This window comes from Entelurus aequoreus, linkage group LG12 (genome assembly GCF_033978785.1).
Source record: "Entelurus aequoreus isolate RoL-2023_Sb linkage group LG12, RoL_Eaeq_v1.1, whole genome shotgun sequence".
NCBI classification, from domain to species: Eukaryota; Metazoa; Chordata; class Actinopteri; order Syngnathiformes; family Syngnathidae; genus Entelurus; species Entelurus aequoreus.
The window spans coordinates 28607587-28679675 of NC_084742.1; the positions used below are offsets into that span (position 1 = coordinate 28607587).

At 39.0% G+C, this 72089-nt stretch overlaps 4 protein-coding genes and 1 long non-coding RNA gene across 7 annotated transcripts in view; 1 reads left to right on the forward strand and 4 right to left on the reverse strand.

Moving 5' to 3' along the window:
- Nucleotides 1-4903: 4903 nt before the first annotated feature.
- On the reverse strand, nucleotides 4904-30413 carry LOC133661872 (retinal guanylyl cyclase 2-like). The gene is made up of 24 exons (XM_062065415.1): nucleotides 29827-30413; nucleotides 28904-29151; nucleotides 28594-28824; nucleotides 25592-25747; nucleotides 25074-25216; nucleotides 23502-23657; nucleotides 21242-21391; nucleotides 20772-20991; nucleotides 19091-19166; nucleotides 17193-17277; nucleotides 16748-16864; nucleotides 16572-16649; nucleotides 15310-15486; nucleotides 15080-15233; nucleotides 14859-15002; nucleotides 14631-14779; nucleotides 11840-12003; nucleotides 8120-8243; nucleotides 7973-8041; nucleotides 7698-7872; nucleotides 6847-6945; nucleotides 6651-6736; nucleotides 5608-5693; nucleotides 4904-5493 (listed from the first exon to the last, which is right to left on the reverse strand). The coding sequence occupies exons 2-24, from the start codon at nucleotides 29142-29144 to the stop codon at nucleotides 5406-5408; spliced, it is 3168 nt and encodes a 1055-aa protein (XP_061921399.1). The 5' UTR covers nucleotides 29145-29151; nucleotides 29827-30413; the 3' UTR covers nucleotides 4904-5405.
- Nucleotides 30414-34298: 3885 nt separating this feature from the next.
- Nucleotides 34299-39999, reverse strand: eif4e2rs1 (eukaryotic translation initiation factor 4E family member 2 related sequence 1). The gene is made up of 7 exons (XM_062065416.1): nucleotides 39834-39999; nucleotides 39112-39193; nucleotides 38906-39040; nucleotides 38678-38782; nucleotides 38460-38612; nucleotides 36730-36866; nucleotides 34299-34479 (listed from the first exon to the last, which is right to left on the reverse strand). Exons 1-7 carry the CDS (start codon nucleotides 39848-39850, stop codon nucleotides 34440-34442), a joined length of 669 nt encoding a protein of 222 aa, XP_061921400.1. The 5' UTR covers nucleotides 39851-39999; the 3' UTR covers nucleotides 34299-34439.
- Nucleotides 40000-50246: 10247 nt separating this feature from the next.
- On the reverse strand, nucleotides 50247-59568 carry atp1b2a (ATPase Na+/K+ transporting subunit beta 2a). 2 transcript variants are annotated; one of them, XM_062065417.1, is made up of 9 exons: nucleotides 59280-59568; nucleotides 57725-57853; nucleotides 57546-57650; nucleotides 57372-57451; nucleotides 57177-57302; nucleotides 57025-57084; nucleotides 56925-56951; nucleotides 51159-51254; nucleotides 50247-51083 (listed from the first exon to the last, which is right to left on the reverse strand). In XM_062065417.1, the coding sequence occupies exons 1-9, from the start codon at nucleotides 59383-59385 to the stop codon at nucleotides 50922-50924; spliced, it is 891 nt and encodes a 296-aa protein (XP_061921401.1). In that variant the 5' UTR covers nucleotides 59386-59568; the 3' UTR covers nucleotides 50247-50921. The 2 variants fall into 2 exon arrangements, with proteins under 2 accessions (XP_061921401.1, XP_061921402.1); XM_062065418.1 differs by lacking the exon at nucleotides 56925-56951 and having other exon boundaries at nucleotides 59280-59566.
- A 5987-nt stretch (nucleotides 59569-65555) lies between these two features.
- On the reverse strand, nucleotides 65556-69724 carry LOC133661878 (uncharacterized). Of its 2 annotated transcripts, XR_009828033.1 has the most exons (4): nucleotides 68760-69724; nucleotides 66872-67054; nucleotides 66704-66808; nucleotides 65556-66330 (listed from the first exon to the last, which is right to left on the reverse strand). It is a non-coding gene; the product is annotated as an uncharacterized LOC133661878 (long non-coding RNA). The 2 variants fall into 2 exon arrangements; XR_009828032.1 differs by having other exon boundaries at nucleotides 66872-69722.
- Nucleotides 69469-72089, forward strand: part of mogat3a (monoacylglycerol O-acyltransferase 3a) — a 5062-nt gene continuing 2441 nt past the window's right edge. Inside the window, exons 1-5 of the mRNA XM_062065419.1 lie at nucleotides 69469-69752; nucleotides 71349-71527; nucleotides 71593-71653; nucleotides 71725-71868; nucleotides 72025-72089. The exon at nucleotides 72025-72089 is cut by the window's right edge and continues 66 nt beyond it. Of these exons, the coding sequence (XP_061921403.1) occupies nucleotides 69662-69752; nucleotides 71349-71527; nucleotides 71593-71653; nucleotides 71725-71868; nucleotides 72025-72089 (540 nt within the window). The 5' untranslated portion in view covers nucleotides 69469-69661. The remainder of the gene's footprint in view (nucleotides 69753-71348; nucleotides 71528-71592; nucleotides 71654-71724; nucleotides 71869-72024) is intronic.

The window sequence follows — 72089 nt, forward strand, 5'->3', positions numbered from 1 at the left end:
GGTTGGAATCCCTATCGGGTCGGTGATTAAAAGTGCCATATGTAGTAATGTGGCCAGAAATGGTACTGCAATTGCGGTTAAAATTCGGTCGTACTCTCCCTGACTGAGGTTGCCAGATACGCATCCGAATCCTACTTCAAATGGCAATCGACGAGTCCTGTGCTGTAGGTTGCTCTTGTTTATGCTTCTTGCAAGATGGTTTACTAAGTAATTATGCCGCATTTTACTGATGTCGATTAGCCAAATGTATTTGTAAAGTTACGGAGCAATATTTTAGTCGGCAGACGGGACAGATTGTTGGCATTAACCTGCTAAAATGTCTAGTTTGACCGCACGGACCACCATCGAAATAATTATATATAATAATATATCATATGCTATATATCGCATAGGCCTACTTTGATGGCAAGCCAAGGCCAACAGTAAAATTACCGCCACGTTTTGCTCAGCATAACTCCATGTTGCATCCAACCTGAAGCACTGCATTCTCTTCCATTTACACACATCAAAAGAGCATCATACACAAATACAAATAGACGGAGTAGGGTAAAAGAGATTTTTGGGCGTAATAATAGATGATAAAATTAACTGGAAATCTCATGTAAAAATATGCAACATAAGGTGGCAAGAAATATTTCAATAATGAATAAAGCAAAATATTTTTTGGACCAAAAATCACTCCATATTCTGCTCACTAGTGTTAAAATATCTGTGTTATTGTGCAGACATATGGGGAAATAACTACAAATGTGCACTTCATTCAATAACCGTGTTACAAAAAAAGATCAGTTAGACTGATACATAATGTTGGATACAGAGAACATAAAAGCACTTTATTTATTGAATCAAAAATATTGAATTTTAACAATTTGATAAAATTGCAAACTGCTAAAATGATGTACAAAGCAAATTATAACCTGCTACCCACGAATGTGCAACAATTCTTCTCAACTAAATAGGAGAAATATAACCTTAGAGGAAACACTAACTTAAAATATTTGTATGCACGTACAACATTTAAGACCTTTAGCATATCAGTATGTGGAATTAAACTATGGAATGGATTAAGCAAAGAAGTTAAACAATGTACTGATATGATCCAGCTTAAGAGGTTGTTCATATTAAAAGTGCTTACAAAGTACAAGGAAGAAGAATTATGAGCAATACTTTCAACCTTATTGAAAATGGGATATTCTTCATCTCAGTATGTTTATCATGACTGACTTAATTATATATTGCAAGAACTGCTGTATTAATCATTCACTGATGTAATTGTGTTACAAAAAGTAAATGAACATATGTATTTGTAAACGCTCTGAAGTGGGAAAAGGGTAAGATTAAGTAAGCTTTGCTTCTTCCTACTCCTTTTCGGACATGATGTAAAGAGATATTATATGAAATTATGTGTGATGTATTATACTGTAAGTGTGTTCATGTTCGAAATAAACTAAACTCAATCAATCAATCAATCAATCACCATCTTTCAGTGCAGAGTGCTATTCTATGAGCCAACCCACGTTACGCAAAAACCATGTCACGCATAAATCATATAGCCAACCATGTTAATACACAAAGTAGAAGATGATTACATGTAATGCATTATATTGTGCCAAGCAAATACCACCCCATATGTGTTTGATGCACATACAGTACCAGAAACCACAATTAGCCGTGCTAATGTTGGAACCCCTTTCCTCAGCATACCAGCATATTGAGAACGAAATAGGCACTGACACTACCCATAACCACATAGGTTTTATTTGTCGAAAATATACTTTTCCCTGTCAGTTGGATGACACATCGACATACAGGCTAACGGGCATATATTTCCCCCGTTAGCCTATATGTAGATGTGTCATTGACCGGGCGAGCATGCTAAGCATTCGTTGCATGACTGTATAGACTGTATTGGACAATATAGTTTACATACAAAATGTAAATTTCCATTTATTACAAGTAATAAGAAAACATAAATGCCTTACTTACCTATCAAGGAGGAAATTAGCAAGTTTGGCGTCAGATGAAAAATTCTTCTCCGCATTTAAACGTCTCCATCTTTCAAAGGCCTCCCCGATACAAATCCTTGTTTTGTTCCTGGCTATGTCATGAATAAGTTGAGAATCGTAACAACGCCTTTTAGATTTCCTACGGTCTGACATGTTTAGTAACTTTCCCAGTGGTAGTAGCCAGACGAAGGTGGCGGTGTGTAACTGGCAACCTGGATGTGACACACTCACAGACTTTCTAATTGGTCAAACGGTGGAGGGCGGGACATCAAAATGAAAACAATAACAAGATTTCGGGGCTGTAAATCTAATTTTGAAATGAGTTATCAGTTATAAAGGTATTCGAAAATACCATGATTATTAATGCCTTTTGACATATCAGGGCCATGTAATGATGACTTGACATGAAAGTATTACATATGGCACCTTTAACTATCCATCCATCCATCCATTTTGTACCGCTTGTCCCTTACAGGGTCGCGGGGGGTGCTGTAGCCTATCTCAGCTGCACACTAGAAATACTATACAGAAACACATTTACGCACTACTGTGCATTAAATCATAAACAGTGTACAAAACGGTTTATTTTCTGGCCTATTTAAAAATAAATTAAAACGCATTAGCAATTAAAACATATCTTATGTGGTACGTTCAAAATTTTAATTGCATAAAACATTAAAAGTTAAAAAATTAAATATTTGAACTCACAATTAGTAGGACTTATTCGACAACGTTCCCCATTTCATCGCCAGAACAGCTGGGCTCGCTTACGGGGTTGGCCGACTCACAAGCTTAAAGTTAAAGTTAAAGTGCCAATGATTGTCACACACACACTAGGTGCAGTGAAATTATCCTCTTCATTTGACCCATCCCCACAGGGGAGCAGTGAGCAGCAGCGGTGGCCTTGCCCGGGAATCATTTGGTGATTTAACCCCCAATTCCAACCTTTGATGCTGAGTGCCAAGCAGGGAGGTAATGGGTCCCATTTTTATAGTCTTTGGTATGATAGTATGAGGTAAGATGTAGTTTCTCTTTAAAATATCCTTCTTGAAAATGGCCTTGCATATATATATCTGCCACCTAATCAACGTTTTGTTCTCTTTCTCTGCTATCCCAATCTGGCTACGGCGCAACACTTCCCACTTCCTGCTCAATTGAAACTTGAGATTGGATACTCACTTTGGATTGACAAGTGAGTATCCAATCACAGTCTTGTTAACATCAGGCTACTTTAATAGGCCACTGTCGACAACTCGTGATCTGATTGGCTATCACAACTGTCTATCACTGTATGTCCCCGTTCACTGACAGTGCACGGATGCCCTCATTGTTGATTCTGAAGACCTCTGGCAGATTTCGTACAGCAGGGCAACATAAACTAGATGAATTCTGATTGGATACAAACTAAGACTAAAAACAACAACACTAGAACGAGCATAATATGACATGAAGAGAATATGAATACTTTTAGATATTTAGGGAAAGTAAATGAAAAAGTTATTTTATCTTTAATTATGATCATGATTTCTGGTTATGTTAGGCCAGCAGACCTTGCTGGCCCTGACGGCACACCACTGGTATTTAAGGATCTTTAAAGGAACCCGGATCTGGAAGAGCTGTTCAAAAGACTAGCTCGTTATTAGTTATTTTTTCTTAAACTTAGTTTTTATCAAGAAAACAATCACTGTTAGAAGTTATAAGGTAATATGTGCATCAAAGTCAATTACATTTACACCAATATTACTCTCGTGGTGGGTATTATCCTGAAATATTAACTCCAACTTTATTTTTCTTGTAAACATTACATAAGGTGATGCCATATGCCCAAGCTCTATCAGTGACATCATTATATTGAGGGGTTTTGGGGGTTTTTGTATCAAGAGAATTTTACTATTACAGAAAGAATACACAAATGTTAAGTATAAGAATAAAATGTATGCGTGTGTGGATACAAACATTTGGATTTTGGATTTTGGATTTGGATTCCATTTGGATACAAAATTGTACTACCCAACCTAGTCCCAACCTTCTAGTCCATTCACCTGTCGGGTGGCACACACTTCAGCATGTGTATAAGGAAACGTCTTGCAAACAAACTGAATCGGTTCACTGTTCACTTAAAAGAGCCGTTCAAAAGATTGTATTTGTTCGCAAACGTCACATCTCAAGTAGGATCAGGTGTGCTTTTTTACTTCCTATTCTGTTAAATGTTATTTAATGCAGATATTCCCACATTTTTGAGGGCCATGCACCCCAAGAAAGGATATTTTCCAAAGACCTTCATATGATTTTTTCAATTCAATTCCCAATGGACTGGACTTTCACATGAAGTCGGGACCACTCGGGTGACTACTCCTTATGCATCAGTCGATGACGTCTCTGCGCCCCGACGTGTCTACATGCAAAAGGTTCCCCTGCTGGCCCCACTATGGACTGGACTCTCACATTATTAACTGTATCCACTCGGCATCCATTGCACTGGTCAACCGGGGGAGGGGGATCCCCATATCTGCGGTGCCTTCCAGGGTTCCTCGTTGTTCCCAGTGGGTTGAGTTTTTCTTGCCCTGATGTGGGATCTGTCATATGTCATTATGGCTTGCGCAGCCCTTTGAGACATTTGTGATTTAGGGCTATATAAGTAAACCTTGATTGATTTTTTTTATCTGCCAGATGACAATGCTTTTTCATCTTTTTTAGGCATGTTTCAAATCGGCTAAACCCTTATCCTTAATAATAACGTGCTAAACTTAATGTACAATGTCGGCTCATATTGAATCGATTTGGAAGATTATAAGCACATGATGTCTTGAATGTGTTTTTTCTTTATTTCAGCAAAATTATTTTCAAATTCAAATATTGAGGCATGCCCGGGGGCAGGACAAGAGGACCACCACCAACAAAGATGAGAAAGTCAGCTTTTTATTGTTTACATTCTACAGTTAAATTCTTTTCACACTTGTGACATTTAAGAAAATTCAGATGCCACTATACATCACTTTATCACTAAAGTTCAGAACATTTCACACCAAAATTTTAACCATGTTTAACATATTTGTATTCTTGTATGACCATTCAGAATATTACGATTACTCACTTACTTTTAGGTTTCATGATGAACAATTATTTCTATCTCCAATATTTCCAGTGAGAATATTATTTTGAAATACATACAGCATCCTGCAATGGATTGACTGTGATCCACCTTAAAAAACCTTTACTGTAGACAAGCTATTAACATAATGCACTGAAAAATATAATTTAAATATGCAACAAAAGTCACTATTTAGAGGACCACAAGAGGCACAAACTGGAAGCATGATGTTTACATGGATTTTTTTTTTTTAATATTCACATCATAAACAGAGGTAGTGTGCATGTGTGGGTATCCATTGGCAACATCTATTTCTTATTCTTCAGCTGTCGGTCCAGAAACTTCTGCCTTCTTTCAACTGGGATTTCATCAAGGCTGATACCATGGTTACTGGCCCTAAAACACACACAAACAGGGAGATAAAAAGGACCAAATATTTTTAAAAGCACATGCACTGTATCATTTTTAGCCATCCCATACATTTATTAACGTGTGTGTGTGTTTCCTTACCCGCCTTTGAGGTCTGGAGGGACAGGGAGAACTTTATCGAAGTCGTCTCGTCCCATCAGCCAGTAGGTGTCCTCTGAACCTTTCACCTAAAAGCAAAGCTCATATTTTGCCTGACTTGGTTTACTGTTTAAAACGTCAAAGCAGCTTGTTTCCCATTTGTGTGTCATATAATGTAGGCAGCAGACATATCGACCGCATATCAAGGTGGGAACAACAAAATCTTTGCATGTGTTACATCAGGGATGTCAAACATGCGGGCCGGAGCAGGCCCGCGAACAGGTTCAATCCGGCCCGCGAGATGAGTTTGCTCAGTGTAAAATCGAGCTGCATTTCAAAATTAAAGAAATTAAAAGTGTCCACTGGATATCGCAATAGCAATTCTGTTAGGTAAGCAAATAGTTTATACAGGGGAGAGCAAGTATACCAAGCAAGAGGTACACGGTAAAGCGGGGCTGTGACTCTTACCCCTCGACACAACGTAAAACAAACAGAAGTAAAATAAACAAATGGTAACCCCACTTAAAATGCTGCATGAGACACTGCACATTGATATAGTTCTGTGAAAATGATTGTTTTCTGTGCAAATTTAAAGAAAGTGAACAGTGGAAATGACAAATGAGGTGGTTGATACATAACCAAGTTTTTAGTTATGCTTTATTTAGTTTTTTGTTCAATCCTAGATGGGCTGTGACTTAAAAGTTTAATAGCTTTGTAGATACACTGAGATTGAGTCTAAGTTCATGGTGTTTTTGAAACTGCACCATTTTTTTACTTATGATTTTCAACTAACTTGAAGTGTTTTGTTAAGAGGATTATTTTTGATGTGTACAGAATGTCTTTGTTCTATTTTGGGCCGAAATAAAACAAAGAAAACATTTTGAAGTTGTCGTAATTCTATTTTTAAGTTATTATGCCAAGATTTTCCCCATCTGGCCGACGTGGGAATAGACTTTCTTCCATGCTGCACCTGAGCTAAATTAATTTGACACCCCTGTGTTACACGAAACAAATTAATTGTTAGGCATGTTGTATTGGAAGTGTACCGTAGCTTTTCTGGTCTCTATGTGGTAACCCAGTTTGAGACTCGTCAGGACCTTCATCGTACTCAGACTGATGTGGATTCTGTAGGCTACAAAGTACAAAACCACTTTACTCAATACCCCTTCATGTTATTTAAATACTCCCATTCATCCAGGTCAAAATATATTCTCGGTTACTGTTCTGGATTTTTCTACTTACGAAGTCCGCTGGCTTCCATATGAGAAGCTGTGGTCACAGTGTCTCCAAACAGACAGTACCTGGGCATTGTGAGACCCACCACACCTGCCACAACTGCACCTGGGGACACAATTTTTTTTAGCATGGATTAACATTTCAGCACACCAGGATGTTTGCGTACACATAGGATGAGCCAACTGTCTGAAAAACACTGAAATGAGTGTTTCTTTCCCCAAGCATTGTATTAGATAGAAGAGGGAGTAGGTTATAAATAGCATAGGTTAATAGGAATAGATTAAAATAGAGTATGTATAATGAATACAGAAATAGAATACATTGTGATCTTGAAGTGAAAATAAAATGTCAAAACAATGACAGCAAACAAAACCAAAGCGGGTTACAAAAGCTCCTCTTGGATGACAACGTATACGAGCAGCAAGTAAGTGCGAACATGGCCTAAAAAACGCCTTTTTAAAGATTTCTTATGAATCAATTTGGAATCTAAATAAATAAGAATCGCAATTTTGAATTTTTTTAGGGGTAATTTTGTCTTGCCTTAATTTAGACTTTGAGGATTAATTTTGAGTTTTTCTATTGATTTTACTTTGTGAAACGCACTGTAGAGGAGCAATTGCAAAACAGTTGGTTACGTTGAGCGTGTGCATGTGTTTGTATCACTGTTAGCCCAATAACCCCACACAAACACATGTGTGCACCACAATTGTTAGTGTAGAGGAGTGATCGCACTACAGTCTGCTATGCTGCACACGTGCATGTGTGCTTCTGTTTGTGTCAAATAAGTCAAACTGCTAAAAAGGTTCATGTCAGTTAAAATCCATAGTTCGTTTATTTGTTATGGATGGAGTGTGTACCAGAGTGAAGTCCAATTCGTATCTTCACTTTAATTTCGGGCATGTGTTTGATCTTGAACGCTGCAATGGAGTGCAGGATATCGAGCGACATGTTAGACACTTCAGCTGCGTGTCGATTTCCGTTCCTGTTGGGAATGCCGGACGCCACCATGTATGCATCGCCAATCGTTTCAACCTGCACAGAAAAACAGTAAGTTTGGTTCAGATTTTTTCACTTTGTGCGTTAAGTGTTTCCATACAACGCAATTTTCCACTTTGGAAGTTGAAATATTTACCTTGTAGACGTCATGAGAAGCAATGATGGCATCAAACATGGTATAGAGGTCATTCAGCAGGTCCACTACCTACACACACACATGCACACGCGATACACACAATGTGACATAAATATGATGGCTGTAGGACCTGAGTATAGTTTGTACCTCAATGGGTTCGCTTAGAGCTGAGATGGTTGTGAATCCAACGATGTCGCTGAAGTAAAGAGTACAATCCGAGTAATGTTCTGGTCGAACTGGCTTCCCTTTCTTCAGAGCCTGAGCCACTGACCTGAAAGAGTTGTTACTTATCTTTACAACAATTAAGTACAACTTTAATTGCGTTGTACATAGAGCTTTCTTAATTGTTTAAAGCAGCGGTTCTCAAACTTTTTTCACCAAGTACCACCTCAGAAAAAACTTGTCTCTCCAAGTACCAGCATAATGACCAACATTACAATACAGTAGCATAGTAGGCCTAAGTATTAATTAAAAACAAGGCAGATGTTTTATTTAACAAATATATTCAACACTTTTGGCCACTGTAACATTACAGCCAGTTTGAACAGTAATACTGTCTGTGTTTTTATTCTGAAGCCGTAGTAGTGTGTGATTGGTTTGAAAAAGTGTCTTGACATGTTTTGATGTCAGGTTGACTGCAATAAAAAGGTCCCCTTTCGACTTTCTACTAACCGTCTTTAATTTCTGTTGAACTTTTATGTCATCTTACTGACTAAAGCAGTCACAGTAACAATCTAAATGTAATGTTATCACTGCACCTTAACCATAATTTAAACACGGAAGTGAAGCACCACCCACCTGAACGACACGGGCAGCAAACGTTTACAGCAATGGTGTCATTTCGGCGAAAAATAGTCCTTTCTAGGCCTTCACAAAAAATTTGAAAATGTGGCTTATCAATGCCTACAGCTGCCAGCACTAGAAGATGAGCCTGTTTTGATGCTAAGATAAATGTTATGTTGTGATGTTGTATTAAATTTTTTATCATATTGTGTATGTATTGTGTGCTTTTATTATTTTTCTGTCTCTTTCTTATCTTTTTCTTTTAAATTGTAATTGTAATGCCTTTTTTACATCATGGCCAGGGGACTACAGATGAAAACTAGCTTTCTGGCTAATTCTGGCTTTTTTAAACCATGTGTAGTCATGTGTTTTTTGAAATTGTATTGTCCCCTTTGAAATAAACTAATCTAATCTAATGTAATCTAATCTTGTCGGGAGAACAGCTTGCCATGGCTTTGAACCTGATATTTCCATTATGTACTCTTTTCTTTCTGCTCGCTATTACCCCCGCTTGTGGCTCATCACTAACTAGTAAACTGCAGCTAAGTTCCCCCCGCTACAGCACGGCCCGAGGGTCAAAAAAGACATGTGTGCGTTACTCGCCTGTTAAAAAAAGGTGTGTCTTTACTGAAATGTATAGTTAACGCGTTATTATTGCGTTAACTTGGACAGCATATTTATCTATATTAGGGTTGTACGGTATACAGGTGCTAATAAATTCAAAACGGTACTATATTGCCTTTGATAAATACCGGGACTGTTTATCATCTGCATGCTGCCGTGCGGCAGTGACGTACAGAGCGGAGGAGCATGTTGAGTGTGTCAGCATGCACACACTCAACAGAGCACACACGAGGAAACCGCGACGAGAGGAAAAATGGCAAATAAAGGCAATTTTACTGGTCAATAAAGAGGGTGCGTGAAGCACAATATGAATATTTGGGCTTCAAATATTAGCAGTCTAAATCGCCCACACAACGTAAACTATAACGCAAGTGCAATGACTGAACTGAATTGTGTTTTATCTTTAACAATGTGTGTTTCACCTGCTACATGTCTTATCTGTGTACAGTACTTTTAGCCATAGTATTGTTCTTAGTATTTACGAATGATTGTAATTATCTTAAAGCACAGACAAATTGTAGCAACCATAAATCATGAAGCATAATGTCAATAAAGCTTTCTCTTCTATTCTAACCTAATACTAGATTATGTCAGGCTATATGTAATATACAAAATTGTAAATTGTTTAGGTGCAACAAGGAAAGCCCAATGTGTTTAATGCCTTGTATTTTAATCTTCTAAAATTGTTCTTTGAGTGCAACAAGAACCATATGTTAACCGTATCCTAGGATTTTTTGTTAAAATGAAGCCAAAATTTATTTATTTTTGTGGTCCCCTTTATCGATTATTATGATTGATATTATAATCACGATTAATCACACGATTATTCATTCAATTGAAAACATGAGTTTTCATTGTACCACCAAAACTCAACTGTAAATATAGTTTAACAATAAACCACAACAAGTAAAATAATAACAATAGCAATAACAATAAATTTTAAAAACTTTTTTTTTTCCTTTTAATTCAGTTTTTTCACCTTTTAATCTTTTTTACCACCAAAGACTGTGTGCTAATTGCGCAAAATACAATGTAATAAAATGTTTGTTAATTAAATGCAAAAAAATCCTCACATTTGTTGGTACAATACATCTTTGGACAATTTTGACAAATATTTTAGGTCAAGGCATGTTAATTGTGTAAATGTATCAATAAGTGACGTAGGAACATTTTGTTAGTGCAGTCAGACCGGGTGTGGCACCCCGCGCTATTATTGTGAAGGGGGAAGTGTGCTGTGCTGTTCTCAGCTTGACGTGTGAAGAGGCAACTCACTTGAGGCTGTAAAAAAAAAAGAGCGAGCCTCTTATGTTGCAACCATGTTACATCGATAATGTTCCCAACATCACAAGGAGATGGGATGTCTTGTGGGTTACCTTTTATGTCTACAAAAGCGGTCAACCATGAATGTTGATGATAACTTGAGTGACAATTTGATAAGTTGTACATTATTTAAATTATACATATTCACATTGTGGCAGCACGGTGAAACAGGGGTTAGTGCATGTGCCTCACAATACGAAGGTCCTGAGAAGTCCTGAGTTCAATCCCGGGCTCGGGATCTTTCTGTGTGGAGTTTGCATGTTCTCCCCGTGACTGCATGGGTTCCCTCCGGGTACTCCGGCTTCCTCCCACCACCAAAAACATGCATTTGGGGATAGGTTGATTGGCAACACTAAATTGGCCCTAGTGTTTGAATGTGAGTGTGAATGTTGTCTGTCTATCTGTGTTGGCCATGCGATGAGGTGGCAACTTGTCCAGGGTGTACCCCGCCTTCCACCCGATTGCAGCTGAGATAGGCTCCAGCACCCCCCGCGACCCCAAAAAGGGACAAGCTGTAGAAAATGGATGGATATTCACATTCTATATATAATTGCAAAAATGACTGTTGAGGAAGGGTAGGGATGGGTACCATTCACATTTGAACCAATACCAACCCGGTACCTCAGTACTCAACAGTACCAATGTTCTGTACTTTTGTGTGTGTTCATGTGGTAATAAATGTAATAAAAATTATAAGTTTGCTGTCCAGTTGTAATCTTGTTTTTTTTAGCCTTATGAATCTCATTTGCCAGTGTACATTTATTTCAGTTTGTCCTAGGTGTGTTGCCGTAACGAGAATAAAATCTATTGGCATTAAGCTGAATTGCCAGTCTTGTCTTTTGTTGCACCCTACTTATACTGTAAGTAGTGCACTTATTAAACATTAGCTGTTTGATTGTAACATGCATCTTGGTTGTAGTTTTGACAAATTTGGAGGTGTTGAAATTGCAATTTAAAATCGCCAATACAAAGTCAGTAGCATGTATATGGCATAACCAATGTGAATAGCATTAAGCTAGCTTTAAAAGTAAAGCTTTACTTTCAAGCGCTTTCTGTCAGGCGTGCTTGGCAGAAAGTAAAAATACTTAGTAGGTTATCAAATATGTCGAAATATGTTTGAAATGTTAAAATGTGTCTTACTTTGGCAGCAGCTGTCCTATGAGCTTATCCGTCTTGCTTCTCTCCACCTCTAGCTCATCAGTTCTTTCACGGATCAGATCTTCCAGGTTTGAACTATATTGCTCCAACATTCGCAGCATGGAATCAATAATGTTTGCTCTCCTCCCTCTGTTGATACCTCGAAACTGCAGCAACAAACAACACAACAGCGTCTTTCAAATGCAAATATTTCATGGTGGTCACTTTATGTTGTAACATAGTTCTATCTACATTGTGCACACACGTCTCCGTGTTTCACTCCTTGTCACACAACACTTCCTCATTCTCCACCAACATGGTGTGTTCACAAACCATGGGAAAAATGAACGTCATAACACACAAACATACACATTAACACCGGCGGGCAGGTATAGTGCCAGGCAGGCACGTGCACACATAGGGCCCTATGGGTGCCTGAGTCCCTGCCCTTTTTTGCCTCGTCTTAAAAAGTGCCCTCTGCCTGTGTGTGTGGTTTTTTGTTTTTTTCTTTAAACAACATTAATAAATTCCTGTCAGGGATGTAAAAAAAAAAGAAAAGAAAAAAAAAACAACGCTACAAAAACTCCACGTTTTCTTGTAATACCGGATTGTTTGAGCCTGCCGCTTCCGCCAGAGAGAGCAAGTGCTCCTGGCTGCAGCCCGCAGATCGAGGAGGGGCTAAGTGAGTGAGTACGTGAGAGGAGAGAGAGCCAAGTTACTGCGCCCCTGAGACGTGACAGTGGAGCAACTTGAATCTGTGAGCTATGGTCTAGTCGCCGTCCACTTATTCAGCATCTAATATGGGTAATATTTCAGAAAAACTCTGTATTATTCTATTATGTCAGCTTCTGTTTTTGCCGGACGTCGGAGCACGGCGCATCAATTGAGCACGGCACATCAAGTCCGCACAGAGCAGAGCGGATCGTGCGGGACAGGAAGTAATGTACAAAATACAAAATAAAACACCGGGTTAATTTTCAAAATAAAATGCACTGTGTTTACGGCGGATCACATTTCTCTCACAGTAGAGTTTTAGATATAAGGTTATTGTGACTTTGCTATTACTGTGTGAGTTAACAAAACAATAATAATAATAATGATGATAATAACAATAATAATAAGAAGAACAATGATAATGATAATAATAATATTAATAATTATTATTATTATTAATAATAATAATAATTTCAGCATTCTGGGGATATAAGATGTAGGTTATCTGTTAGGAATATTGCCATCTGTATTTAAACTTGATTCATGTTGATTATGCCTGCAGCACAATGCCAAAAAAAGAAAGGATACAGCCCTCTACTGGCCCCTGGTCCATATGTTTGGCCCTGTATTGCGTTTCAGTTGTTTAGTCTGAGTATTAAGTGAGAAAGACCATACGTTACAACTTGATGGTGTTTTCATCAAGTTAAGGGAAGAAGGACAGATTTTCACATTGAAGTTTTTTCCATTTGGGTATTTATTTTTGTATTTTTTTTCAAAGTTCATGTTCAATATTAAAGTGCTTATCTTTAACAATAAATAGCCTAATAATAAACCAGTGTTTTGTTGCTTTTCATGTCTTCCAAGCCTATGATAATGTGAATTAACTCATTATGACCATAATTTGTTGACACAAAATAAATGGCAATCACTTTTACCTACAAAGGACACACAGCTTAGTAGTTAGCTTCCTATTAGCAAATTTAATTTTACATTAATTTCCATATTGTGTAAAGGACCAAAAAAAAAATTCCTGCCCTTTTCTGACTTTGAGCCCCTGCCCCTCTATAATCATGTGCACGTCCCTGGTGCCAGGTTATTATTTGCGCACTATTGACTAGTGATGCACCGAAAACTTGGCCACCGAAAAAATACATACTTTGATCACCGGAACAGTGCTGCAAAACTGGATGTTGTGATGTCGACGTAAGCCATAAGTACGGGGTTGTCTGGATTGGAGGCAGCATGTCCACGATGTGGACATACTTTAATGTATCCGAGATATACCCGCGGAAAGCCCCGCCCATTTGACCTTCAAAATTTAAGATGACACTGACTGACAAGGCTACCAGCGGTGCAAAGGAAGTTTGACATCAAACTCTCTGCAGCTCGCTTTTCGTCGCGAACACGGAGCGACAGAAGTAAAGAGTGTCTAAACACGAGTACAGTCTACAATAACACCAGAAAAAGATGCTATATTTGTTGCCAGTCGTTTTTAATAAAGGAAAGAGTGACTGAAAGGATTGCAGAGATCTCTAGGAAAAAAAAGTCTCAACAAAGTACATTGTACAATGAGAAGCAACAATTGAAAACTAGAGCAAAACGATATTATGTAAGAATAAATATATGTTAATACTATATTTAATAATAAGAGATTTGTTTTGGATGTATGTTTACATTTAGTTTGCCTTTTTAAAGAAAATATATGCATCATGGCAAATAATATGACGTCATATTGACCACGCCCCCACTCCCGTAGGTATCTCGGGTAAACCCTGTATATTATACTACTTTAATTTGTTTTCACGTTAAAAAAATAATAATTCTTATACTGTGGCGGCTATAATTTTGCTGTGGCGGTGCACCACCATCAGTTACATTAGGGGGAAACCCTGCATTGCATTGAGGATGCAGCCGTTTTCTTGTTGCTAGAAATGTGTCGTCAACATACATTATCACTATATAACAATAAGCTCTACCATCGGCCAAATTTATATTGTCTATATCGCACAACACTAGCCTGCAGCTGTTCTATGTGAGTGCCTTTTGAGATTGTTTCATCGCGTCTCATCTGGTCAGTCACCTGTTTGAAGATTTCATCGAAGCACGGCCTCTTGGCGGGATCTTCATTCCAACATTCGTTCATCAGATTGAGACAGTCGGCTGGAGCTTCATCTACAGGAATGGTTGGCCGGCAAAGAGGGGGCGGCTCCTTCAACCTCTCTAGGATCTCTGAGAGACAGTCCAAGAAAGGCTTTTTAGGTCAACTGTGGTCCAGCTGCACACATGACACAATGGAAAACATCCTCACCAGCAGCGGGCATGTCCATCATGGCATAGGGTGGCGTCCGTGATATAACTTCCTGTATGATGATGGAGAAACTAAACACGTCTCCAGCCATAGAGCCTCCTCTGACTGGACACCTCAAAAGCTCTGGAGACGTCCACAGCAGCTCTGGCGGACAAGAAGTGACATAATGCACATTTACACAACCAAAGTCTAAAAGTCCACTTTCAGATTTTTTTTTTCACCTTGTGGGTCCTCAACAATGTTAAGTCCCTCTGAATGAAGGATCATGTGTAGTCCGTAATCAGAGATCTTCAGAACAAAACGTCCATCAACTAGACAGTTTGTGGACTTCAGTCGCCCATGACTTAAACCTCGTAAATGGAGATGTTTCATCCCCTGAAAGACAACCGGCAATCGTGTTGAGCTTAAGAAAGATTTGACTTCCACAAATGATGCCATCCATGACGTTCACCTTGATGAGGTCCATCAGTAGCGACGACTTGAACATCCAGTCCAACCGCATTTCGCTATCAGATAGAAGGTCTGCCAGGCTGCCCCGAGGACAGTGTTCAACCACCATAGCAAAGATTCCCGAGTCCACAAACAATCCCAAGTAAAGGTTCAAATTTTCATGTCGCATTTCTCTTAACTGGAAAGACAGAAAATCTGAGGTTTGACTGTCGACTGGAACGTCTTTAAAGGCATCATTAACATGGATTACAGGTGCCACAAGAATGACATCATAATTTGATTCCATCCATCCATCTATTCTCTACCGCTTGTCCCTTTCGGGGTCGTGGGGGGAGCTGGAGCCTATTCCAGCTGCACTCGGGCGGAAGGCGGTGTAGACCCTGGACAAGTCACCACCTCATCGCAGGGCCAACAAAGATAACATCTGATTCAAACACAAACCTGTTTATGTCCAGAGCCCTCGGTCAACAAAAAATTGATTCACGTCCAAATTGCAATTTTTATTTACTTTGATTCTCAGGCGATTCCTAATTTTCGAAAACCGATTAAAAATTATACATATTTTTTGCAAACTTTTTATTAATTTTTTGTAAGACTCAATTTGTTGATGGACAACAAACAACAATTACTGATATTATTATTATTATTAAATATTATTATAATAATAATAATTATTATTATTATTATTATTATTATTATTATTTTTATTATTGATACTGTTGCTTTTATAAATGTTTGGTTTTCCTTTTCATTTGTGTTGTGTTTGATAAGTATTGTATTTGTACGTCTTCTCAATTGCGATCCTAAGTATTGTAAAGCGAGGATTGGGTTCGAATTGCTCTATTTTCTTTTAGTAGATTGACTAACATTCTGTGATTTTTGTAGATAAAATTTAAAAAAAAAAAATTTTTTAATATATTTTTTAGGCCAACACTGCACGTATAAGTTGTAGATTCTGAATAAAATCGTCACCCCAAGAATTGGAATCAAATTGAGATTCCCACCTCTACTAAGTAAGAACGTCCACCTTGCTGTGACGTCACCATAGAGCCACAACGCAAAACCTTGCTAACGGAGGCATCAAAGTCTGCTTGCAAGCTCAAACCAAAATGCATGAACCTTATGACATGGCGCTATGACATTGTTAAACACGAGTATCCAACATTGTAACAACATTACTAAATAAGAAAAGACAAAATTCATCAGAGGTCCCCTTTAAACAGGTTCCACTGTACAATTGAGTCATTTGAGGATTATTCATACGTTGCTGAAGAGCTTCTGCGTGTTTTGACTGACGGTTGTATTTCCTCCTGGGATCTTCTTTAGCCAAACCCAGTCACCCTGTGAAAAGCACAGCCAATCAGAGCACACATGTCCAATCAAACCCCAGGTCAGAGGTGTGTGCATGTTTGTTTGTTTGTTTGTGTGTTTGTTTGCACCTCTATTATTCCAATATTTGAACTCTCGGGTGTGGTCAGTATGTAGCTTCTGGCGATCGAGCGGAATGGAGTTTTGATTTCAAGAAGACTTTTCATGATTGACTCGTCATTCACTTTCTAGGAAACAAGAGCAGAGCATGTGTGATGTAGTGACATGAAATATTAATAATAATAACACATACCGGTACTTTAATATACATATATACGTACATACATACATACATACATACATACATACATACATACATACATACATACATACATACATACATACATACATCAACAACCTGTGTGAGAATATTTTGTTCTTATACTAATATAATAGCTTATAGCCACGCTTTTGACACCTCATAGAGACTGCAGTTTTAGGGTTAAGGCTTTTTTTTCATCTTGTCCACATATGAAAGAACAAATCACAAGGACATTGCTGTGTTTGCTGTCAGACCTTTTTGCTGACTTGAGCGTCAATGAAGACGATGTCATCCAACGTCAGAATGAGTTTTGTGTTGTTCACCACTGTCCTGTTTTTCCTGTACAAACATAGTGGGATTTAATTGATTATTTTGGGTTGGCTGATTTAACACAAGGCAAGGCAAGTTTATTTTTACATCACAATTTGTATACAATTTAATTCCAAGTGCTTTACAGATGCATACAATTACAAAAAGTCAAATAAAATCATTAAAAAAAAATGTATCATGGTTCAATTGAATTAAAAGATAAGAGTGCTGATAAGAGACTGTTTTCAGCCTGGATTTGAACATTGAGACATCTACTACTTTTTATGGACATTTTTGAAGCGTTCATGCATATGCAATAAAACCACTTCTTTCTTTTTTTACCGCCAAAAGTGCGCTCATTGAAGATGCTGCACTTACTCCGCTCAAAATGCAAAAAAAAAGCATAATTTGAGTTTTTTTTCCACATTATAAATATTTTTTATAATATAGATTTTATGTAAAAAAGAAAAAAAAGAATGTCATTAAAAATATACTAGAAGGCACAAACGCATCAATTGAATTTGTTTCAATCAACCCCTTAAGGCCTCTAGCAGCTATAAAATTATAAAATGATGTTTATGAATAGACTATAATGTGAAATAGTTGTTTTATTTCTGACCGTCCAAAATGTTGATACACACAGGACAGAGAATTCTCGTCTATCCATCGTCTGGTTTGGCAGTGCGTGCACTGATCCTGCAGCCGTGTGTGGAACTGTCAGTTTGCACGTCATTCCCACAATTGCGAAATAAAACGCAAAATAGTGCTCGCAAAACGGTGATGATCATCATATATTCTTCATATTAATGAAGACAGAAACGCAAAATGGATTGCACATCTTATTCTGCTTATTTGTGAGACACAATGCACTTTGTACACGTTCAGAAAATCAGCTTTGTGTGTGCTATCAGGTTTGCACGTGCTTTAGTACGCGCAAACCTCTAGTAAATCAGGCCCAATGTGTGTATTGCCCCATCTCAGGCAACATTTATTGTACCAGGCTCCTATGGCGAAGATCACTCATTTGTTTATTTTTGTATTTATTTTTTCTAATGGATCTCCATTTGTTGCTACACTGTAGTCACTATTTTTCCTGTAAGGTCATCTAAATAAAAACTCAACAATACAAAGAAACATTTGAGTAACAGGAGTGAGTTTTTAGCACAGGATTAACAAATATATTAAGTATAGCCACATGGAATTCTTGCGAATGGCATATTGACACTGAGCACATTATGTGATTCAACAAAAAATTTATGAAATAAATAAATAACAAAAAAACGTTAAAAGGGTGAACTTTACCCAAAAAAAATTGTTTTAATTTCAAACGAAAATGTAGACAAAGTATAGTACAGGTCGTTCGCTTATGGGTTTGATTACATTGATTTAAATGGAAAAAAAACACATTGTTTTTGTAGTCTGTCTTCCCTTTTGTGTATGTGCACTGTATATACTGTATGTACAGTATATGTATGATTGCAGGTAAACATGTTTGCACAATAAATGCGCAATAAAAAGTACCAAATTTTTTGAAAGTACAGTTTAGATGAGGAGTAGCGCAAATGTGTAAAAAATAAAATTTCTTAAGGATTTTAATCATCATATTTCAGGGGAATGTCTCATTTTAGGAAGCATGTGCAGGCAACAAATGCACAGCATGCAAGATAATTTCAATTAATTTAAACTGTATTTTTAAAATATGTAATCAGATCAATGGCAGGACACTTTGCTTTATAAAAAATATATTTTACATTTACTTTTGTCATTAATACATATATACTGTATATATATTGAATATACACACATAGGCACAAACTGATATTTCACTAGGCTGTTGTTTTACCTGATCCAAAAGAATATGGCTCCAATCAGAAGGCAGATCAGAATGCAGGCAAAGAAGCCCATCACTCCATCCGTGTCTACAGGACAAAAGTACAAAGAGCACTTTTTACTTTCATTGATAAATGGACTCAGTAAATACCCAGAAATGTGTTTCACTATGTGCTGGGGCTTGTTTGAAACAATTTCAGGTAGGTCAGTACACTGACTATATCAGTGGGTCCGTGACACATTTGATACCGGGCTGCACAGAAACATTAGATAATTTATAAACGGCTTTGTTCCACTAGACACACCAATAAGCTTGTTCATAGATGTATAATAAAACTCTTGAAATAAAGTAACCGTTTGTTATATCTTTATTACATAGGATAATGCAATTTAATTAACATACAATGTAAATGTGCCAGATTATAGCTAAAGGCTAACCCGGCAGGTTGACGGTATATATAACAAGGTCCATAAATAGTTAGGTTAGACAACCATCCAATCAATGTTTGGCACCATGCCACACCCACATCCTATGGCGTAGGCAAACGTCCTTCGCAATTTATCATCACCCATCAGTCTAAAATCACACATTTCAAACATGGCTCATTTGGTCAAAGTCCCCCTAGTAGGAAAACATTAATGTACGAACACTTTTTTTGGCCTAAAAATGACCAACGGAAACCAAACTGGCAGACTTCCTGTTTGTTTTCATATATGGGTTGTTGAGACTTTTATGTGCGTCCTGTCATTATAGACGTCTCCAGCGATTTTTGGGACAATACGTGAATTTTTCAAGAAGGTCATAGAGAGTCAATTTTGAAATTTAGTGTTCGGGACCTCAAAACTATCAACTTTTTCGCCAGACCTGACACTCTTGCAGGAATTGTTTCCTTTTCATGCATGTTAACTGAATAAGAAAATCGATCAAAGTGGGAGAATAATATTAAACAAAGCAGGCAGCAAAAGCTGTGAGGGTCCTTTCGAAAATGTAAAAAAATAAAATAAAATGAAGACTCATATAAAACAGTAGGTTGCTGCATGACCTCAGCTCAGGACAGATCGAGAATAAAATCATCATTAGAGTTAAAGTGTACAATGGAGAGTTGCTGAAGTGCAAGTGTGCTAAATAGTTGCATATAATAAGTGTGCTGAAGGAAGCAAATGCACATCTCCCTTGGCTTAGTAAATTAAACTGATGGAATTATTGCACATGGCCCTATTGTACAAGTAGTTAGCATCAACAGATGTGTTTACGCATGGAAAAGTATATATAAGTATCTATGTATGAAATATTGCACAAAATATAACCATCTAACTTTTAGAATATAAATAGAAATATATTGGAACTAATGGCAAATGTATCTAATTTTAGTATATCTCGACGCTCTTGTCCTTGACGATGACATACAGTATCTAGTATAACGTATCAGATATGTTAGCCAAAAAATTAAGGCTAGCGAAAATGAGTAAAAAACTAATCCTTTGGAGAGCTTTTTTGCAAAAGTTAAAAAGGCCAATGCTCCCACTAATGCTCCCGTTATGGTGAGTCGTATTTTTCATGCACTTATTTTTGCTTCATTTATCTACCACATGTGGGAGGCCGGTTCGTGAAAATAATGCCTACATTAAACCGGTCCATGGTGCAAAAAAGGGTGGGGACCCCTGGTCTAGATCAGAAAAAGGGAGCACAGCACCTCTGCAAGGCTCATCAGGATTGAACCAACAGGAACTGGAACTCTGGGGTTTTCCTCCCGGGAAGACGAACGAATGACTCAGCGGTTTCAGGCTGCTGATAGACCCGTCTGCAGTGTGCGTTGGGGCGAGCGTGTGTGTCGGCACCAGTTGATCCCCATCACAGTCCAGCACCACATATCTGGCCTGTAAACCACTGCCTTCTTTACCGCCATGCAACACCTGGTGGCAGTCACAGCAAATAGTTATTTACCAACGTTACAATGTTCACTCACTTTTTCTAGTAGTTTGTCATTTTTAACATTACTGATTGTCATCTGACAGATTTCATTATGCACTACGATTCATGGATTTATATCATTTTCAAAGTAAAAAATCAGAACGAAAGGTTTTGTCAAATGATTTGGTTAAACTATAAACAACATGTTTTTTATGCTAAGAGTTTGCATTTGGACTTTGAATTATTACTAACCTGGTTAAATCCCTGGAAGCTAAAGCCTCCATCTGATTGGGCCAATTGATCCCCTGTCACCCAGCCTCCTCCGCCTGCCTCACGGCGCTCCTCTACAGCTTTGGCAACGTAGTAAATCATGTTAAAGATGGTCCCAAAGAGCGGAGACACCTGTTCACAGACCCATTGGAAACTGGTTGTTTATAGAATACCACTTTTGAGTTCTGTATATCTTCACTCTAGCCTAACTTTCAAATAATGGCTTATGACAATTCTCATGCCATCACGTATAATTATTTTCTATTTTTATTTATTTGCTTTCCATTTATTGTACTTCACTATCAGTATGGTACATGCTTATTGGTTAGATTTAAATGACGTCACGTCCGGTTCTTGTCCGACTCATTAATTATGTGTTGTGGTCAAGCAGCATCTGTTCTCATTCGGTACTAAGACACCATTTAGCCTTGCTCAAAGAAAAATTACCTATATGCTGGCTAGGGCTGCGAATATTTAAGCACCACGCGACTTGATTCGATTCTTGGGATAACGATTCGATTCTCAATTCAATATCTAATCTTTTTTAATAACATTGGATGCCAGTTCTATAATCTACACCAACAATATGATTTGCCTGAGTGGCTGTACAGGTCAGATTGAAAAAAATAATATATTTTAGATTTTTTTTTTTTATCGACCAGGAATCGTCACAAATGAGAATCGCAATTCATCTGAAAATCTTTTTTTTTTTTACATCCCTAATGCTGATGTTTTTGGCTGTACGAACCATTCAAATCGTGAAAAGGATAAATGTTTCTTCAGAGTTCCTCGAAAGGGAATCAAGAAGGGCGGAAGATTGTACGCCGTGGCCTGCTGGGGCAGCGGGCTGAGAGCGAGGGACGCAAACAGACTGGACAAGTTGGTAGAGAAGGCCAGTAACGTGGTGGGAGTGGAGCTAGACTCTCTGGCGGTGGTGTCAGAGAGGAGAAGTCTAGCAAAACTCCTAGCCATTATGGACAACACCTCCCACCCACTACACTCAAACCTTGCGGGGAGAATGAGCACGTTCAGTGGAAGGCTCAGACTCCCAAAATGCAACATGGAACGACACAGGAGGTCCTTCATACCGACAGCCATCAGACTGTAAAATGCATATGTTCCTTGACTGCACTTAAATGTAGAGTATATGTAGAATATATTTATATTATTTATATATTATTTATATAATATATTATATTTATTATATTATTTATTATTATTACTGTCTATTGTGAGCGAACTGTGGTGCTGAATTTCCCCCAGGGATCAATAAAGTACTTTCTATTCTATCTATTCTATTCTATTGCAACATTTTAGGAAATGACGCCGACGAAGTGGCACGCACTCCAGTCTGAGGGAGCAGAGTCGAAGAACGCACAAGTTTGCAGTGATCACTTCATTAAAGGTTTGTTTGATATATTTTTAATATACTTTACACATTTAGTATTTCCTATTGAAGTAATATCTTGAGATTGTTTGTATTTTATATTTAACTAACAGAAATCAGAAAGTGAGTGTGACTGATACTTTGTCAGAAAAGTAAAGTGAATTATATTTATATAGCGCTTTTCTTTAGTGACTTAAAGCACTTGTAAAGTGCTGAACCTGGAAGCCTCAAGTAGCTGGCACGGCCACTCTACCAACCGAGCCACGGTGCCCCTAAGGTACTTCTACGTCTTTTTCTTGGTAATACATTTTATTGTATTGGTTTTCACACAATATTTATTATCTAAAATTGTATTAATTTTTTAAAAGCATGATACATTTTAAAATGGTGCTGTTTTGGCGGCCTTTTCACAAATTAAATTGATTTAAATTCATTTCAGTTAAAGACATTGATTTGACATACAGGTGTTTATGGTTAAGCGCTCCGTCACAGAACTAATTAAGCTTGGAAGTTGAAGTACTCCTTGTATTGTTTATAGGATTGATTTCAGTCATTTTTACAAAATAAAAAATCTGAAAAAGTACCCCACATCTTTGGTTTTTAAGTCATTGGTAGGAAAATTTTGGACACCCTGCAGTACATGCACAGAGACTAACAAGCATTCACACATTCAGTATATTCACCATATGTCCAATTTAAGTACACAATAACAATGCATTTTTTTGGACTGTGGAAGGAAACTGGAGTATCAAATGATAATGGTATTGAGGCTTATCTTCATTCAATGCTGATACATTTTTATGTACATATGCTACATGTATGTTTTTGTTTGTATAGTTTGTTGTGTGTTTTTACCTGTGTCGCTGCCACCGCAGATCGGATCTCTCGGTTCATTTGAGCGTGACGAAAAGCTTGATAGAAATTCTGATCAGACGCCATGGTGACGGTCATAACGGAGCTGTAGGCATGGCGAAGTTGGGTGCTATTGGTCAGCTGGGGAAACACTGTGTCCTTGTGGAAGGAAGAAATAAAAATAAAACAAATAGTTCAGGTAACACAAAACACCAAGAATATGAGTCTGTTTGAATATTAAAAGGCCTATAAGTTATTTGATTAAAAATGATAATTATGAGTTTTGAGATTTTGTTAATTTGAAATGGACAATACATATTGAAGAACATTTGACTAGTAAATATGTGATCTTAAAGTCAATGGCTAATTTTGATCTCCAGTCCCCTGGCAAGTTGATGGTAAAATTAAGACAAACACATTTCTCAGACCTGACACTAGCAGGCGAGCATTAGGATGCAGGCAGAAGCTGCTTGTCAGTGCGTCTTTGTTAAGCAAATGTAATATAAATGACATCAGCAGAGTAAGAGAAGTCGACTTAATTAGTAGTGAATTGAAATTCCATGGCAGTAATTATGATTAATTGCATAAATTGAACTTTATGTTATGTAATACAGATGATAGACAATATAAATTATACAAATTTGGCCAACAATAGAGATTTTATTACTACTATTTATTACATTCTAGGTGTGTCCCGCAAATTTGATGATTGCATCAAATATTGACAGTAAAGATATCAGGTATAGTATGAATCGATGGTCGATACTACAGTGTTTAGTTTAATCTTTCATTATCTCAAAATCGTTTTTTGTTGTTTTTGTTACCAAACGCAGAAAATAATTAATGAGAAATGTTTGCTTGTGTTTGACTGTGTTGCACTATTGATGGTATTATACATTTCATATGTAACAAAAGTAAATAAGGTAACCATTAATTTATTAAATTTTAATTGTTACATTGCCATCTTGTGTTTGTCTTATTATTATTGTGATCAAAAACCTAAGCATTCACTGATCTTGACGATTTGAATTATGAACTTGGTATGACCAACACTGCCCCTGTAACTACTTGGTATCGGATAGACACCCAGATGTGTAGTATCATCCAAAACTAATGTGTTGTGCTATAGTGCTGATTGCATTTTAACAGAAGCGTAGATAGAGCCATGTTATAACAAAAAGTAACCAGCTATTAAGAGAAAATTAGCAAGTAGATTAATAAATGTGATGAGAAAATAAAACAACTGGAAATAACGCAATACGTTGCCACACATATAATCAGCTAAATTAGGTGCCTTTTAACTCATTTTGAAACTGTTCATTATCATTTACAGTGCATGCAAAATATATATTTGTATTGCAAGAGACTGCAATATACAGTACATTACAGTATACAGTACATAGTAGATTTTAGGCCACATCTCCCATTCCTAATTGTGAGTTGTTTTTGCCCCAAAAATGCAGAAAATCACAAAACAAATTCCTAATAATTGATACTGCAGAGCATTGTTCTTCATATACACATACTTAATACCACCAAGAGAAAGTGCCAAAACCACCCCCTCCCATCAATTACCTGGTAGGGCAGAGCATAGAGCAGGGCGTCGTATGGAATAAAGATGTAACCATCTGAGACCATCCCCATGTCCAGAGCTGCCAAAAGGAGCTTTCTCTGATCCTCCCCGCCAATAAGAACAGAGCTCATGCACAATATCACCACTGTAAATTGAAAAAAAAAACAGCAACTTCAGGGCTCTTGTCAAATCTTAAACTTGAAATAAAGACGTGGCCCTGCTTATTAACCAGTTACTGTACGTTCCAAAAGTTCCTGTTTGTATTTTCAATTGTTCCTAGATCTGTATTTTGTCTTTTGGATGTTATCATGTTTCTATCTATATTCCTTAGCGCAGAACGACATTTTGACAGAAGACCAACATAATGACAAACACAGTCTGTTCGTATGCCAGAGTGTTCCTAAGTCAAGTAGTGCCTGTCTATGAAGAATTAATCGAAACAATCTACAAAACCAAACTTTCAGTGCCAGAATTATCCGATTCAAATGAAGCCTGGTATTATTACACCAGAAACACTGACCTTTGACCTTGTCTGCCAGTCTGATTGCCTCGAGTGTTTGCTGAGGTCCATCTTGGTTCTTGGTTTCCATGGTAAGAATCGGACCAACAGGTAAGCCAAGAGCTCTGAGTGCAGAGGCCACTTCTTGTCCGGTGCTCCTCCAAATGTCGGCCGGGGCTAATTTGTGTGGGAAATGGAAATAATTGATTTTATCTGTACATCTTCCAATACAAGACATTTGACAGGTGACTTTCCATACGTAACACCAGGACTATTAAACCTGTGGCGCATAAATGACATCAGACTGGCCGTCTGGTTCAGTTACAAACTTGAGAACAAGTAACATTTCTCTCTGGTACTCATCGAAGGCAGACGCTTTCCCCTTTCCTCTTCTTATCTCTCCTGCTTGCTTTTTTGTTTTGTCTAATCTTAATTTACTACTAGCCTTTTTTGCACGACGCTCCAAAATCTAAACAGCCTCTCAATAAAATTGACAGAATCTCGTGTTTGAGAGAACCTGCCTGTCCTGATGGAACAGTTGTTTTTGGACACACGACTCTTGGGAGAAGCGGAGTGCCGCGTACCTGGCCACCCTTTCAGTCGAGGACGTTGAAGATATCTCCCTATTCAGAATCACAATAACATGACATCTGCTGATTGCAGTAAGCGTTGCCCGGGTGGCAGATGTTCAAAGTACCACAAAGCTGCCACAAATGATTGGAGTATGCGGGCAGAACTCTGGGCACCCAGAATTTTGTCGTTTTGGGCTAAATCCCAAACGGGACAACATCTTGGATACCCCATCTGCTCTGCATGGCGAAGTATGATGAATGTGAGGACCAGAAATAGACAATTGAAGCAAAAGATTTACATTTGTTTCCGCTTGCTCAAACACAAACATTCTAATCTGGATTGTTTTGCCGGGCTGCAAGTAACATGGCAAGGTCTTTGCTTTAAAAGTCCCCTACAGAACAGTGAAGACACAACAAACTCTTCTCTGTCTCTCACACAAACACATCCCACGCCTTCGACGCTTCACCCCATGTGGTATGACGGAAAATGGAGCAGCTCCCCTAGTGACTGGCAGCTTCGGGCCAGATGCCTGCCCCCTCACCCTTTGTTGCAAGTCTCGAATGGTATGTCGTAACATGTGCTTATCAAGTTGTTTTTTTTCTGGCCCAAGATTGAGCCCCCATCCCCCACCCAATAGGAGCCTACCGGTAGCTTGGGATCAACATTTTTTCTTACTCATCCTCCTCACCTCGTGGTCACCTTTTCCCACCTTTTACGAGGCTCCGCCCTAGTAGCAACCCATTAGCATTCCTGTTCTGTCACCCTGGACAATATACTGTATGTCTGCTCTTTTTTTTTAATCTTGTCCAGCCACTCAGGGAAATCTTATTGTTAATGTAGATGCCCATATCTGCTGTAGAGTTGTATTTTATAAAAGAGAAGTGTGGGATACTTCTCTTGTTGCTTTATTTATATTTGACTTTATTAAATGGATTTATTTGATGTTTGGCTCAGCCGGACCGGAGTAGGAGGAGATAGAAAGAAGAAGAAAAAGGAAGGCAGAGGGGGAAATTGCAGAGACAAGAGAGGGATAAGGAAGAGAGATCTATGCATCTCTGCATTTGAACGGGTCTGTGTTGAAAATTTTATTTTGTTGCACTTTTTAAGTGCAATGACAATAAAGTGCTATCCTAAAATATATATCGAAAATCAAATTAGCGTTTTTAGCAGTACATCCCTAGAAATCATCAAATGATGGCAAATATTTTACTTGTGTTATTACAGTAGTTCCTTAGAAAACGCAGAGCTCTCTCCTAAAGTAGATCAGTGGTTTTTAACCTTTTCAAGGTTTAAGTTTAAGTTTCTTTTTTTTTTTTAAGTACACTCACCAGAAACAAAGCATTTTTTTTTGTTGAAACAAAGATGTAACAGTATCTGATTTAGTCAGTACTGTTTCATACTAAACAGTGCTCATCTGTAGTGGTGTTGTTTGAATACAGAGAGATGTGTACGCTTTGTTTTCATGACTGTATGACTGCAGTGTATGACTTTAGTTATGGTAGTTATGGTCTTTAGATCTCTATAAACGATATTCAATTGAGTTCAATAGCCCCGTAATTGATGACCATAACCACGCTGACAACATCCACACTATGGTTGTCCCAATTCGAGATTGATATTATATTGGTCTGATATCAGCAAAAAAAACTAATATCAGATTATATTGGTTTGCTTCTAAAATCCCCAATATAAGTGGTCCGATACAAGCAGTCCTTGTGCAAAGCTGGACAGCCAGTTAATATCTAAATATCCTCCAATAAGCACACATGGTTGGTGTTTTCTTATATTTTAGGCAAGTCATTCACAAACGGTAAACATGATAGGTTATAGGCTACTAGGCGCTAGCAGCTACACAACAGTTAAGCACACAACAGCTAGGCTGCTAGGCACACAGTAGCACACAAACTATATACTGTATATGTAATAAGTTTTCTTAATAGAACAATATTGCGATCTAAAACACAACATCTGTCAATATAAACAAGTTTTAAATTATTCTAGTTGCATATTATAAATACAAAAACTCCCAAGGCAGAAGTGTTAACTATCCAGTAACAAATGTGTCCACATCGTTCACTGTACTGCTTCATTAGCTTAACTTAAAGAATTATTGTGACCACTAGGTGTTGCCAATAGACAAAGAATTACAATTCCACTTTAACCTAAGGACAATTTTAAGTCAATTCCAAACAATTTATAATAAATAGGTTTATGTTTTTCATACCTACCAATGTTCTCTCAGTAAGTTTACTTGATCAAACCTTTTCTAACAGTTCACACTACAAAATAGTAAGAGTATGTGTGATTCGGGCTGATATCGTATTGGCCAATACTTAAGGCTCCATTATTGGTATCTTATCGGAAGTGAAAAAGTTGTATCGGGGGACCTCTAACTCTCATTAATTGAATTCATATCACCTGACCACACCCATTGATGAGACATTTCTTACCTGAAATGACACCTACATGTGCCCAGTGAAAGAACCTGAGAACACTGAACAGAACTCTGCTTGGTGGCGTGATGGGCGAGAGGTTTGGCCAGTCGACATCCAGGCAGCCGGGCGACGCAAGCCCCACCTCCCAGTGTTGAGCCAATAAAGAGGCAGCATGACAAAGCGAGGGATTAAAGAGTCCAACGTAGAGGTGACCGTAACCTTCCATGTCTCCAAATTCTGCTAAAGCTGAAAAATCAATGGAGAACTTTCTAGCAATATTCTCAGTTGGCAAACATTTTAAATACTGTTGATTGACACCCTTTACCTTTGGAAGTGGAACAGTCCTCATCGAGTAGTTTGACATCATACCAATAACCTCTGCTCAGACTGCTGTCACTCCGTAACCTTGTCAGTGCCAAGTTGGCTGCTGCACTTGGCATCGCCATGGAGAACATCGGATCACAGGACCAGGGACCAATCAGAGCCAACTTGAAGGTAGCAGTCCAAACCCCTGCAAAACTTAGCAGCCATAAACAGAACCCCAGAAACCACCTGGGCAGGATCATTGTCACTCTGTAAATCAAAACAGAAACAGTCCAAAAGATCAAATAAAACGTATAAGAGGGCTCTTTGTGTGTCTGTGGCATCCAGGTTTCAAGGTTATTTTTACGTGGCAGCTTTACAGGATTAAACACCTCGACTCAGCGTTCAGGCTGCCAGCACACGACCACAAGCACTAATGATTGTCAAGTGGATCATGTTGTGCCTTCCAACATGAAAACATTGACTTTTCTGAAAAATACTGACAAAAAAACCTTCCTTCTACTCCACTTCTCTGGTTCTTGCACTGGACTTTCATGGAAGTAACAAAAGAAGGCAAAAGTGCCACAAACTATGAAGCCAAAACTTGATTAATGCGGCAAAGTTACTTTGTTAAGCTAGATGTTAACATTCAGCCAGAGTAATAATATTCAATAATTCAGTAACATCAAGTAAAATGCGCTTTTTTTGCTAGACTTGTAAGAAATTTAAGCAACTCTGTCTGATTTACTTTTTAAACATGTATAATAAAAACACAACTGTGAGAATAGTGAGGAGTCATAATTTCACTGATTAACAAAACACGTCAATACATTTTAACTTCCAATACTAATCGCTATCATAATTCTATCCTTACTGACTGTTTACAACATTTTATGCATTAACATTAAAGCTGTATATGCAAAAAAAGACACAGTAAAAGCTTACCTTGGTCTTCGAGCTTCATTTGTTCAGAAAACCAACAAACTGACGCTGAGTCAGGTGGAACGAGAGAAAGAGGCTTTGACTTTAATCCTGTTTGGTCAGTTGACATCTAATGAGAGGTTGATGGGTGGTAGGGGTCAGGGTGAGCTGGTAGGCCAGGCAGACATTAAAAATCACATTTGTTCAAAACGTCTATGCTTGCATGCATTGTGCATTAATCGCTAATATTAAGATGTCTCCATTTTGATTAATAAATTTGATACGTTTAATGGGGTTTTTTGGTGATGATTACGTCATGTTTTGTTGTGTTATGTTTTCAGCACAAAGGTAGTTCATCAGCATAGTCTGGAGAAATTCACATACATTCCAGTTTAGCTTTGATCCACATCCTACTTCAGGGTTTCACTTTTAGAGCTGATCTAATAAAACAGATCTGGATTAGATCCACACTCCAAGCTGGTCTGAAGCCAGGAATAGAGTGTGGATTATCCCAAGTAGACAAGGTCTTGAAGATACAAAGTTGCTCCCATTCTTTTGATGCGTAGTCAAAATGACTAGGAAAAATTAGACGATACATCAAAAGCAAAGGACCGGGAGGCCGTACTTCTCCCTTCACTTTCAGTCCTTTTTTTGTATATTCTGGAGAACCAGCAGTGTCCTCTACAGTAGACACGCCTCCCTAGGGAGGTGTTTAGGGCACGTCCGACGCTAAAAGACAACAACAAAAAACCATCCATTCATCCATTTTCTACCGTTTGTCCCTTTCGGGGTCGCGGGGGTGCTGGAGCCTATCCAAGGGATGCATTCGGGCGGAAGGCGGGGTACACCCTGGACAAGTCGCCACCTCATCACAGGGCCAACACAGACAGACAGACAACATTCACACTCACATTCACACACTAGGGCCAATTTAGTGTTGCCAATCAACCTATCCCCAGGTGCAAATCCACCATTTATATTTTGTGACTTGAATATAAACTCAAATCTGATGACAAAATTATGGAAACATGAAAAACAAGCAAAAAAAAACCCACTACAACAGACCACTAGTACTTTGTTGCACCAACTCTGGCTTCTATAACAGCTTACAGTCCCTGACGAATGGACTTATTAACGAGTGACAAACAGTACTCTTAATAAGTTTGTTCCAACTTTATCTGATTGCTGTTGTCAGATCAGCTATGCAGGTTGGGATCTTGTCATGGACGATTTTCTTAAATTTTCAATTGGATTGAGATCCGGACTATTTGCAGGCCATGACATTGACCTTATGCGTCTTTCTTCAAGGAAAAAGTTCTTACAGTTTTTGCTCTATAACAAGATGCATTATCATCTTGAAAAAATTATGTCATCATCCCCCATCATCTTTTCGATTGAAGGAATAAGAAAAATTTCCAAAAAGTCAATGTAAACATTTATTAAATATTTTATGATAGCCATCTCCCCGGTGCCATTACCTGATATGCTGCCCCATATCATCAATTACTGAAAATGTGCATGTTTTCTTTAGGCAGTCATCTTCATAATATTTATTGAAACATCAACAAACAAAAATTCCAATCATCACCTTGTGGAGTGTAGATTTGCGGTTCATCGCCCAGGACACGTTGGGAAGACTATGTCTCCCAGCTGTCATATATAGTCCCCGATTGCTTTTTCTTAGCCCATTGGAACTTTTCTTACAGTTGGGTCACAGAATGTGACTCCAGTTCAGCCTATTTGTTCTTCCCAAGTCAAGAGTATGGGTGTCATCCTCGACAGTACACTCTCCTTTAAAGCCCACATAAACAGCATTACCCGGTCTGCTTACTTTCATCTTCGGAACATTAATCGTCTTCGCCTATCCCTTACCCCTCATACTGCTGCAACTCTCTCCTGTTTGGTCTCCCTCACAAGTCACTTCACAAACTTCAGCTTCTCCAGAACTCTGCAGCCCGGATAATCACCAGAACCCCTTCAATCCAGCACATCACCCCTGTTCTGCAGCAACTTCACTGGCTACCCATCAAACATCGCATCTACTTTAAAATAATTCTCCTCACTTTCAAAACTATCCATAACCTCTCTCCATCATATCTCTCTGACCTGATCCATGTCGCCACGCCCTCACATTCCCTAAGATCCTCTTCATCCATCCATCTCACTGTCCCTTTATTTAAACTGTCCACCATGGGTGCCCGAGCTTTCAGCCGCTCTGCCCCACATCTTTGGAACTCTTTACCACCAGAGCTTCGTAACTTAGATTCAATATCCCTCTTCAAATCAAGACTCAAAACACACCTATTCTTGACTGCCTATTCATTGTAATCATCTTTTCTTCTCTATCTTTGTTGTTGTTGTTGTTGTTTTTTATCCAATTTGATTTTATTGTTGTGATTTTGTACGGTCGGTGTCCTTGAGTTCCCAGAAAGGCGCCTTATAAATACAATGTATTATTATTATAATTATTATTGGTTTAGCTGTGCATTTTCTTGCTTTTAGGACATATTGCTTTAAATGTTCTGTCTTGGCACATTGATGTTTTCCTTGGTCTACCAGTATGCTTATCTTTTACAATATTCCTATGTTGTTTGCACTTTGTCCAGATTTCAGACACAGCTGACTATGAACAATCAACATCTTATGCAACATTGCGTGATTTACCTTCTTAAAAAAGTTTGATTATCCTCTCCTTTGTCTCAATTGAAGTCTTTCGTGTTGGAGCCATAATTCATGTCAATCCACCTTGTGCAATAGCTCTCCAAGATGTGAACTGTTTTTTAAACTGCAGATTTAAACTGACGCATGCATTATGTTTGGAAATGAACATTTACAGGGTGATTCCATAATTGCTTCCTCAAATTTGAGTGATTCCATTTTTTTTTTAACTGCTTGATCTAAGAATTAATCTGTTCCTACCAAAATTTATATTTTGATTTATTTTTTATTATTTTTGTGTTTTTTGCCATTTGAAGTGACTATAGTTGTGTGTCCTGTCTGTTGGCTGCTTTTTTTTCTACAAAATTAAAAAACTGAATAAACCTACTCCAAATCTGGTGATTTCATATTTTTTTGCCAGGGGTCGTATGCACAAATAAATAATTTGAAGAAATGACTACTGCCTGTATCTGCAGTAAACAAGCAACAGCAACACTTTGTTACAAAAATCATATTCTGAAAAAAATTCTAACTGCCAAAAAGGAGAAGACTTAAGTGCCTTGAGGAACGCCTCAGAGGTTTGAACCCCAGTGTTGTTTTCTAGCAAGGTTAAAATACCAAGGTAAGGATTTGCCAATGTGTTTACACTGGCTTGCATTTCTCTTTACAACAGGAGCACCCAAGTGTGTTTGCTTCAAAAATGGTTGTTTCCAAAGTTTTGCACTGAACTCAGGGGCCGCTATGGTGTCATTTCCGGGCCGGATTTAGCCCCCGGGTAACCAGTTAAATCGACCTTCCGTATGTCCACCCTATTAACCACCAGACACGACAATAATAATGTGTCAAATTGGGAATAGTTAAGGATTATGAATATTTTCCTATTTAAAGTATTTCCCTAAGATGTGGCAATAGGATAATTTGACAGAAGACTCAGACCTCAGATTCTTTGTGCATTATTTTTTTAAGTTAATTTCATGAAGCAGGCACTCAAGCCTATTAAAATTGCTAGACAGCAATGAGACATGTATGTATGATTGATAACAGATACCAGGAAACAAGTCTTTACATGAGAAGAGCAGGAGACGTGGGACATAAAGGGTCAGCAACCAGCTAAAAGTCATTGGCGAGACATTTCACTAAAACAGGGGTCTGCAAACCGCAGCTCTGAAGCCGCATGTGGATCTTCTGCCTCCATGTTGTGGTTCCCTCAGATTATTTTTAAACACCGCAGTGAGAAAAGTTTGCATTTTTAAAAAGAGTCCTATAATTTCAATCAATCAAAGTTTACTTATATAATAACCCTTCCGACTGAGGCCGTGAATGTGCACAGGCTGAGTCCTCAGGCACAAGGAAGGCAAGTAAAAGAGCTTGCCAAAAATGAATACTTGCCAAAAATGAAAATACAAAAACAACAAGAGTTGGACAGATTTCTTGTCCTGTAAAATAAAAAATTAAAACGATGAAAACTTTTAAAAGTTTATAAGCTGTGTTACGTTTTGCGGCTCATTGCTATTTTTCATTTGTGGAAGAAGCGGCAAAATGTCTCTTTTGACAGTAAAGGTTGTAGACCCCTAGTCTCAAACAACCACATACAGGTTTCTCCAACACCGTCAGTCTTCCCCCAAATGAACCCCAATCACCCGTACCTTATTGTGGCGTAAGGAAAACTCCAACCATGAGGGACTCCAGGACAGAAAGTTTGGTTCCAGTTGGATCCTTCTCTGCTAACAAAGTGCCATTGTATGTTGCTCAAAGTAGTTTATAATGCTATGGAACATCACTTCCAGGTATCTGCCTCTTTTTGATCAGCATTAGGAAAATTAACAAAATCTGTTAAATGACGTCAACCGGGTTTAATTGGTCCATTGAACACACGCACACACACACACACTCGATCAGCAGCAACTCCAGAATCCAGAAAAAAATAACTAAACGGAGCAGTTTGATGACATCCTGAATGAAGTCAGCTGACACAACCGTCAGAGGGAAATCTTTGTATTCCTAAAGCTGGAGTTGTCCCTAAAAACAGAACACACAATTAGTTACATTACAAGAGCAGCACAACTTGTATTCTAATGAACTAACACATTTGAAAAGTTGCACCTGTTTATGTCGACAACTTATATATGTAAATTAACTTATGAAGTTGTGGTCCACTGTGTTCGGACTAGTTCAACCGTTTTTGCCGTTATAACACTGAAGGGCTCAAAGGGTTAATTGTTTATTTATTTATCGCAAAGCAGCGATTATTGTTCAGCGTGAAAATGTGCACAGTGACTTTCTGTACAGTGTAAAGCAAACTTCAAATGAAAGCACAGCAGTATTAACCTGATTTCTACCACAGTAACAAACAAAATGCACCTATTTTTTGATTTTTTTCAGAATGTTAGCCACCGGAAGACAGATTTACACATGTGTTAAAGGTTTATTTACATTGTTGTTTTTTGCCAAGGCATAACATGAAATTGGGGCAACAGCTAAGATAAGAATTTAAAAATATCATATGGAGGTAGATATGTATATCGTTAGGATTTTTTCACTAACAATACCAATATCAATATTCCTTATTGATATCGGTATTAATCTGTATTCTTATTAGTACTATATGTAATTGGTGTTAATAAAAATGTGAAATTTTTTTTTTTTTACGACCGTTTGTATTAGCCCAAGAGGTTTTACGCCACCAACATAATGTAACATCTCACAGCAGGGAAGTCTTTTATCAACCCCTGCTTTTTATGTCTTAAACAAGTCAACTATGTGTGCAGTTCAAGGTGCAATGTAGTTATGTCATCATCTTCTAAATAGCATACAGATCCATCACTGTGTTTTGTCATAATTACAATTAAACTCAACTGGAAATAATAATTATGTATAGCATTTATACAAATCTTTTACATGATATATCAAATATAATCGATTAACATGCGAGGTGGGTGTGCATTCTCTAACAGTAGGAACTGTTTTGTGTTAATGTTGCACACAGACTTATTTGAGTGATGGACCGCAGGCCATATTCAGTGTTGACAGCTACCGATGTCTGCGTTGTATGTACTATATAAATAAAAAGACTCTGAGCAAGTGTAATGCTCGATCGCTTAAAAATAAAATAATCCAAATTTTCACTTTTTTGAGTGGATTAATATTGGCCTGTGGATGACTGGATCACTGAAGCGCTTTCACATCAAACTTACACAAACTTTGAGGGACTTTTGAGGAGGAAATATTGTTGTTACAAAAGTTGTTGTGGTATTGGTCCTTATTTGTGATTATTCCAAAATGTATTTTTCTTTTGCATAGCAGGGCAGCTGAAGTAAATGTGACAATGTGTCATAATTGCGATAAAACAGATGAATTAAAAAAAAAAACACTGATACCCTTATCATTTGTCCAGAATCTTAAAGGTCCTGCCAGACCGACCCCATTAGAACCAATACCAAAAATACCGATATTCTGTATACATCCCTATCAGGGGGACGGATTTTGGTTGAAAAGTCCTCATTATCTCCCATTTTCTTTATGTCTCTGGCCAAATTAATTCATTAAATGTGAAAGCAATGGTCAGTTTTAGTTTCAGTTATGTCAACAACCAATCCGAGGAGCGTCGGCTTAAACGAGATCCGCTATACTTTGAGGGGCTTGAATTTAGTTTTTTCAAGGGCCGTGTTTAATGCAACAGGCTGGTGTGCTGTTGAATCATTTTCAACAATTGTAATTATGGTATACTGATATAATAATTTAGTTATCGTGAATTATGATGTGCATTTATTAGTAGCAGAGGAATGAGGAAGAAATTGCTATTTCATATGTGAATACTGCAAGATTAGGAAAAAGCTAGAAAATGTCAACATCACGTTAAACCGCTTGAAAAAAAACCACATTGGTTCTTTCTAATGTAGCTCTATTAAGAGGTAACTTAACAGAAATGTAGAAATGTTAGTGAACTAACGGTAAAATATACAGATGTAACGATAAACAGTAATATTGATAATTGCAGTAAAACTCCTGACTGTTAGTATTACTGTTTCAAGTTCAAATAAAAACTAAGATTGATAACTGCACTTTGATAAACTCACGGACTGACTGGCACCATTTCGCTAGCTTAAATGTCAACATGAAAACATGAGACATGAATGTCTTTCCCCAATAACAAACTACACACCCCAATATAAACTTGTATAAACACATTACTGTCTGACCAACTAAGCTATTTAATTGTGTATATCGAACCTACAAGCTGTGCCTGTAGGTTAACTGTGGCATTCATACCTGAGGCTGTCGTTGTGGGTCTTGTACTCCATAATTGTATTGGTAGGAAGGTTCAGGACTCGTCTTAAAGTATCTCGAATTCTGGACGTTGTCGTTTGATCGTTGGACGTCCGATTCCAGATGGAAAGAATGTCCTCCTGACACATAGAAACATACCGGTAATTTTGTATCATACAGTCCGCTTGATGGAATGTTCTGCCAACAACAACTTAACCAGTGAACAGATACTGATCAAATCAGGTGAAGTTTTAACAATTCGATGTGACCACTTTGTTTTTACCATTAAAAAAATAAATATAAAAATAAATTCAGCAAAAGTCAATCACTATGTGGAACTTTAACTGGAAGTGTGAATAGCACTAACAAGGAGTCACTGTGACAGTTATCAATATTATTAATACATAGAAGTATCATATATTTTATATTAACATGCAGTATTAATAACAATAGCTAAATGTCCTGTATTAATCTGTTGACAAAAACTAAGGTGACGCACTTGCGACATCACCTACACATTTCTGTTTAGGTTTTTTTACCTAAGATTAGGGTATATCTGCATTAAGAGTTCATGAAGACTAACGTGTTTATGATACAGTAAAACTAGTTCCTGTCGACAACCAACCGGCTGACTGGCGTCAACATACGAGCAGTTGTCGACATAAACGAAAGCAAAATTAATACATTTACACTTTCACTTTGGCCATAAATGTAGAAGAATGGGCGGTAAAAATTAAGTATTTTTTAACCTATGGCAGTTTGTTGACATGGTTTTCCTCAATTTTTGCATACTAGATTTAGATTCTTCTGTTTTCATGAGATAGTCTTATCTAACAGAGCAGCCGATCATTTTGTCGTATGTCTTGATAACAATGACAATAAAGCTTTCGTACAAGTGTAAATCTTCCTTCTGTTGGGTAAGAAGTTAAAAAAAAGGTGCATTTTGTTAGTTGCTGTGGTAACATCCAGATTAATACTACCATGCTTTCATGTTGAAGATTACTTTGCACTGAAAAGGAAGTCCCTGTGGGCACATTTTAATGCTTTATAACTAAACAGTAATTATGTTGCCGTTGTTTCTTGCTGCTTAGCGGCAATGATGAACTTGACAATACTACAACTAGGGATATACAATGATAAACAGTAATAATGATAATTGTGATAAAACTCCTGACCGTTAGTATTACCATATTAAATAAAAAATGATCAATAAACCGTGACTGAATACTGCACATTTGATAAACTCACGGACTGGCGCAAGGTTGCTAGTTTAAATGCTAACATTAAAACAAGAACCAGTAACGTCTTTCCCCATTAAAAAACTACATACCATAATCTAAACTTGTATAAACAAACTGTCTGAGCAACTAAGCCTATTCAATTTTGCACATTAAACCAACAAGCTCTGCTGTCTTAAAACAGAGTGATCGTTCCATAATCAGAGGACTATGAGATAGAGGGGTTTTTATGGTGCGTTCTAGGACCGCTGTATTTTATTTGTGGCGTACTTTAATAATACATTTTATTTGTTCGGGACTTTTAATTCAATTTAATTTTAAAGTGCTTCAGTACAAACCAATATTTAAACAATACAAGCTCAGTAAAACAGACTAAACACTAAGACTAAAACATGCAAAATAGTATAATAGTTGCAAAAATATACACAATCATTCATCTGCGAGTACCTAGACAATTACTATATAAATGTAGTGTTTCACAATAGTTAACCATACCTGGAAGCGTATTGACACGACGGCGCCACAAATTTCGTCCCCCACCATGAACTGCTCTCCCAACATGGCCAAAATGATGTTTTCCCAAAATCGGCTTGCTAACCCTTTGCGAAGTCGAATGATCCACTTTCCCCCGCTGCGGTTACACTCATCCTAAAGGACGACAATTGTTGGGAATATAGAATATGTTTTGATAGACAACGTGCAACTTTCCTTACCTCCCACATGGGCTTGATTCCCTCCTTAAACAGGTGGAAGTCACTGTGTCCACTCAGGTCTCCTGGACGGACCAGATGACTATAGAACGTCCAGAACTGTTCAACCTGAACCCACAAACAAGCCTTTTTCTCACACCTTTAAACAGATTTCACTCACAACAAGTTCAAGTTGACAACAATGGAGACCCAGAGGTGCATATATTTGCACGCATGTGTGTATGTTTGTACCGATGCCACAGTGCCAATCTGTCGGATGTTTTGCTCGTAACTTTGGGAGCTTGCAGGACGACTCGGGGTTCTTCTGCTGTACCAGAATGTGTAATTGTACTGGAGAGGGTGTTCTCCTGCAGCCGGACTCACCGTCTGAACACAAGACGGATAAGCAACAGGTGGGAGACAAAACCGGAATGACATGTGCGCAGTAGCAAAATCACCTTGCCACGATTATTGTTATTGGTCCTGTCACTGTTGTCATGGTGACACTGCGTCTCTTCCAGTCCCACCTCTTCATTAGGCCTGAAATCCAAGTAGTGCCATTATTAATAGTATATCCATAGTCACTTATCAATTAGAAGTAATCATGCCTAACACAGTGGTAATCTTCGGAAAGGAAATATTCATGCAATTATTCGCGTCATTCCCTTTCTTCACTAAAATGATTAAGTATCCAAGTCTAATAACTTAGGTCCCTTACGTTATAATATATATATATTCCAAAGTACAATTGTGGGAAAAAATTCCAGCAAGGACCACGTAGATGAAAATTTAAGTATGGGGCCACTTTTGTACAATTTGCGCATTTACGATGCTAAAAAACATTCCCAGTCCCAGGGTCGCATTCAGGACATCCCTGATCCATCCATCCATTTCCTACCGCTTGTCCCCTTGTCCCAGATAGCCTGATATAAATCCCAAATCAACACGCACACAAATCAATGTAATTGCACATTTTTAATTTATTTGTATACAAGATGAGTGTTAAAACATAATTCACTCCGTGCCTTAATTATTGTTGTAGTCTCGTTCGGTGGTTTGCTGTGTTGACTACTCAACTTATTGTACCGTAACCTGTCCCATTTATCAGCATGCTAGCCTTTAGCCGCGACCGTTTAAGAAGCAATTCTTCGGATATTTCTGAGTTTTATTGCAATCTTACCACTCCAGTTGGTCCATTACTTCCCTGTAACACTCTCTGCTGATAAGTTGACTTTTACAACTTTCTTCTTTGTCTCTTTTAAAACCTTAATTTCTATCGACCGTCCCCCCACACACCCCAGAGTTCCTTAGATTGACGGGCAAACACGCATGCGCAAAAGCTCGACTGACTACGGCACCCTGTAAGCGACAAACAGTGTATTCTGTTTTTTTTCTTCAATCTTTAATTCAAGACCAATATAACACGAAACACACGTTATAATTAAAGTGTGCTGTTTTCAAAATAGTAACAAAATTATTATAAAATAATAAACATATTTTAGTATTTAGATTATTCACCGTTTGTTTATCAAACACCATAACAAATAATTATTTACACATTTATTAGACCAGCTGTCATAAAAACGTGATAATAATATTTTCATAAATCTTTCAAAAAATTGTATACAAACAACTAAATTCTGTAGTCATTTTCCTGCAAATAAACATGCAACTGTAAATAGTGTCTTTGGGGATATTCTCTTCTCTTCAGCAATGCAATAGATACATATTGTTGACATCCTAATACAAAAATAATGCTAATTCAGAAGTACTTTATTATTTATTAATCCCTGAAGGGAAATTAGATTGTGCTTCATACACCTCCACAGAACAGCTTTTGATACTTAACTGCATTATTTTATCTTTGTGAGTCTTTTTGTTACTTGAATATATCCCAGTTTTTTTCCTGCTGTGTCTTTTGAACGCTATAAGATATAATTAGCATAATAGCTATCGCTATAAAAGTTATTAATAATTTAAATTGGTTTTTTAAAACAGTAATGATATTACTGTAAAAATAATTATATTTTAGCAATATACTTGAATATCATTTATTACAGAAACACAAATTACCATATTTATAGTTGATATATATACTGTATATCAGTGGCGTGTAGTCACTAGAGGCAGGGGAGGCACGGCCTCACCTGCCATCATGGGAAGAAAAAAAAAGGAAAAAGGGGAAAAAAACATTAAATTGTTATATGTATCCAGTGATTATACTAAAGTTATTTTCCATTTAACTTCACCAGTTTTAGATTATTTTTATTTTTATTTTCACATTTGCCGTTCAAACACTGAGAAGAGACGGTGCGGTGATCAGCAGCCAGTTGAGGCACGTCACTGCGTTGTGCCTCGCCCTCAACATGGATTGTGCGCAATGACTCGGCTAACTGCTGGCCTGCTGTGCAGTGAGACCGTATTGCTATATGGATTATATTATACATTTCCATAGTTTAGTTAGCTGAGGTATATAATGTACAGTGTATTTTGTCAACAACTGTATGTGTGTAACGTATTTTTAGTGCTGAGCGATCATAAATCTGCTGCCAAGACACACTGTGTGAGGCTCGTCTCATAACCCCGCCTCCTGGTGCCGGTTAACACTCCCGCCGCAGAATGCATCGCCCGACGGGAGCGCCACACCAACCAAAGCCCGCACCCAAACCCTCCACGTGCAAGACCGAATCCACCCAAAAAAAAGTCACTTAACAAGAAGCCAAAAAGTGCAAAAACAACAATGCTCGCGCGGCGCGCCGGAGGAGCCGTGAACATGGACACAACATTAGGTACACCTGCAGAATGCAGCGTGGATTTCATATCTCATTCATTCACAACGCTCCCGCATTTATAAGTAAAGGTAAGACCATAATAAGGTTTTTTTAATTAAATGTGCTTTATTGTGTGCTACAGTTTGTAAGTGTAAAGTTAAAGTTAGGTTAAAGTACCAATGATTGTCACACACACACTAGGTGTGGTGAAATTTGTACTCTGCATTTGACCCATCCCCTTGTTCACCCCCTGGGAGGTGAGGGGAGCAGTGGGCAGCAGCGGCGCCGTGCCTGGGAAATTTTTTTGATGATTTAACCCCCAATTCCAACCCTTGATGCTGAGTGCCAAGCAGGGAAGAATGCTGGTATGAGCTTTTAAACATAACCCGTTAACTGCTGCCAATCAAATTGTGAATAAGATACTCTTTAGGGTTCATATGTTTGTAAATCTGACTGTGATGAAGTCAGTGCCTCACCTGACATGAACGATATATATATATATATATATATATATATATATATATATATATATATATATATATATATATATATATATATATATATATATATATATATATATATATATATATATATATATATATATATATATATATATATATATATATATATATATATATATATATTAGGGCTGCAACTAACGATTAATTTGATAATCGATTAATCTGTCGATTATTACTTAGATTAATCATTTAATAATCGGATAATAGAGACAAACTACATTTCTATCCTATCCAGTATTTTATTGAAAAAAACAGCATACTGGCACCATACTTATTTTGATTATTGTTTCTCAGCTGTTTGTAAATGTTGCAGTTTATAAATAAAGGTTTATGAAAAAAAAAATGAAAAAAAAAATTGTATTAAAAAAAAATATATATATATATATATGTATATATATATATTTGTGTGCGCCCACCTTTTTTTTAACCCTTCACAAGGATGTGTATGTTTTATTCAAACGGGAAAATATAAACATCCCAACAGTCGTCATCCCAGTGAGAGCAGACATTGTACAGTAAGGACCTGGTTTACTAAAGGTTTGTGGGTACTAAAACACACGTAAACTTGATCGCACATGCAGTAGCTGACAGAGGTGTGGACTCGAGTCACATGACTTGGACTCGAGTCAGACTCGAGTCATGAATTTGATGACTTTAGACTCGACTTGACAAAATGTAAAGAGACTTGCAACTCGACTTAGACTTTAACATCAATGACTTGTGACTTCACTTGGACTTCAGCCTTTTGACTTGACATGACTTGCTACTTTCCCCAAAACCCAAAGCTTAAAAAGTTATTTGGGAGCGCTCCGTATTTTTCATTTTCTTCGTCTGTGTCTATCAGCGTGTTGTTCCTGTCAGCGTGTGTGCTCTCAGTACAACAGCCAATCAGATTAGATCTACGTTGTTTTCATCACACAGCATTCATCCAATCAAATTGCAGGACAACCAATGAAGAAGAGTTGTCAAACAACGCAGCAGTGAGAAACAATTATGCCAAAGTTGGTTTTCCTTCGGGTATAAAAACTACGACTTGGTCAACAAAAAACGAATTGCCGTATGCAAATCACGCAGGTGGAATATTACAGACGGAGATGCAACAACTTCCAACTTCGTTCGACATTTGAAGTTGCACAAAGAAGGGTAAGTTTTGAATGTTAGATAACGTTTATTGGCTAAGTAACGTGACTTTTATTTGCTGTGTAGTTAAATCAGTGAGGCTGTAAACTCACTGCTAACGTTATAACCATAGACATCTTATAAGTAGACGCAGCATCGAGGGCTACTGCCTACTGGCGCAGACGAGACGCGGGGCCGCCATCTTGGAGTGGTGATCCGCTCCACTCAGTGCAATTCATTTGGCAGGAGCAATGAACTGTCAGCGCATTTAATTCATCATACCTCACTCAATACCACTGATTTTCACATGCTTTTTTGTCATACGTGTAGCTATGATAACGGACACATGTTTTGGCGTGTTTTATTATTCATAGTTTGCTTAACATTAATAGAATATTCTTATATGCTATAAGTGACCAGACGTCCGAGATCAAAACTGGAAATATAATCCCAGAGAAGGGGAAAAAAACGGTCAGCTATTTTTAAGTTGAAGAAACAATATGATTAGGTTATATATACATGCTATATAAACAATGTATGAATACATTAGATATCTATATATCTTATAGACCGTATCTCTGTTGCTGCAGCAGCAGAGAGTTTATTCTGTCTTGACACTTTGTATTGATATTTTGTATTACATTCTTCCCTTAAATTATCATGTTTACAGTGATTGTTATATATGTATTTTTTATGTATGTCGCTTTGGATAAAAGCATCTGCCAAATACTTAAACATAGACATACCGGTATATAAACACCTGAAAGTCTTTATATCAGCTAAAACCACCAATCTGTTTCATTGGATTCAGAATAAAACCAAATTTTGTTTTACCCAGCAATGTTAGTATTTGAATATTGTTACTTGAAGACTTATTCCTGGTTACAATTATACTGTTAAGAAAGTATTGTCTTATATTTTGCCTAAAATGAGAATGCATCATCATCAGTGGCGGCTGGTGAATTTAGTTTTAGGTGGGGCTGAAAGTTTGTAAACCAAACCCCTGTAGGGGGTCATCCTCCCCCAGAAGATTTCTTTGTGATTTTCACATACAAATATTGAAGATCTTTGCTCCTTCTCAACTCTGTGGTAATATTCTTTTCATAAAATACAACCAATAGTACGTTAATGTTAAATCTTACTTGTGAAAAGTAATCCCCCGATTCCTATTTTCAACAGTCCGCTCATTTGAGTAGAAAAATGCTGAACACCAGCTCGGCATCTTTGTTTCCTACCTGTCAACTGTTAGTTTAGGCTGCTCGCCGGCTCCTCGTCACCACTTCAAGATGGCAGACGAATTTCTCGCATCACAGCAGCCAATGCTGCGTCTACTTATAAAATGTCTGTGGTTATAACGTCATTGCAAACACGGCAATCTGTTGCGTCCACTGCAGTTTGCTACCTTATTCATACTTTTGGTCAAGTGATTTGTTTTAAGCAGGGTTGCATGAGGTACCTATTAATAACGTTACGTTAGTCAATGTATCACACACAGTAACTTAACGTTAGACAGCGGTCAGCAGCACCGCGTATTTTAGCCACCTACCAAAAGACAAACATAGTCAAATAAAGGTCAGTTAAAATGTATACTATATTAAGAATATGTGTACATATTGCATAGGGCCCTGACATCTAAAAAGTACAACTCTGTTCATTGTTTTGTTCATGTATTTGTTATGTTTTTCATGTGTACGCACACATAAACACACATACAGTATGAGATGAGATCAATGAGATAAGGTAAGAACAGGATAGAAACTGCTGTGGAACTAGTTACAATACAATATGCCATGGAAATACAATGTTAACACTTTTGTACAAATAAGTACAGTTGCACTTGTTTTTTCAAATGTGTTTATTCTGTAAAGGAATGAGTTAAATGTTTAAAATGACTGGTTAATAGTGCTATTATGAAGTGCAATGTCAGCACTATTTTTTTCCTGCAATTTCAAATGCACTTGTTTTAATAAATAAATACAGCGTTTTAAAAGCATACACAATATTTGACTTGACTTGACTTTATTTATTCATGCTTGCAGTGGAGCCAAGGCCCCACTGAAAAAACAGCTGAACTTTACAATGAATATTAAACAAACAAAGATAAAAAAAAATTAAAAGAACAGACAGTATTTTATATAAAAAAAAACATTTTCATTTTCAGGGCAACAGCAGCATGGAAACTATTAGCATTCTGGTAAATGACTGTATTACTTATTTAATTAGATAGTATTATTATACAGTTTAATTGCAGTATGCAGGGTAGAGTTTTTAAGTCTCTTTGTCTTGGCTTTGGGCTCGGGTTCAGCCAGCTTATGTTGGTTCCTCAATGTCCTGGCAGTGCGGCTGCCTCGTGTTGGAGGTAGCAGGTCATGCAGAGGGTGTTGCTCATCATGCATATCCCTGACCAGCTTCACTGCAGCCTCCTCTCTCCTGGTCTGGAGTGATGGTAGGGGTTGTGAGATGTTTCCAGCTCTCCTCGTAATGATTTTACAGGCACGTTTCTGGACTCGCTCTAGCTCTGCCTGTTGTTTTTTGGAGCAGCCCACTAAGAGCACTGAGCTATATTCCAGACACGGCCTGATGAGAGTGGTGTAGATGGTAACAAGGTCGTCTGCAGGTAGTCCATGTCTCGCCATGACTGTGAGGTAGTGCAGCCGCTTGGAGGCTATATGTGTAAATATATTGGTCTGTGGTTAAAAGGACTTGAAAGGACTCGAAACTCAAAATGCAGGACTTGGGACTTGACTTGAGACTTTCCAGTCTTGACTTTGGACTTGACTCGGGACTTGCCTGTCTTGACTCGGGACTTGACTCGAGACTTGAGGGCAAAGACTTGAGACTTACTTGTGACTTGCAAAGCAATGACTTGGTCCCACCTCTGGTAGCTGATCTACTAAACATGTGCAAAGTGGATTGTGTCTCTTAAGTGAGCAGAATGTGCAATCCAATTTGCATCTCTGTTGTTATATAATATGCAGAATTGATGCTGATCATCAAAACTCCCAAAAGAATAGGAGGAGAAGATGCAAATATATTATCAATTTACCAACACGCATCACCGTTTTGAGAGCACTGTTAGTTTTATTTAGCACGTCTGAAAAGTAAGTGCAATATGACACACACTCGGTTTACGCGCTGCAAAGACAGAGAATGACAGAGAAATCTTGCGTCATATGTGTGTGTTTCAACATATTTGCATGGTCTCTCAGAAATAAAAAATATATTGTTATTTCTATTGGTATTTGTATAGTTCCATTTTTAGTGAAACAATGTTCATTGTCATTACTGTGTTATTATTATCTACTTGACTAATTTGTTTTTCTTTATAATTATTTTATAATATCTTTGCTAATGTATTCAGTTGTTGTTTTGTTTTTTGTTGTTGTTGTCTTTGTCTGTCTTGTCCACCTCTGTCTTATTTTTTCTTATTCTTTCTATCCCCTTCTACTTCGGTCCATCTGCGCCAAGCACTTAATATAGCAAGACATTTAATAAAGTCAAATACAAATAAGGCAACAAGAAATACATGCCACACTTCTCTTTTATAAAGTAAATCTGTACAGCAGATGTGGACATATATATGAACAATATGATTTGCCTTAGTGGCTGGACAGGACAGATTTTAAAAATATATATAATATAAACTACAAAATATTAGACATTTTAAGCAACAGACTTTTATAATTTTATAGCGGCATGCTGGGTGACTTAAGGGGCTGATTAGAACAAATTCAATTGATGCGTTTTGGTGTCTTTTGGCTTTTTTTTTTAATGCCGTTATTTATTTCATTTATAATATGTATTGTTAACATATCTCCTATATGAAAAAAACGTCTTGAAGTTTGCATTTTTTGCATCTTGAGCACATTAAGTGCAGCCTCTCTCCCATGAGCGCACCTTCAGCGCTGGAATAAAAAGGTGTGTCCAGTCATAGATGCATTTTGGACTGTGTCTAAAATGCCCATAAAAAGTGATAGATGTCTCCTGCATGTTTTAAAACATAGCAAATAACATGAATGTGATAACATGAATGTGCAGTAAATGATCGGGTGTCTCTGTGGTGATGCCCCGTATAGTACAATTGAATTCTTGCACGCAGTGTTACTAGATCACACGTAACATGGCCAGCAATAGTACACAACATTTTATAGATTGCACACACTGTTTAGCAGAGGTGGGACCAAGTCATTGCTTTGCAAGTCACAAGTAAGTCTCAAGTCTTTGCCCTCAAGTCTCGAGTCAAGTCCCGAGTCAAGACAGGCAAGTCCAGAGTCAAGTCCAAAGTCAAGACTAGAAAGTCTCAAGTCAAGTCCCAAGTCCTGCATTTTGAGTTTCGAGTCCTTTCAAGTCCTTTTAACCACAGACTAATATTTTTACACAGATTGTGTATGCTTTTAAAACGCTGTATTTATTTATTAAAACAAGTGCATTTGAAATTGCAGGGAAAAAAATGGTGCTGACATTGCAACTCATAATAACACTATTAACCAGTCATTTTAATAGTTTAAACAATTTTAAACATTTAACTCATTCCTTTACAGAATAAACACATTTGCAAAAACAAACATTAACATACTATTTGTTGTATTTTATGAAAATAACATTACCACAAAGTTGAGAAGAAGCAAAGATCTTCAATATTTGTATGTGAGAATCACAAAAAAATCTTCTGGGGGAGGATGACACCCCTACAGGGATTTGGTTTACAAACTTTCAGCCCCACCTAAAACAAAATTCACCAGCCGCCACTGATTATGATGCATTCTCATTTTAGGCAAAGTATAAGACAATACTTTCTTAACAGTATAATTGTAACCAGGAATAAGTCTTCAAGTAACAATATTCAAATACTAACATTGTTGGGTAAGACAGCATTTGGTTTTATTCTGAATCCAGTGAAACAGATTGGTGGTTTTAGCTGATATAAAGACTTTCAGGTGTTTATATATGTTTAAGTATTTGGCAGACACTTTTATCCAAAGCGACATACATAAAAAATAGATATAAAACAATCACTGTAAACATTATCATTTAAGGGAAGAATGTAATACAAAATATCAATACAAAGTGTCAAGACAGAATAAACTCTCTGCTGCTGCAGCAACAGAGTTACAGTCTATAGGTCCCTAAAATATATAGATATCTAATGTATTCATACATTGTTTATGTAGGATATACACGCATGTATATATAATCTAATCATATTGTTTCTTCAACTTAAAAATAGCTGACCGTTTTTTCCCCCTTCTCTGGGATTATATTCACAGTTTTGATCTCGGACGTCTGGTCATTTATAGCGTTTAAGAATATTATATTACTGTTAAGCAAACTATGAATAATAAAAACGCCAAAACATGTGTCCGTTATCATAGCTACACGCATGACAAAAAAAAGGCGTGAAAATCAGTGGTATTCAGTGAGGTAAGATGAATTAAATTTGCTGACAGTTCATTGCTCCTGACAAATGAATTGCACTGAGTGGAGCGGATCACCACTCCAAGATGGCGGCTCCGCGTCTCGTCTGCGCCAGTAGGCAGTAGCGCTCAATGCTGCGTACCCTTATAAGATGTCTATGGTTATAACGTTAGCAGTGAGTTTACAGCCTCGCTGATTTAACTACACAGCAAATAAAAGTCATGTTACTTAGCCAATAAACGTTATCTTACATTCAAAACTTACCCTTCTTTGTGCAACTTCAAATGTCGAACGAAGTTGGAAGTTGTTGCGTCTCCGTCTGTAATATTCGAACTGCGTGATTTGCATACGGCAATTCGTTTTTTGTTGACCAAGTCGTAGTTTTTATACCCGAACGAAACCAACTTTGGCATAATTGTTTCTCACTGCCGCATTGTTTGACAACTCATGTTCGGTGGTTGTCCTGCAATTGGATTGGATGAGAGCTGTGGGATGAAAACAACGTAAATTTAATTTGATTGGCTGTTGTACTGACAGCACACACGCTGACAAGCAGCACACACGCTTATAGACACAGACGTATAAAATGAAAGATACGGAGCGCTCCCAAATAACTTTTTAAGGTTTGGGTTTTGGGGAAAGTAGCAAGTCATGTCAAGTCAAAAGCCTCAAGTCCAAGTGAAGTCACAAGTCATTGATGTTAAAGTCTAAGTCGAGTTGCAAGTCTCTTTACATTTTGTCAAGTCGAGTCTAAAGTCATCAAATTCATGACTCGAGTCTGACTCGAGTCCAAGTCATGTGACTCGAGTCCACACCTCTGCTGTTTAGCACATGGTATTAGGATCTTAGTAAATCAGGCCCTAAGTGTTTGTTTTATTATGTTTGTTGGCTCTCATTAAGGCTGCATGAGTAGAAGTCAGTGTTGTTGTTAAAATAAAAGCGAACTTTGTGACGCGTCTGTGAAATTAATGCACTGTTGTATCCCTAAAATTAACAAAATATGTAAATATTAAATGTTATTACGAACTTTCCTGTTACTATATTACATTATAATTACAGCATGTATATAAAAACTTGATGGAGGTGTTTGGATGTTTTTAGAGCGTTGTATAGGCGGATTAGAGCGACTACCATTTACTCCATTGTTAGCCGACTTTTTATAATGCTTATTTAAGATTTAGAATACACTAGAAAATCATATGTGTTCTTGTCTTACATAATAAGGATTGTGAATGATAGGCAACATTCCAAAAAGTGCAGTTCCCCTTTAATGTAGGGCAGCTGTAGTATAAACTTTGGGTGGTGCTCTAGTACATTTGTCAAGCACTGTAAGTCAACTAATGCAAGCTATGCAATTTTATTTATCTCAACGTTTTTGTCTTTTCAGAGTGGCCCTGAGCCTTTTTTGTAATGTTCTGATGTGGGCCATGTTTAATTTTATCTGTATACGGCGTGGGGGCAATAAAAAACAAGATATCAGGGTCATGCTTTGGACACCCTTGGCCTACGGCGTCAAAGATTGGGGTTTTCTCAGGTACACTTTCTGTTGTTACAAATATAATCCATTATTGGAGACAGCAGATTTGTGATTGTCTGAAATAAATACTATTCAAATAAAGCGTAAGTGATAAAGTCATTTGTGTTTTTAATCACGTGGTCCTGTGGGAATAATAGCAGGGAGAAATCAAGTCACATGACATCATACATCTGATTGGCTGTACATTAACAAAGGTGAGTTGTGTGTGTGTGTGTGTGTGCGTGTGTGTGTGTGTGTGTGTGTGTGTGTGTGTGTGTGTGTGTGTGTGTGTGTGTGTGTGTGTGTGTGTGTGTGTGTGTGTGTGTGTGTGTGTGTGTGTGTGTGTGTCACATGAGCAAGAACACTCAAATCAACAGGCTGAGCCAATTCTTCATGAATTAAGTAATTACAATACTGCTCAATTATTTTATGAAAAGACTGTTGCAACAACAACACAATACATGTAACAAGAGGAAACACAATAAAAAGTACTGTTGTGACACCTGAGTGGTTGTAGCTGCTTCCATCATTATATTGAAACATATCCAGATGTCTTCTTTTTTTTATGATCCAACACAAGACCATGGATTTGTGTACTAAATAATGCAACAGTTGGCTGAGCTTGCAGGATATGTAAACAACGACTGTGCAGTCTACAATGATTGACTCAGTGTGATACATCGAATCAATCAATAAATACATGAATGAATAAATATACAAATCAACAAATTAAGTGCTTGATTGCATTGGCTGCTGGGTGTGTGGCATTAAACTGTGAGGGATTTTGATTGGTCAGCTTGTAAAGAAAAAATGTTTAGTTGTTTTTTTTTTCAAACAAGCACAATCAAAGATGAAGAACAGCGACAAAGATGAGTTGCAGAGACGAACAGAGTTGCCGTGATCGGCGTCATGGTCACGTTGCTTCTCTACTTGTTGATTCGTAGTTTGAAGGACACGCGGCCAGCAAATTTGTCCCTCTCGCTGCCAGCGGCGAGGGTGTTGGAGTTGACTTTACACTCGACGTTGATGTCAGTGTTGAGAGAGGCGTTCAGGAACTTGACAGCGACCAGCGGCTGAGTGTAGTTCACCTGAGACACATATAAAGCATGAACAAACAACAAAACTGCACAAGGAGCTACGATGATTATGTAGATGTGGGTTACCTGAGCTTTTTTGCCATAATAAGGGTAGTACATGAGGTTGAAGGATCCATTTGAAGGAAAATAAGCCAGAGGTCCGATCTTATCGCTGTCCTCCATCTGCTCACACAAACATGCTCACACTCAGTGAAAAATGCAGTGGTACACGTTTATGTCGACACCCCTCGGACTGGCTCACTTGTGGCGAGATAAGCACTCAACATAAATAAAACCAAAATCCTCCATTGCTTGCACATTTACTTTTGACTTTGGCACACAGTATGTGCAGTAAAGGATGGCTGTTATTGTTTTTCTCCATTTGTGCATATTTTATTTAAGTTCTAACAGAGCTGCTGCATTATTTTGTTGTGTCTTTTTCAGTGGCTAAAAATGTACATATTTTAATGCATGCATTGTGTTTGTTGCTGTGGTAGAATCCAGAATAATACTGTCATGCTTTTATTATGAAGCATTTTTTGCAATAAAACAGGAAGTCACTGTGTGCAGGTCTGAGTACTGTGTAACTACAGTAGATAGTAGTTTTGTTGTTGTTTTACGGTGCTCAGCAATAATCATGGGCGTAATTCCCCTGCAATTTTTTAAAAGCAGTTTTTGTCCCCGCACTTTTTAACGTCCAAAAATAATGTTACGCCATTGAATGGAGATGAGTCAAACATTAGCGCCAGGTGGAAAACGGCCACTAAGGCTAAATTGTCCCTTTCGACCGCCCCCAAGCTCATTGATTGGCTATTTCCCCCTGCCTTCTTGCCAACATAACAATGATAGACAGCACGCAGCAGCTGACCAATTAGTGGTCAGATGCGAAATAAGAGCAAGTTGGCCTCCACACAGCAATATGAATCACGAACAAGCAAGACAAATAAAAAATTTAAACAAGAGGAATCAATGCTCCACTCAAATGTAGTTATGGTAGTGACTACTACTGTAAAACTTACGCTAAGGGAATAAGAACGCAGATTGCACCTGGAGAGGCGTAATGGCCGAATCACTTCCAGCAAATAAGGTTTGATTCCCAGCCAGAATGTACGCAGAACGATGCTGGTCAGTATGTTCATGCTAAAAATAAGCAGCAAGCCGCACTGCATCTATCAACTGCTATGTCAAACATATCAAGTTGGCTGCAACGCCCTCATGGACACCTTAATGTTTCCAAGTCAGTGTGTATGTTTTTCTGCAAAAAACAAGTATTGATACTAATCAAGATGTATCTGTCCTTGGAACAAAACTTAGGGTATAGTCCAAGATCTTACGTATTTAGGAGTTGTGCTGGATTTACAGATATCTTTTAAGCAGCAAAAACTGAACAAAAATAACATTAACATAGCAAATTTCAGAATAAATAATTTAACAACAAACTTCACTAAATTGTACTTTATTTCAGGGATTATATCATATTTAAATGACTGTACCACATGCTGGACATTGCCAAATAAATCCACACTTAAATTGGGAGAAGTTATTCTTAAAAAACAATAAAAGTACTAGGTAAAAGGCCCCTTATGTACAGTACTATGTTTGGATCCAGAAGTTAAATACCGTTTCGAAAACGTGTTGGCAACTCAAATGTTCCTATTGAGCGTGTCAAATACATACCAATACCTATAAATGTAACGGGCCTACAACACAAGAATAATTTTATACACAAGGCCTTGAAAAATGGTTGCTTTGGAGTCAAGATTGTAACCATTCTTTATAGAATATCAGTATAAAATGCAAGTGTATATTTTGAAATGCATGCCCTGGCAAAAATTATGGAATAAATTGACGGTTGTTCATTTGGTTATTTAATTTTGTTGAAAAAAGCAACTAACAAACATGACACAAAACTATAGTCATTTCAAATTGCAACGCTCTGGCTTTAAAAAAGACTAAAATAAATCAAGAAATTAAATACAGTTTTTTTTTAGGTGAAGCAGAGTGAAAAAATTAAAGGCCTACTAAAACCCACTACTACCAACCACGCAGTCTGATAGTTTGTATATCAATGATGAAATCTTAACATTGCAACACATGCCAATACGGCCGGGTTAACTTATAAAGTGCAATTTTAAATTTCCCGGCAAACTTCCGGCTGAAAACGTTTCGATATGATGACGTTTGCGCGTGACGTCAACAGTGGAAGCGGAAGTATTCGGAGCCCATTGAATCCAATACAAAAAGCTCTGTTTTCATTTCAAAATTACACAGTATTCTGGACATCTGTGTTGGTGAATCTTTTGCAATTTGTTTAATGAACAATGGAGACTGCAAAGAAGAAAGCTGTAGGTGCGATCGGTGTATTAGCGGCGGACTACAGCAACACAACCAGGAGCACTTTGAGGATAGCAGACGCGCTAGCCGAACGACCTCACCTTGACTTCCTCCGTCTCCGGGCCGCCAACCGCATCGGTGATCGGGTGAAGTCCTTCGTCTTACCGTCGATCGCTGGAACGCAGGTGAGCACGGATCGTGATGAGCAGATGAGAGCTGGCGTAGGTGCAGAGCTAATGTTTTTAGCATAGCTCTGTCGAGGTTCTGTAGCTAAGTTAGCTTCAATGGCGTCGTTAGCAACAGCATTATTAAGCTTCGCCAAGCTGGAAAGCTTTAACCGTTTATTTACATGTCCAGAGTTTGGTAGCATTGTTGATCTTCTGTCTATCATTCCACTCAGGGACTTATTTGTTTTGTTTCTATATGCAGTAAAGCCCGATGCTATCACGTTAGCTCAGTAGCTAAAGAGCTTCACCGATGTATTGTCGTGGAGATAAAAGTCACCGTGAATGTCCATTTCGCGTTCTCGACTCTCATTTTCAAGAGGATATAGTATCCGAGGTGGTTTAAAATACAAATCCGTGATCCACAATAGAAAAAGGAGAGAGTGTGGAATCCAATGAACCCTTGTACCTAAGTTACGGTCAGAGCGAAAAAAGATACGTTCTGCACTGCACGCTAGTCCTTCACTTTCACGTTCCTCATCCACGAATCTTTCATCCTCGCTCAAATTAATGGGGTAATCGTGGCTTTCTCGGTCCGAATCTCTCTCGCTTCTGGTGTAAACAATAGGAAAATATGAGCAGTCCTTCCTCCGGTGTCGTCACGCTACTTCCGGTACAGGCAAGGCTTTTTTATCAGCGACCAAAATTTCATTTCAGTAGGCCTTTAAAGGCCTACTGAAATAAGATTTTCTTATTTAAACGGGGATAGCAGATCCATTCTATGTGTCATACTTGATCATTTCGCGATATTGCCATATTTTTGCTGAAAGGATTTAGTATAGAACAACGACGATAAAGTTCGCAACTTTTGGTCTCTGATTAAAAAAAAGCCTTGCCCCTACCGGAAGTAGCGTGACGTCACAGGTTGAAGAGCTCCTCACATCTGCACATTGTTTTAAATCATGGACGCCAGCAGTGTGAGCGATTCGGACCGAGAAAGCGACGATTACCCCATTAATTTGAGCGAGGATGAAAGATTTGTGGATGAGGAAAGTGAAAGTGAAGGATTAGAGGGCAGTGGAAGCGATTCAGATAGGGAAGATGCTGTGAGAGGCGGGTGGGACCTGATATTCAGCTGGGAATGACTAAAACAGTAAATAAACACAAGACATATATATACTCTATTAGCCACAACACAACCAGGCTTATATTTAATATGCCACAAATGAATCGCGCATAACAAACACCTCCCCCCTCCCGTCCATATAACCCGCCAATACAACTCAAACATCCGCACAACCCACTCAATCCCACAGCCCAAAGTACCGTTCACTTCCGCAAAGTTCATACAGCACATATATTTCCCCAAAGTTACGTACATGACATGCACATAGCGGCACAAACGGACGGGCAAGCGATCAAATGTTTGGAAGAAAGCTGCGTATTCACGGTAGCGTGTCTGCTATCCAACTCAAAGTCCTCCTGGTTGTGTTGCTGCAGCCAGCCGCTAATACACTGATCCCACCTACAGCTTTCTTCTTTGCTGTCTTCATTGTCCATTAAACAAATTGCAAAAGATTCACCAACACAGATGTCCAGAATACTGTGGAATTTTGCGATGAAAACAGAGCTGTTTGTATTGGGACACAATGGTGTCCCAATACTTCCGCTCAATCCGTGACGTCACGCGCAAACGTCATCATACCGAGACGTGTTCAGCCGGATATTTCCCGGGAAATTTAAAATTGCACTTTATAAATTAACCTGGCCGTATTGGCATGTGTTGCAATGTTAAGATTTCATCATTGATATATAAACTATCAGACTGCGTGGTCGGTAGTAGTGGGTTTCAGTAGGCCTTTAAGTTATCACTCAATTTTTAGGATTAAAAAATATGGAATCATGAAAAACACAAAAACACTTTGCTGCACCACCTCTGGCTTTTAGACCAGCTTGCAGTCTCTAAGGCGTGGACTTAAACGAGTGACAAACAGTACTCTTCATCAATCTTGCTCCAACTTTCTCTGATTGCTGTTGTCAGATCAGCTTTGCAGGTTAAAGTCTTGTCACGGACCATTTTCTTCAATTTCCACCACAAATTTTTAATTGGATTGAGATTCGGATTATTTGCAGGTCATGACATTGACCTTATGTGTCTTTCTTCAAGAAAAGTTCTTACAGTTTTTGCTCTATGGCAAGATGCATTATCATCTTCAAAAATGATGTCATCATCCTCAAACAGCCTTTCGATTGATGTAATAAGAAGTGTCCAAAATGTCAATGTAAACTTGTGCATTTATTAAAGATGTAATGACAGCTATCTCCCCAGTGCCATTACCTGACATGCTGCTCCACATTATCAATGACTGGGAAATTGTGCATGTTTTCTTCAGTCTTCATAAACCTCATCGGAACGGCACCAAACAAAAGTTCCAACATCACCACTTTGATTAATGCAGATTAGTGATTCATTACTGAATATGACTTTTATCCACTCATCCATAGTTCATTATTGCGTTTTCTTAGCCCATTGAAACCTTGTTGACTTCTATTTAAGTGTTAATGATGGCTTTCGTTTAGCTTTTGTGTATTTAAATCCAATTTTCTTTAGGTGGTTTCTTTCAGATTGGTCACAAAATGTGACTCCAGTTTCTGCCCATTTGTTCGTCATTTATTTTGCTGTGCATTTTCTGTTTCCAAGAAATGCTTTAAGTTTTTTGTCTTGACGCGTTGATGTTTTCCTTGGTCTACCAGTATGCTTGCCTTTACAACCTTCCCATGTTGTTTGTACTTGGTCCAGATTTTAGACACAGCTGACTGTGAGTAATCAACATCTTTTGCCACATTGTGTGATGATTTACCTTCTTGAAGAAGTTTGATAATCCTCTCAACAGGTAAGAAAATTTGTTTTTGCCTAATAGGACCCCTTTAATTTTACACATCAACTTGCAAAAGGACTGGAAATGGAAATTAGCCATAGGCTATAATCTCACATAATTATGTCAAATGTTCAATAATATTCATGTTTTTAAATAAACTAAATCTAAAATGTATTATTTTATAAAACAAACCTACCTTAAAAATGATGAATTGTAAATATATTTGCAAGGGAGCAAACTTACAACATCAGCAGGGGATCCATTAATTTTCCCCCAATTGTTGATGTTATGGACCTCAGGAAAAGTAGCTGTTGCAAATACGTACAAACACAATTTTATGTAAGCGCAAAATTTCTCAATTTTGTAAAGGTCGTTTTCCCTTTTACAACCTTGCCTGATAGAACCAACTTCAACTACTTTTGTAGAATGCTACACTTCTAGTCTACTAAAGTTCTACTCAGTTCTATCGGTCTTACCAACTCATCTTTCCCCACTTTGTATAACTGAGGGACAAAAGAGTGACAAATAAACATAGGACATGATGGAAAAAAAGACTACAAGACAAGACAGGCCTACTTTGGCTCCACAGGTGACAAAGGGAGATTGTCCATCCTTTCCTGGAAACATTCCGATCACCTAAACAAAAGAAAGCAAACAAGCAGTAATTGACTTTACTGTCAAATAAAAACATGCCCCAAAAAATACAGGCTTACAAAACTGTAACATACCCGGTTAAGCTTAATGAGCACACAGGGCTGACCTTGGCTGTAACCATACAAACGATCAGTATTCCCAGAACATTCCTCCAACATTGTTCTATTAAACTGACAGGAACGCTTTGGATTGTTCTTCACCTGTTGAGGGAGAGACACGTGAGACAAGACAAGCAGGAGGGACAATCACATGAGAGACAACGGACGCACCTCTCCGCTATCCTCTTGGATGAAGTATTTATCTGGAAGGCAGTTGTCGTTCATCTGAACCTGCTGGCTGTCATTGTACGCTGAAGCGGGAAATTGACCAGGTAGTCATTTCATGTAGAAACATATTTTCTATTATCAGGGATCAGGGATCATTAAATATATGACTCTGCTTACGAGACAAAAACCCATCCAGATTTTGCACAAAGCCATTCCAGCTTTGCACGTCTGACGGGGAGAAAGTGATCTCCAGTTGATCCCCCTTGGGACGAATCATCATCCCTGAAAGACCACAATTCAGTTTCAGCCAATCACAGTCTGGATAGACCTTCTCAGCCAATCACTGCTTTTGCTACCTGGGGTGGTCAGGCGGTCCTGCCAGGTGGGTTTGTAGTCATCCAGCGTCAGCAGCATGATGTACATGGTGAGAGCAAACATCCCAGCCAAGAACAGGTAGAAGACCAGGTAGAAGAGCAGGATCAGACCTAAAGGGGGTTTATTGACACTCACAGTATTTTGGTTTATTATTTTAGTCCAGGACAGTGAATTAACCCCCTCCCCCATCATGGCTCTCAATGTATAATCCTCTTGTGTAGTTTAGCCCCACCCTCTGCCCATGACCTAATTCATGATGAATGGAGGGGGAGGGCCTAATCTGCTGCTCATCTTCTTACTGGTTTTTACCTATTGACACTTTTAACCCAGCCAGCAACAAACTGAAGGGCCTTGTTGACAAGGAACATTTATGGGGTGTGTTTTCAAGCCCCTGGATTGTCCTTAATGGACTATGAAAAGTCTCCAGAATCCAGGACCAATAGAACTTTCACAGGGGTGTTCAGAGAGCATCAGATGAAACCATGCACTGCAGTCCACATGGTCCCAGACACCACCAAGTCTCGTGCAGACTTAAAGTCATTAAAAGTGTTGCTGTGTGCAGCAGATTAACGTGTATGGACTAACAGGATAGCTGTGATCCTCACACTGATCTGACACAGCACAAGTGGGGCGTCTCCTCAATCCCAAAAAAAGGGAAAAGTGCTGAGCAGACGTCGCACATTTCTCTTTGGAGGACACTTTCATACACTGCTATAGACAAGACAGGCGTTAAGTAGGTCACCGATATCGGAAACGGCTCACGTTGACCGTTCTTATGTTGCGACATCGGAAGTATATGCGACAATGGCGGACTGATAGTTTAAGATGACATCGTCAGCGGTCCCCAGAAGTATGGAAAATGTTTGAACAGATTACATTCCACTCAACCGCATCGCTGCAAATAATCCTGATTAAAGCGTGTGCACACACACACACACACGTTTTCATTCACTTGATGCTTTCCAGCGTGCGTGTTTGTGTGTCCTTCATCTTGTATCAAGGCCAAAGTGCCACTGGTTTGGTGCATGCCGGGATGTATGACATCATCACAGGGTGTTATGCAAAGAGTGGATGTATTTCCGTTTTGTGAAGCGAGGATGCAGACATGGTGGCCAACAAGGGTCGGATGAGAACCACCAGGGGGCAGCAGATCGTGGACAAGCGTCTCAAGAAGATAATTGACAACACCGCACACAAATCAAGTCAGAATCCAAAACCACACGTGGCTGGACGCAAGTTCTCACACCTCTACGCTGCCAAGATAATATGCAAATGAGCATCATGGCTTTTTTGAGGTTGAGGTCAGGTGACATAGGCAGCATCTAGCTCGCATCGTGTTCTTCTTGCACATTGTTGTGTTGCTGCCGCAAGACACACACGCACGGTTGTCATGTCCACAATAATGGCACGCAACCTCTTTTGCTTCACACACACACACACACACACCAATAGAAGAGCGTGCATGAGATTTATTTGTCCAATTCCATCGAGCATCACCTCTGTACACGATTGTGCGCGCGTGCGTGAGCGACTCACCCCAGCTGGACGCAGTTCGACCCATCACCTCGTGAGTTCGCGGGTTCCAGAAGAATTCCCGCCAGTTGCTCGCGCCTTTGCGGTCCTCCTGCTTGTTGGCAGACATGATGAAGATGATATGAGGATGATCGGGACACACGCGCGCGAGGATATAGCAGCGCGTGGCAGACGGCGAAGATGGCGATGACGATGATGATGAAGAAGAAGATGATGATCGGTGAGAGGAAGACAGAGGACAGGATGATGTCACGACAGTACCCCCTCCCCCGCACAGCGTCTCTGCGTGACGTCACACATGCACTTCTCGCTTTGCCAATCAAAAAAGATGCTTTAGATTAGACTCCACCCTCTAGCTCATAACGGCTACGTCACGCACGTGCTTCAATGTCGTCCCATTGGACCACCAGTTTGTCAGATGTAGCACAGGAAAAAAACGTTTCATAAAATGTTTAACATACCAGCTTTTTTCGACCATTATATTAGTTTGAGTGATAAAATGACAGTAATCCCCTTCTATGAACGTTTATCCTCATAAGAGCCCAAAATGGTCGTACTTGTGTCAATATATTTTAACAGTTAAAATGTTTTCAACAACCTCCATTACAACCATAGATAAAAAGTAATAATTTCTTTTTTTTAATTTTTTTATTCGTTTTTGCCATTAAAACCCTCCAAATGTTTGCTGAAAATTATGTTGATTTTGCACGCATGAGCAATGAGACAAAATTATAACCCCATTCACACTACTCTTCTATACCAATCTCAATTTACCAAGATCATATTCTATAATTTAAATCATCGATCTCAAACTCTCGGCCCACAGGCCAATAACGGCCCGCGAGACGATATTTTGCGACCCCCACCTTAATATGAAAGTTTAGTGCGGCCACAAGTTTTTATGAATGGCACTTTGCAGAGTTGTGAGCAGAGCTGAAAGTAAGGCTGAAACGACGCGTCGACGTAGTCGACGTCATCGGTTACGTAAATACGTCGACGCCGTTTTTGTGCGTCGACGCGTCGCATAATGACGTCACACTACCGTCATGGCGAAGCGCAAAGCAGACGATCAAAGACGATGCGAGCGGTGCGAGCGAGGGGGGAAAAGCATGCCAAAAGTGTGGGAGTATTTCAATAAACGGCCTAATAATGTTGTTGTATGCACACTGTGTCGAGCGGAAATGGCCTATCATAGCAGCACAACGGCTATGAACGAACATTTGAAAAGAAAACCATCAACTAGTCAATCGTCCGCGCGAGCATACGTTGTCATCATTACACAAAAACATGAATGTGTCATTTGTATCTGCTAGGGGTGTAACGGTACGTGTTTTGTATTGAACCGTTTCGGTACGGGGCTTTCGGTTCGGTACGGGGGTGTACCGAACGAGTTTCTAAGCTAAAGCTAAAGTCTTAACAAGCTGCTTTGCTCCGTCTGGCTCTGTCTCAGCACGCAGCATTGTCCCACCCACACAACCATCTGATTGGTACACACGCAGCATTGTCCCACCCACACAACCATCTGATTGGTACACACGCAGCATTGTCCCACCCACACAACCATCTGATTGGTACACACGAAGCATTATCAGCCAATCAGCAGTGCGTATTCAGAGCGCATGTAGTCAGCGCTTCAGGGTGGAGCAGATAGGTGTTTAGCAGGTGAGCATCAGGCAGCGGACTCTCCCCAAATGATAATAAACACCTCCCAGTCAACTACTAGTAACATCACTATGAGCCCGTTGACCTTCTAGAAACTTAAACTGCAGCTCAGCTCGCTCGCAATCCTGGCTTGAGGTGAAGGCTAATTAGCTCTCAGTTCCAGCCACATCGACCCCTTCTGAGCGCCTATTTTCAGCTGCTGGGAATATTATAAACAAGAAAACTAAAGCATGTACACATGCTAACCTTTCTTCATTACAACTGTTAGTCACTCACTGGAATGAGTAGAATTGGTTATTGTGTACTGTGTTGGACTGGATGTTTATTTTGCACATTTTAAAAGCAATATTTAATGTTTACAGTGCTCCAGAATATTTAGATTGGCACTTTTTTGTATTGGATGTTTATCTTTATTTTTGCACATTTTAGCAAATAAGCAATACTTTCACTTTTGTTGAAATGTTTACACTGTTACAGAATATTTCGTTTTGCACTTTTTTGTATTGGATGTTTATCTTTATTTTTGCACATTTTAAAGCAAAATAAGCAATACTTTTACTTTTGAAATGCTTATACTATTGCAGAATATTAAGATTTGCACTGGATGTTAACTTTTATATTTGCACATTAAAAAGCAAATAAGCTACTTTTAATTTTGTTAAATGTTAAAGGTTTTAAATGTTTACATTGTTACAGAATATTTAGTCATGTTGTTGTCAATGTTGACTGAGTGGCCATACTTCTTTTTTTTTTGTAAATAAAAGCCATGCCTTTTGAAAAAACGGGCCTACATTTATTTTTTCATCTTCATTTTGAATTAAAAAAAAAATCGGTAAAAGGAAAAATAATCTTTAGATTAATCGAAAAAATAATCTATAGATTAACCGATTAATCGAAAAAATAATCTATAGATTAATCGATAGAAAAATAATCGTTAGCTGCAGCCTTAGCTGAAAGCACCAATCACAGTGGGGTATGTGTCTCCCGGGGGCGGGACATCGATCAGGCTTGATGCAAGAAGCTTTCTCAATGAATTAACGTTACAGCGGCGTTGCCACGGTGAGTTTTCTGGCGTGCCTGGCTGGCTGCCTCGTTTCTATTGGGTACACGCAGACATTTGTCCCAGCGCGCTGCGTTCATAACACTTCCAAAACAACGTTTTTAAGTTGCTGCCCAGCGGGACATTATACATATATTTGTCTCTCTGACAAAATAATTCAAAGTGATGCGTATCCGGTGGGATAAAAGAAAAGTAAGGATCTCAATGAAGCCTGAAGTCACGCAGAGACTGTCATGCTTAAAGGCCTACTGAAAAAAAAAAGTCTTATTTAAACGGGGATTGCAGATCCATTCTATGTGTCATACATGATCATTTCGCAATATTGCCATATTTTTGCTGAAAGGATTTAGTAGAGAACATCGAGGGCAGCACGGTGGCAGAGGGGTTAGTGCGTCTGCCTCACAATACGAAGGTCCTGAGTAGTCGTGAGTTCAATCCCGGCCTCTGGATCTTTCTGTGTGGAGTTTGCATGTTCTCCCCGTGACTGCGTGGGTTCCCTCCGGGTACTCCGGCTTCCTCCCACCTCCAAAAACATGCACCTGGGGATAGGCTGATTGGCAACACTAAATTGGCCCTAGTGTGTGACTGTGAGTGTGAATGTTGTCTGTCTATCTGTGTTGGCCCTGCGATGAGTTGGCGACTTGTCCAGGGTGTACCCCGCCTTCCGCCCGATTGTAGCTGAGATGGGCTCCAGCGCCCCCCGCGACCCCGAAGGGAATAAGCGGTAGAAAATGGATGGATGGATGGACATCGACGATATATTTCGCAACTTTTGGTCGCTGATAAAAAAAGTCTTGCCTGTACCGGAAGTAGCGTGACTTCGCAGGTTGAAGGGCGCCTCACATTTCCCCATTGTTTACACCAGCAGCGAGAGCAATTCGGACAGAGAAAGCGACGATTACCCCATTAATTTGAGCGAGGATGAAAGATTCGTGGATGAGGAACGTGAGAGTGAAGGATTACAGTGCAGTGCAGGACGTATCTTTTTTCGCTGTGACCGTAACTTAGGTACAAGGGCTCATTGGATTCCACACTTTGTCCTTTTTCTATTGTGAATCACGGATTTGTATTTTAAACCACCTCGGATACTATATCCTCTTGAAAATGAGAGCAGAGAACGCGAAATGGACATTCACAGTGACTTTTATCTCCACGACAATACATCGGCGAAGCACTTTAGCTACGGAGCTAACGTGATAGCATCGTGCTTAACTGCATATAGAAACAGACGAAATAAGCCCCTGACTGGAAGGATAGACAGAAGATAAACAATACTACCAAACTCTGGACCTGTAATCACACGGTTAATGCTGAACCGCCTGGCGAAGCCAAGCAATGCTGTTGCTAACGACGCCATTGAAGCTAACTTAGCTACGGGACCTCAACAGAGCTATGCTAAAAACATTAGCTCTCCACCTACGCCAGCTCTCATCTGCTCATCAACACCCGTGCTCACCTGCGTTCCAGCGATTGACGGCGCGACAAAGGACTTCACCCGATCATCGATGCGGTCGGCGGCTAGCGTCGGATAGCGCGTCTGCTATCAAACTCAAAGTCCTCCTGGTTGTGTTGCTGCAGCCAGCCGCTAATACACAGATCCCACCTACAGCTTTCTTCTTTGCAGTCTCCATTGTTCATTAAACAAATTGCAAAAGATTCACCAACACAGATGTCCAGAATACTGTGGAATTTTGCAATGAAAACAGAGCTGTTTGTATTGGGATACAATGGTGTACCAATACTTCCGCTTCAACCATTGACGTCACGCGCAAACGTCATCATACCTAGACGTTTTCAGCCGGAAGTTTCCCGGGAAATTTAAAATTGCACTTTATAAGTTAACCCGGCCGTATTGGCATGTGTTGCAATGTTAAGATTTCATCATTGATATATAAACTATCAGACTGCGTGGTCGGTAGTAGTGGGTTTCAGTAGGCCTTTAATGATAGCGACGATTGTGATCCCAGATGGAGAAGGTAGCAAGAGCCGGTACAAGGTATTTAATATCAACAAAGACATAAACACTAATGCACTTGTGCAGCGAGGTGCACGACAAACAAACACAGCATTTGGGAATGCACACAAAAAAAACCTTAGACTAGGCGGGAACTAACTTACTTCGAAGCCTCAAACCAGCGAACTGCTTCAACAGCATACATTCGTACAACAATCCCCCAACCAAGACCGCAGCACCAGCTCGACTTAAAGTACCGGAAGAGTGGAAAAACAAGTTGACTTTATATGCTTAATTGTGTTTGTTGGTTTTGTATGTATCCATTAAACCATATCCAACTGTATTTACAGTCCGAAAAGTATTTGAAAATCTCGTCTTAACATCACAAAATACCACAAATTCAGTTTTGAATATCCCTCTACGAACTTCTTCGGTAATTTCTGTAGATTGACATCACTGGACATTGACATATTTACATATTGTGACCTGAATATTAACCAAATATTAGCAATGTTATTATAAGCGCTAATGCAGACAAACTATTTTTTGGCGGCGGATTGATAACACACAGCTCAGTAGCCCACTGCTGCTTTACTGTGAGCTGTCTGCGATGTCCTGCTGCCCCCACAAAGTTATTCTAGATTACAAATCATGCCTCTTATCTGGGTATTAGTAGGATTTAGCCATAGATCAAGAAGTTGTTCGTCTGTGACATTCAATGTATACCTGGAGATGGAGACAAACACACAACCGAAGACAGTGTCTGCAGGGAGACTTTTCCTTGTTAACCCTTTGTGTGCATCATGATTAATTCTTCATATAAACGGGAAGATATGAACATCCTATCAGTCATCAAAGTAAGAGCAGACATTGTGCAGTAAGCTATCGTTTTATTATGTTAGTAGTTTGTATTTCTTGTTTAGCACCTATAAATACTGCTACATGATGCTTAGTGTTTCACTGAAGCTGAATCTGTTTAGCAGAACTTCTAAAACTTGTAGCTTATCCTCATTATGTTAAGGATCAACGATATAAGTTAATGGTTCATCATTTTTTCCGAAAGAGTAAGTCCTGATACCAATTTCCTTGACTCAGCCACACACAAAGAAGTTGTAGACCTCCATGCTCTTCCAAGTTACCATCTGTTTTGTCGTGTAGAATGACATCTGGAGCACAATACTTCGATATGTTTGGGTATGCGACCAATGTATAATCCTTGATATTACTTGACAAATCTTTTTTGATAAACTATAGTGCTCTATTCCATTGCATAGTGTGAGTTTTTGCTTGTATCTGATTTCTGCAGGAAGATTTGAGCTTCTTTTGTACCCAGATAGTTGCGCTGCTTAATGTACAACAGCCATCTTGGCTTGGTTGACCACCACTGGAAGAAGTCACATGTCAAAATACAAACAATTGCCAGGACTTTTTCCAGAGTAAAAGCAACAGATCTGTTTTGAAACCTATTGTGTTTTTTTCTGGCTTCACCTCGTGGTTTAGTAGAGTCATTATGGTAAATGTATTTAAAAAACTAAGTTTTATTTTTTTTGAAAGAGACATGCATAGATACATTTAGTATTTATACGAAGAACATTATGCGTTATAATGGGAGCCAATGGGGTCAAACAGTCCCTGCAGGGGTGAGTGTATAGTCAGTATTTCATTCACTAATAATCCTGCATGTAATGTATTTCAAAAAATGTAACTTGTTAAAAACTATGTGGCAACATTTCAGCCTGTTAACGCAATAATTGTTTAAATACTGAAAAAATTAAATGCTTAATAAGGACCATTTGGGTTAAATCTAAACATTTTTCCATCCATCTATCCATTTTCTACCACTTGTCCCTTTTGGGGTCGCGGGGGGTGCTGGATTTTTGTGGACCTGAAAATGGTCTTTGTATTCCATTTGGGCCTGGCACTGCTGTTTATTCCGAATGTTCTTCTGGTCTTGTTGGTCCATTTGAGGTTGGCACTGATGTTTGATGTTTGGATTAAGAATTTGTTGCGCTGAATGCAATTGGACATGACAGGGTTGTTTTTTCTGGTTCTGGATGAGGACTTTGAGCTGTGGCTTTATTTGTATTTGTTGTTGCTTCTTTGTGTCTTGATGTAGATCTTGTTGAACGTGGCTCTACTGAAGATCCATCTGTGCTTGGAACTGTTGTTTCTTTTGGCTAGGGATCTGGTTGTGAATCTGGTTTTGATGTATTTCCAGTGTCGTCCCCTGAGGACAAGCTCTAGGTCCAGACATCACTGACAGACCTCCTTTCCTGGTACAGTCTGTACCAGTGCATGGACTCCTAGTTGTCTCCAGACGGCTTCTTTCTCCGCTGACAACCATTGATGATGCTGGACTTTCTTGTGTGCTACAGTGACTAAAACAAAACAATGATGAGACACCCACTAGAATAAACAAGAACCAAAACAAATACCACTGACAGCAATTATTTAAGAGCACATCTGTCAAGGGAGGCTTTAGTTTTAGGCTTTAGTCCATTTTTCGGTTTACACTCTCAGACGGAACAACGGACTTTAAGACAAACAGTGTAAGTCAAACAACATTAACATTGAACAACCTTCAACGGTAATTCAAGGTGATTTCATTAATATGAAACATGCTGATAATTGGTGATTTTGACCAAATACTCGAATAAAATGTATGACATGACAATTATATGATGTGTCTCGGCATCTCTGCAAATTTAAACCACTTGCGTATGTTGCAGCGTCACACTTGTCTAAACTCACGCTCTGGTCGACGATGAAAGTCCTCAAAATCATGCCCTTGATACTTCTTTTCACCTCTTGACTGGACCAATTTGTTCTTCAGGTTTTCTTCTTCCGTTGTTGTGGCTGACAAATGAGAAAAGCACATTAAAATAGGAATACCTGCAGCACATCACAATTCACAGCTACCTGGTTTAGTGCTCAGCCCTACGTTGTCCCAGTCCTTCCTCAGGAGGTGATAGAGTCAGTGGTCCTGGCAGCAGTCTCCCAGTCACCATCTTGAAGGCTTTCTCCAATGGCGATCTCGCAAACAGCCTTTGGCGTCGTCGTCACTCCTAAGAGGGAGCTCATCATCAGCTCCACTGATGACAGCTGCTAGGAAGTCATGGTTAATGCCAGGTTGAGTCATCTTGATTTCACTGCAGCTCTCAGAGGCTCCCCCGCAAATAGGCAAGAGGCGAAATGCCTCAGCCTGGACCCTGCATTGCCTCCATGGAGGCTCCGTCTCATATTTGGAAGCTCCAAACTTTTCCAATATAAATGGAGGAAAATGGTCAACTTCTTGCAAGTCACAGCTTCCAGTACTTGTTTGATCAGAGTTTGCGTCCTTTGTGGGGTCACAGTTTATCTCTACAATTCGGTGACTTGGATCTTTGGAGGGGTCAAAGGCCTGTTTCCTGCGACAACAGGCCTGGTGCTTCCGGAGATCAGCACGCAAGAAAAAACCAACGCAGAGTGGGCACAGAAGGTAGTTCCTGGCCACCACATCCTGTGAGGGCTGAGGCCACAGGACAGTCTCTACACGGCCCTGTCTGATTACCTGATGGACATAAAAGTCAGCACTTTGGCAGCTGGTAAGTTGGCACACAGGAAATCAAACAGGAAATAAGCCTCAATATTGTGCAGGTAGTTGCCTCTACTGCGCAGCTGCTTCAACAGCGGGTGGCGTTCTTTGGAGCCAGTCGGCAGCACGCTGGAAGCCACAACTTGCTTTTCATTTGCATGTTACCTGAACAGGTGGTGAGCAATCTTCACTTGTGGTCGGCGACAGAACACGCAGTAATGTTTCTTATCCCATCGCTGCTACCCACCACTCCACGTCCTCTCCACCGTCACGCCTACCTTCTCCTCTTGGGCATGTCTCTTTCCCTTCTGAAGCCTTCTCTTCTCCTTTGGGCCGCAACAATTTATTCTCTGACCCCGCCTCCCTTCAGTGGCAGTGGGTCGTCAGACGGCCATCAGGTTTTGTCCTTTCTTTGCTTGAAGAAATCTTGGTCCTTGCAGCGACCTCTTTGTTGTTCTTGGTGGTCGCCAGGGAAACTACAGCCCTGCGTTCAAACATACCTGTGCTCTAATTAATGTATGTGTGTACTGCAGTGGCCGATAAGAGGAAATGCGCAACAAAAGTACAACTGCTCCAAACTTATAACAAGAAGTTATACAAAAACAGAAACCCTCAACCACAATAAAACAATTGCAACAGGAAAATATTGCACATCACGCAACTGCTGCAAGATCCAAAATAAATGCAATAGAAAAATGCTGCAAATGACAAAAACATATACTTTATGAGATAAATGCTGTTTATGAAACAGAACGGAAGTCTTTGTCTGGGTCTCATTCTAAGGCTAACAGTAGCTATTAAAATTGGCTGCAGCCAAGTATTGACCAAACTGTTTTAATGACAGACATTCCTCTGGTCTGGTGCCCCTAGTAGCCTGGCACACTTCCATTTTTTTCCGGTCAACTTGCAGTATTTCTCTCATGCAGTTGTTTTTTAGGTTTGTGTTTGATCTTGCTGCATTATGTCATTGCAATGTGTTTAACTTGCAGCATTTCCTTGTTGCGTGACTTTCATGTTTGGATCATTTCTGTGTTCAAGCGTTTGGCCATTGCTGCACATTTGCAAATGTAGTGCTCACTCAGCCAAACGAGCAAGGACATTACCTTTAAAATGTTAATGATTTTTTCTTTGAACGTTTAAAAGGTTATTACATGTGCATACTTTAAAAGTTGTTTTAAGTCTACCAACTGTATTAAGCTGTTTAAACAATAGACAATTAATAATTTTCCACACCTTATCCTGCTGAAGGTGATGGTGAGTTGGAGCCTATCCCAGCTGACTTTGTACACCATGTTTGTCTACAGGTTATATATTGACATACCATTCCCATCAATGGCGATAAGCCTTCAATTAACCCAGTGCTTCTCAAATATTTACTGTTACGCCACCCTGGAAAAAGAAAATATTTCGTGCCCCACCCACTATCCACCGTGACAATAAATGGCAAAATGTGTCTCTAAAAGTATTATAACTATACCTCTGCATAACATCGTAAGCTTATTATCATTAAAGGAAACAACACTTCGGTATTTCCTCGTCTGCCACCGTGGTTACAGTGAAGCAAAGTACGACAAACGCTTCATCGTATTCTGGTACAGCTAAAAAACACAAACAAAAAAACATATTCCCTGAAGTCGTTTCTGTATGCTGTTTTCTTCGTCATCTTGCTAGCCTCAAACGAGCAGTGTCAGTGTTATACTCGGGCGCCATCTGGCGCTACAAAACCAAACTGCGCGTAAATCTGTTGAACACTTGTACACGGGCGTACAAGTTTGTACAGTTTTGAAAGTGTACCCTAACATAAACAATAACCAAGTCACTTTAATATATTTGCTAAAAGTCAGACATCAGTTGTTTTCCCTTTTTCCGCCTTACTGGCGTTGAGGTCACTTCCTGTTGCTAACATGTGACTTTCACGTCTTTTTCTTCATCGGTGCGCCCACGTGAACGCGCGCCCCTTAAAAGCTATGATAGGCCGACGCTGTCCCACCCACGAGCGTCGCGTACGCGCGTCTTGCGAAAAGCCGAGCCTGTTTACAAAAGTTTGTTAGCCAGAATCCCCGAGATTTTGGACTTTGGGGCATTGTGCAACGGAGCTGAAGGACGACAAAGAGCCAACTAAGTTTGGGGCCACAATGATCCGCTTTGCTCCTCTCAATGTCCCACTGAGGAGACGCCTACAGACCGCCGCCGTGTTGCAGTGGATCTTCTCCTTCCTGGGCTTAGGTAACCAACCTGTCTGTCTCATACTTGCCAACCTTGAGACCTCCGAATTCCAAGTGCCCCTGGCTACAGCCCGCAGATCGAGGAGGGGCTAAACGTTTATCCCATGGGTTCACCCCCGCTGCAGTCAGGTTACTCGATCGAGGAGGGGCTTAAATTTTCCCTAAATGTGGGCTGGTCTAAACGTTTTATTGTACATTATAAACTAATGTATGGATAGACAAACAAGTCGATCATTAAAATATTCATGCAAGTAACAGCCAATCAGCATTCAACCGTCAAACTCAGTGCAGTGTAGTGCAGTCCGGGGTGGACTGCAGCATGGAGGAGAAAGTGATTGTTGCCGTTTGCAACATGGGTTAAACGTTTAGCCCCTCCTCGATCTGCGGGCTGCAGCCAGGGGTTACTCCCGAATTCGGGAGATTGGGGGGGGGTTTAGGTGGGCGGGGTTAAGGGGGCGGGGGTATATTTATTGCTAGAATTCACTGAAATTCAAGTATTTCTTATATATATCCATCCATCCATTTGCTACCGCTTATTCCCTTCAGGGTCGCGGGGGGTGCTGGAGCCTATCTCAGCTACAATCGGGCGAAAGGCAGGGTACACCCTGGACAAGTCGCCACCTCATCGCGGTCTTATATATATGTATATATATATAAATACTTGACTTTCAGTGAATTCTTGCTATATATATATATATATATATATATATATATATATATATATATATATATATATATATATATATATATATATATATATATATATATATATATATATATATGTCTTAATTAGATTATCCAACAAAAAAACAAAAACAAAAATAGTGCTCGATACCGTATCAGGAGATTTTCTCCTGATGATTGAGGGAAACCCCTCATGAAACAGGCCTGTAGAGATGAAATAGTCTTGTGATTTTTCCCACACATACATATATATATATATATATATATATATATATATATATATATATATATATATATATATATATATATATATATATATATATATATATATATATATATATATATATATATATATATATATATATATATATATAAAAATACTTGAATTTCAGTGTTCATTTATTTACACATATACACACACATAACACTCCTCTACTCATTGTTGTATTTGAAAGTGCAATGATTTGCAGCCAGTAGCACAGCCTTTAAAGGAGCATAGGTATGGGCAGCATCTGTGAAATTTAAATTTGCAGGAAAGGAGTGAGTTTAGGGTTGAATTGTCCATCCTCGTTCTATTCTCTGTCACTATCTTTCTAACCATGCTGAACAGGGTCCCTCTCTGATGATGCATTACTGTGTGGCACGCACAAAAGTGGCACGCTGTTTATATGGAGGAAAAGCGGACGTGACGACAGGCTGTTCTCACTCAGGTCCGCATGGACCTTTTAAGGCACGCCCCAAATATTGTTGTCCGGCTGGAAATCGGGAGAAATTCAGGAGAATGGTTGTCCCGGGAGATTTTCGGGAGAGGCACTGAAATTCGGGAGTCTCCCGGAAAATTCGGGAGGGTTGGCAAGTATGGTATGTCTTCCCCAGAACATGTCTACCGACACCCTACCTGTGTGTCCCTCAGCCCAGTGCTGTCTTGCTGCCTTTGTCCTCCTGGCTGTCTCCTCTTGGTGGACGGCGGCTTTGCTCTACGCCGGTTGGCTGTGGCTGGACTGGGACACGCCCAGTCGTGGGGGTCGGAGGTCCCAGTGGGCCAGGAGTTGGAGCGTGTGGGATCATTTCAGAGACTACTTTCCAGTAAAGGTGGTTTCATTTGCATGAACCAGTCAAGGTGATTCGCAGACTTGACAAGTCTTGTGTGTCTTCAGCTGGTGAAAACGGTCGACCTGGACCCGAACAAGAACTACATCTTTGGATTTCATCCGCACGGTGAGACGCGCGCCTGTCTGTCTACCTGTCTTTTGTCTCGCCCGTCTCACTCCATAGCTTGTTCACGCTAGGTGTGCTGGTCGCCGGCGCATTCTCTAACTTCTGCACCGAGTCCACGGACTTCTCCAGTCTCTTTCCAGGACTCAAGTCTCACCTGCTGATGCTGCCCTTTTGGTTCCGGGTACCCTTCTTTAGAGATTACATCATGAGCGGAGGTACACACCTGTCTGTCTGCTTGTTCCTTCATATGCTTCTTGTTGGACATTGGGACCCATCTTGATTGGCTCTCTGATGTGGTGCAGTTGCTTCATTTTTTTCCAGCAGTTGAAGCGCAGACAAGAAGAACAATGTGGCACGTGTCTGTCCCTCAGGTCTGGTATCAAGTTCTAAGTCCAGTCTTTCCTACCTGCTGAGTCGCGCTCAAGGAGGAAACGTC

Excerpts from the sequence above, each read along its gene's own strand:
- atp1b2a (XM_062065417.1), bottom strand. The coding sequence starts at position 59,385 with ATGTCTGCCAACAAGCAGGAGGACCGCAAAGGCGCGAGCAACTGGCGG. Across the intron at positions 51,255-56,924 it reads AAGTGGGGAAAGATGAGTTG|ATGGAGGACAGCGATAAGAT; the intron begins GTAAGACCGATA and ends TTGTGTGAGCAG. Across the intron at positions 51,084-51,158 it reads ATTATGGCAAAAAAGCTCAG|GTGAACTACACTCAGCCGCT; the intron begins GTAACCCACATC and ends TATGTGTCTCAG.
- LOC133661872 (XM_062065415.1), bottom strand. The coding sequence starts at position 29,144 with ATGATCCTGCCCAGGTGGTTTCTGGGGTTCTGTTTATGGCTGCTAAGT. Across the intron at positions 8,244-11,839 it reads ATAGGACAGCTGCTGCCAAA|GTCAGTGGCTCAGGCTCTGA; the intron begins GTAAGACACATT and ends CAACTCTTTCAG. Across the intron at positions 7,873-7,972 it reads CTTCTCATGACGTCTACAAG|GTTGAAACGATTGGCGATGC; the intron begins GTAAATATTTCA and ends TTTTCTGTGCAG.
- eif4e2rs1 (XM_062065416.1), bottom strand. Across the intron at positions 38,783-38,905 it reads AGATTGGCACTGTGGCATCG|GTTGAACAGTTCTGGACGTT; the intron begins GTACAAACATAC and ends TTGTGGGTTCAG. Across the intron at positions 34,480-36,729 it reads ACCCACAACGACAGCCTCAG|GGACAACTCCAGCTTTAGGA; the intron begins GTATGAATGCCA and ends TTCTGTTTTTAG.